At 48.6% G+C, this 72,089-nt stretch overlaps 1 protein-coding gene and 4 pseudogenes across 1 annotated transcript; 4 read left to right on the forward strand and 1 right to left on the reverse strand.

Annotated features, from left to right (window-relative positions):
- Positions 1–2,798: 2,798 nt before the first annotated feature.
- LOC129782990 (NADH-ubiquinone oxidoreductase chain 2-like) lies at positions 2,799–3,745 on the forward strand (annotated as a pseudogene).
- A 10,451-nt stretch (positions 3,746–14,196) lies between these two features.
- Positions 14,197–15,144, forward strand: LOC129782991 (NADH-ubiquinone oxidoreductase chain 2-like; annotated as a pseudogene).
- A 10,450-nt stretch (positions 15,145–25,594) lies between these two features.
- Positions 25,595–26,542, forward strand: LOC129782992 (NADH-ubiquinone oxidoreductase chain 2-like; annotated as a pseudogene).
- A 10,455-nt stretch (positions 26,543–36,997) lies between these two features.
- On the forward strand, positions 36,998–37,945 carry LOC129782993 (NADH-ubiquinone oxidoreductase chain 2-like; annotated as a pseudogene).
- A 10,223-nt stretch (positions 37,946–48,168) lies between these two features.
- LOC129782994 (vigilin-like) lies at positions 48,169–66,298 on the reverse strand. The gene is given in 16 exon segments (XM_055792583.1): positions 48,169–48,250; positions 48,252–48,295; positions 48,464–48,550; positions 48,882–48,995; positions 49,257–49,361; positions 49,667–49,820; positions 59,940–60,019; positions 60,522–60,626; positions 61,188–61,295; positions 61,510–61,548; positions 61,551–61,718; positions 62,555–62,770; positions 63,245–63,451; positions 65,084–65,299; positions 65,871–65,908; positions 66,220–66,298. Coding segments are annotated over 16 exon segments (1,827 nt in total). The 3' UTR covers positions 48,169–48,183.
- Between the last annotated feature and the right edge of the window lie 5,791 nt (positions 66,299–72,089).

Consider the following 72,089-nt stretch of genomic DNA (forward strand, 5'->3'; position numbering starts at 1 on the left):
TCCTTTCTACCCCAAACTCTTGGCTGGGGACACGTTGCAGTGCTATCAAACTAGCAGACCGCAACAAGGCTTTAGCGTTGGCCATATTCTACTGCCGGTGCTGTAGCACCTTCCTCCAGAGGCCAGACCACACTGCTCCTCCTCCAGCTGACACCCTCTCCCACAAGCCACAGGGCTATTTAACCGCTTAGCGGGAACCAGCTACACCTGCACATCGTCCATGTCAATCAACCCACTGCCTCTGAGGCAAGGCCACAGCTGCGTGTTATCAATGCTAATCAACCCACCGCCTTCATTCCTCTACAGGGAGAAGCTCACCAAGCACATTTCCACCACCCACAACTGGCTGCTAAAATGTCATTCGCACAGAGCAACGTGTGGAAAAAAAAAAAAAAAAAAAAATCCTCCAGGACACATCAAAGTAATTCCACTACTGTTCAGGCTCCCAAGGTACTTTCACCCGTTAAAGCCATCGCAAGGCCTCACGGCCCATTTCTCTCCTTGTACCACCACCACTCCAGAAAAGCAGAGGAAATGTGATGGAGACAGCACACTGGGTGAGCTACAGAGCCCCTGATACCATCTCCTAAACACGAAGAGTGTGAGCATGGGAAGGACTAGAAAGGCACTCCACTTACCGTTTAGCTGCTTTCTTGCCAATGAGGTGTCGGTGGAATTGGTGGTCAGCCTTGATTATTGCGTAATCCGTCCCGTGGATCTAAAAAGAATTCTATTTTTTATATCTATCTATATATGTATGTATGTACATTATATTATAATATATAGGGCCAGGTAGGACAGGCCACCGCTTCTGTCTCGTGCCCTAAGTAACTGCCTACTGCCAGTATTGGCACTGACTCACCAGCGGTCAGCTACAAGCACTTCTGCTCTTAAGCAGAGCACAAGCATTCCTCTGCTTTGAGAAGAGAGCATTGTGCTCATGAAACATTGAAAAGACTGACTTCTATGCCTCTCCAGCTATAACCAAGAGAATCCTTCCTTCCCCGCACCAAAAAAATTAATGCTGACTTTTCAAGGATGCTATGGATGAGGTTCATAACCAAGGGGTGTCATCCACCTGGCCACACAATTTGTCTCCTGCAAGTTCAATTAAGCATGCCAAGACATCCTATGGATGTGACAAACACCTCATCACCTCTGCTCTGTTGCCCCTTCTTCCCCCAGCTCCTGTTCTCCTTCATAATACCTAGTTGTTCTCTCATTATGAATCCTCCCTTCCCCTTATCAGTGTCAATGGAATCATCGTTCCATGGACAATGAGTCGTCCCGTTCCCCCGCTTGGTCCGAGAGTATTACCTCTGTTCAGTGGCTTGATCCAGGGTGATAGTGCTCGTTCTAGGCGCTGTAAAAAGCGAAATCTATATCCTATGTCCTGTTTTTGGGTAGCTAACATTAATGCAAAACAGTAATCCTCACACAGTTTTTATTTCATTCTGTAGCGTCGGTGTCGCTATCAGCTGCCTGCGGTAAAGGTTCACGGAAAGGTCTGACATTCTTCGCTGGGATCCATCTAGGTCCTTTTTCTGTAGAGACACAAGCATAACCTTTTCCCCGTGTAACAAGAGGATATGGTCCCATAATTTTACCTGTTTCTGCATCTCGGACCGATACCGGGCCTTTAACCCGTGCCTCGACGGAGGTAGCTGCAGTGAAACGTCGACCTATCGGTGGGTCGTTATCTATTCAAGAACAATTCAAAAAATTAAAAACATACAACGCTTTCTGTAACCGTTCCTCGGGAATAGCCATGCCCATTCCCCCTTTTTGTTGTTGTCATAAACGTTTCAGAGACCGATGAGACCCTTCAATGAGAGATCGACCGGTGGGGGAATGAGGAATGCCGGTAATATGAGTTCTACCCCATAGGGCAAAAGAGGTTTTTACAGTTGTTGAAACGTAAAGATAACGACAGATAACGGTCCAGCTTAAGGGGATACCTAAAGCAGCAAAAGCACGCATTAAATGTCTACGAACAGCTCGTGCCTTTTCTCCTGTGTGACACGAGGCAACCAAGGCACCTGAAAATGTATCAATGGAAGAGTGGATATATTTAAGGCTACCAAATTCAGAATCATGCGTGACATCTGTTTGCCATAACGGTAGGCTTTGTAATCCTCTAGGATTAACTCCTGCAGCAACTGATGGGAAAGAATGTTTTTGACAATCGGGACAGACAGCAATAATACTTGATGCTTGTTGAGCAGCAAGGCCAAACTGTCGCTTAAGAGCTCCGGCGTTTCGATGGAAAAAAAGAGTGACTTCGCTTAGCTTGTGCAATACGGTCTGGCAGTACTTGAACTGGTCACGGCAATAGGTCAGCTCGTCGATTGCCTTCTGCAAGAAAACCAGGTAGCGAGGTATGAGACCTAATATGCATAACAAAATAAGGCGCAGATCGAGAGTCCAAAAGGAAAATAAGTTCCTGTAACAGGGTAAAGGGTTGTGAATGCGAAACACTCCGCAGCACAGAAGCTTCAGCTCGTGGAACAATACCTGCAACATAAGCAGAATCAGTAACAAGGTGGAGCGGTACATTCCATTCTCGGAAAACACGAACAACTGCATTCAGTTCTCCTGTTTGAGGTGAACCGGAGACCGTCTCTATGTCCGAATCCCATTGCCTCCGTTGAAAACCTTAGGAAGACAGGAATTGAACCTGCACAGAAGAGATCAAAGCGCTCCATACTCCCCTTATATTACTTCCCAGTAGGGTCAGCTAAACAAAAGCTATCGGGCCCATACCCCGAAAATGATGGTTTAACCTCTTCCTCTACTAAATGAGCCCCGTCACAAAACTAACGTTCTCCTTAAGCCTTCTACTAGGAACAACCATCACAATTTCAAGCAACCACTGACTGCTAGCCTGGCCTGGCCTAGAAATCAACACCCTTGCCATTATCCCCTTCCTTTCAAAATCACACCACCCTCGAGCTATGGAAGCTGCAATCAAATACTTTCTCGTCCAAGCAACCGCCTCCGCATTAATCCTCTTCTCAAGCACAATCAACGCACAGTTCACCGGACAATGAGACATTCCGCGACTAAGCCACCCAACAGCCTCCCTACTACTAACTACAGCAGTCGCAATAAAACTAGGCCTAGTACCCTTTCACTTCTGATGTCCAGAGGTCATACGAGGCTCACCTATAACCACTGCCCTACTCGTCTCTACATGAATAAAACTCCCCCCACTCACTCTTCTTTTCTTAACTGCCCCCTCACTGAACCCACTCCTACTGACAACCGTGGCCATTGCATCCGCAGCCATCGGAGGGCCAACAGGACTCAACCAAACACAAATCCGAAAAGTCCTAGCTTTCTCATCGATCGCCCACCTAGGCTGAATAACCATCATCCTCATATACAACCCCAAGCTAACATTAATAACCTTCTACCTATACTCCTTAAGAACCGCCTCCATTTTCTTAGCCCTCAACACAACCAACTCCTCAAAACTATCCACAATAATAACCTCCTGAACAAAAATACCATCACTAAACGCATCCTTGACGCTAGCACTACTATCCCTAGCCGGCCTGCCCCCACTCACTGGCTTTTTACCAAAATGACTCATTATCCAGGAACTAACTAAGCAAGAGATATCAACCGCAGCCATAATTATTTCAATACTCTCCCTACTAGGTTTATTTTTCTACCTACGCCTTGCATATTGCTCCACAATCACACTCCCACCAAACACTACAAGCTTCATAAAACAATGATACAATAACAAATCCACAGGCACACCAATTGCTACCTTAATTTCTCTGTCAGTCCTCCTTCTCCCCCCTTCTCCCGCAATCCTGACCGTTACCTAAGAAACTTAGGATCCCCTGCCTACCAAACCGAAGGCCTTCAAAGCCTTAACTAAGAGTTAAATCCTCTTAGTTTCTGCCCACACCACTAAGGCCCGCAGGACACTAAACCTGCACCATCTAAATGCAACGCAGATACTCTAATGCAGCTAGGGCCTCCACGATAAGCCTAGACAGACGGGCCTCGATCCCATAAACTTCTAATTAACAGCTAGACGCTCAAACCAACAAGCTTCTGTCTACCAGACTCCGGCACACTCTCAGCGTACATCAATGAGTTTGCAACTCAACATGAACTTCACCACAGAGTCGATAAGAAGGGGAATTCAACCTCTGTAAAAAGGACTACAGCCTAACGCCTAAACACTCAGCCATCTGACCCGTGACCTTCATCAACCGATGACTATTTTCAACAAACCACAATGACATCGGCACCCTATAGCTACTCTTCGGAGCATGGGCAGGCATAGCCGAGTACCGCCCTCAGCCTCCTTATTCGAGCAGAACTTGGCCAACCAGGAACTCTCCTAGGAGACGACCAAATCTACAATGTCATCATCACCGCCCATGCCTTCGTAAGAATCTTCTTCACAGTTATAGCCATTATAATCGAAGGGTTTGGAAACTGACTAGTCCCCCTTATAATTGGAGCCCCAGACATAGCATTCCCCCGCATAAACAACATCAGTTTCTGAACTACTTCCTCCGTCCTTCCTACTGCTCCTAGCGTCCTCCACAGTAGAAGCTGGAGTCGGAACAGGATGAACCATATACCCGCCCCTAGCAGGCAACCTAGCCCATGCTGGCGCCTCAGTAGACCTAGCCATCTTCTCCCTACACCTCGCAGGTGTGTCTTCCATCTTAGGGGCCATCAACTTTAACACAACAGCCATTAACATAACCCCCCCTGCCTTATCGCAATATCCAACTCCCCTATTCGTATGATCCGTACTCCTATTGCCCTCACTTCCAGTCCTGGCCGCCGGCATCACCATACTACTGACCGACCGAAACCTAAACACTACATTCTTTGACCCCGCTGGAGGGGGAGACCCCATTCTCTACCAGCACCTGTTCTGATTCTTTGGCCACCAGGAAGTTTACATCTTAATCCTTCCCGGCTTTGGAATCATCTCACATGTTGTAACGTATTACGCAGGCAAAAAAGAACCATTCGGCTACATAGGAATAGTCTGAGCTATACTATCGATTGGATTCCTGGGCTTTGTCGTATGAGCCCACCACATATTCACTGTAGGAATAGACGTAGACAGCCGAGCATACTTCATCTCCGCCACTATAATCATCGCCATCCCATCCGGCATTCAGGTATTCAGCTGACTAGCCACACCACACGGAGGCACCATCAAATGAGATCCACCGATACTGTGAGCCTTGGGCTTCATCTTCCTCTTCACACTTGCCAATGAGGTGTCGGTGGAATTGGTGGTCAGCCTTGATTACTGCGTAATCCATCCCGTGGATCTAAAAAGAATTTTATATATATATAATATTGTACGCACATACATACATATATATATTATATAGGGCCAGGTAGGACAGGCCACCGCTTCTGTCTCGTGCCCTAAGTAACTGCCTACTGCCAGTATTGGCACTGACTCACCAGCGGTCAGCTACAAGCACTTCTGCTCTTCAGCAGAGCACAAGCATTCCTCTGCTTTGAGAAGAGAGCATTGTGCTCATGAAACATTGAAAAGACTGACTTCTATGCCTCTCCAGCTATAACCAAGAGAATCCTTCCTTCTCCGCACCAAAAAAATTAATGCTGACTTTTCAAGGATGCTATGGATGAGGTTCATAACCAAGGGGTGTCATCCACCTGGCCACACAATTTGTCTCCTGCAAGTTCGATTAAGCATGCCAAGACATCCTATGGATGTGACAAACACCTCATCACCTCTGCTCTGTTGCCCCTTCTTCCCCCAGTTTCTTACTGGAACTAGTAACTCCAGCTCACCAGTTCCTTGAGCATGGCTTCAATCGGTTCCTGAGCCACATGCACATCTTCTGTAGGTCCTTCCAAAGTGATGTTTTCCTGTGGCGAGCAGCCTCACAGTTTGCCCTCTTGCCTGTGATAACAATTGTCGCCCAGTTGCTGTTCTTTGCTGGGAGATCAATTTTGGTGTTGCTTTCTTTACGGATCTGCCACAAAGGGAAAAAAAAAAAAAATCATCTCAGAAGCGTCCCATGTCAGAAGAAAAACCCTCGCAGGCTATATTGGACACCACCAATGGGCAGGAGAGAGCATCCAGTGGGATTTTGCTGCAGGCAGTGATCATCACGAGCACTTGAGTTAGGAGCAATATCTCACCTTCTTGATGTTGGCACCTCCTTTCCCTACGATGTTCTTGTGGAACTGTTTGCAGATGGGGACAGAAATAGAAAAGCTGTTTTCAACCTAAGGGAGAAAGGAAGGGAGAACTGAAGATTACACTGTCGTGGCAAGGGAGGCCCGACTTCAGGAACTCTGATAAACGAGCTTTTGAAAAGAGGCTTAGACCCAAGGAAGTTCTCTATACGAGGGACTTGTAAGACTAAACAAAGGCAAGGACGTTCCCCTATAGCCTTCCCATAACAGGTACTACCCCCGGCCTCCATTCAGCCAAAAGAGCGTCGACAGCTCCCTCCTCTTGAGGTGTTTTAGCTCTACCCAAGCCAGTAGAGCTCTGCTTTGCCCCAGGGTTATCCAGGCACGTAGGAGGGAAGTGCAGGCAGAAGACCTCCTTACCAGGTCTGCCACCGTCTTTTGCATGTACTCGGTGCACTTCTCCACCTCGTTTTTGGGACCTCGGAGTTGGACGATGTCACTCTTGTGTGCAGGGTCTGGGAAGTTGATGATAACCTGCAGGAGCGGTCATTTATAGTTAGCTCAAGCAAAAGCAAGAACCCTTGTGTCAGACACATGCAAAGGTTGGGGGGATCCTACACATGCCCTTTTCCCATTCAGAAAAGGGGAACCGTGTTAGCGGCCTCTGGCTAAAAGAACTATCTTCTCAGGCACTTGCGCTACAGAGCCACTAAAGTTACGACTTCTGTGACGACAGGCCTACTACCCATGTAGGAAATAACCCCTCTGGATTCCTCCTCTCCTACCAAGCCTTACCTCTGGGAATTGCTCCCGGATTTCCCAGATCCGCTCAGCCTTCTGCCCAGTGATGGTCCGGTGGAATTTCTGCTCAACGATTAGGTCCGCAGCATGTTCATTTTCCTGACGGGAACAGAGGGCACACTGAGTGTTCAGCCGGAGAGCCATCTACTTTGACTTAGCGGTTTGCTGCCCGACGGTTTACTTGCCAGCACTGTCCCTCTTTTCTCCAGACCAAATTCACTCTGCGTTGACAGAGAAGGGCTACCCGAGGGAACAGGGGAAGACATTTGTGAAGAGGAACTTGCACTTGTCCTGAGATCCAAGTGCTCCGTGGGCAAGGGGCACACACTCGCACCAGAAGGTTACAAGGGAACACGAGAGCCCAAACTCTGCAGTCTCCCAAACATCACATCCTACCCACTCACCATACGGGAAGCGAATTCCAGCAGCTCTTTCTTGGCCTCTGGGACCCCCTTTGGGTCTCCTTCAATTCTGATCGGGTTGCTCTTCTCGTTGTCCGGGGGAATGCGCACAGACACCTTGTACAGATCCTTCATCCTGTTCACTTCGAGGCAAGGACTGTGGTGACGCCGTCTGCTAGGCAAAGACCTGGAAGCAAGGCACCTTGATTATCGCTGCTCAGAGGCTGTTGAAGAAGTAAAGCCGCCTCTGGGAAGGGCTCAGTGGGGTAGGGTTGAGCCAGGGGAAATTGCCTCTTCCCCCTGGAGTTCAGCGAGAGCAGGCCTGTGCCACACGAGAGCCTGTCCAAGTAAATACCGTGGCATCTACAGAGCCCATTGTTCCCTTGTCAGAGCGAGGCGTGTTTCTTCCCCAAACAGTATCACATTTAGAGCAGAGGATAATCGTTCCTTTCTACCCCAAACTCTTGGCTGGGGACACGTTGCAGTGCTATCAAACTAGCAGACCGCAACAAGGCTTTAGCGTTGGCCATATTCTACTGCCGGTGCTGTAGCACCTTCCTCCAGAGGCCAGACCACACTGCTCCTCCTCCAGCTGACACCCTCTCCCACAAGCCACAGGGCTATTTAACCGCTTAGCGGGAACCAGCTACACCTGCACATCGTCCATGTCAATCAACCCACTGCCTCTGAGGCAAGGCCACAGCTGCGTGTTATCAATGCTAATCAACCCACCGCCTTCATTCCTCTACAGGGAGAAGCTCACCAAGCACATTTCCACCACCCACAACTGGCTGCTAAAATGTCATTCGCACAGAGCAACGTGTGGAAAAAAAAAAAAAAAAAAAAAAATCCTCCAGGACACATCAAAGTAATTCCACTACTGTTCAGGCTCCCAAGGTACTTTCACCCGTTAAAGCCATCGCAAGGCCTGACGGCCCATTTCTCTCCTTGTACCACCACCACTCCAGAAAAGCAGAGGAAATGTGATGGAGACAGCACACTGGGTGAGCTACAGAGCCCCTGATACCATCTCCTAAACACGAAGAGTGTGAGCATGGGAAGGACTAGAAAGGCACTCCACTTACCGTTTAGCTGCTTTCTTGCCAATGAGGTGTCGGTGGAATTGGTGGTCAGCCTTGATTATTGCGTAATCCGTCCCGTGGATCTAAAAAGAATTATATTTTTTATATCTATATATGTATGTATGTACATTATTTTATATTAGAATATATAGGGCCAGGTAGGGCAGGCCACCGCTTCTGTCTCGTGCCCTAAGTAACTGCCTACTGCCAGTATTGGCACTGACTCACCAGCGGTCAGCTACAAGCACTTCTGCTCTTCAGCAGAGCACAAGCATTCCTCTGCTTTGAGAAGAGAGCATTGTGCTCATGAAACATTGAAAAGACTGACTTCTATGCCTCTCCAGCTATAACCAAGAGTATCCTTCCTTCCCCGCACCAAAGAAATTAATGCTGACTTTTCAAGGATGCTATGGATGAGGTTCATAACCAAGGGGCGTCATCCACCTGGCCACACAATTTGTCTCCTGCAAGTTCGATTAAGCATGCCAAGACATCCTATGGATGTGACAAACACCTCATCACCTCTGCTCTGTTGCCCCTTCTTCCCCCAGCTCCTGTTCTCCTTCATAATACCTAGTTGTTCTCTCATTATGAATCCTCCCTTCCCCTTATCAGTGTCAATGGAATCATCGTTCCATGGACAATGAGTCGTCCCGTTCCCCCGCTTGGTCCGAGAGTATTACCTCTGTTCAGTGGCTTGATCCAGGGTGATAGTGCTCATTCTAGGCGCTGTAAAAAGCGAAATCTATATCCTATGTCCTGATTTTGGGTAGCTAACATTAATGCAAAACAGTAATCCTCACACAGTTTTTATTTCATTCTGTAGCGTCGGTGTCGCTATCAGCTGCCTGCGGTAAAGGTTCACGGAAAGGTCTGACATTCTTCGCTGGGATCCATCTAGGTCCTTTTTCTGTAGAGACACAAGCATAACCTTTTCCCCGTGTAACAAGAGGTTATGGTCCCATAATTTTACCTGTTTCTGCATCTCGGACCGATACCGGGCCTTTAACCCGTGCCTCGACGGAGGTAGCTGCAGTGAAACGTCGACCTATCGGTGGGCCGTTATCTATTCAAGAACAATTCAAAAAATTAAAAACATACAACGCTTTCTGTAACCGTTCCTCGGGAATAGCCATGCCCATTCCCCCTTTTTGTTGTTGTCATAAACGTTTCAGAGACCGATGAGACCCTTCAATGAGAGATCGACCGGTGGGGGAATGAGCAATGCCGGTAATATGAGTTCTACCCCATAGGGCAAAAGAGGTTTTTACAGTTGTTGAAACGTAAAGATAAAGACCGATAACGGTCCAGCTTAAGGGGATACCTAAAGCAGCAAAAGCACGCATTAAATGTCTACGAACAGCTCGTGCCTTTTCTCCTGTGTGACACGAGGCAACCAAGGCACCTGAAAATGTATCAATGGAAGAGTGGATATATTTAAGGCTACCAAATTCAGAATCCTGCGTGACATCTGTTTGCCCTAACGGTAGGCTTTGTAATCCTCTAGGATTAACTCCTGCAGCAACTGATGGGAAAGAATGTTTTTGACAATCGGGACAGACAGCAATAATACTTGATGCTTGTTGAGCAGCAAGGCCAAACTGTCGCTTAAGAGCTCCAGCGTTTCGATGGAAAAAAAAGAGTGACTTCGCTTAGCTTGTGCAATACGGTCTGGCAGTACTTGAACTGGTCACGGCAATAGGTCAGCTCGTCGATTGCCTTCTGCAAGAAAACCAGGTAGCGAGGTATGAGACCTAATATGCATAACAAAATAAGGCGCAGATCGAGAGTCCAAAAGGAAAATAAGTTCCTGTAACAGGGTAAAGGGTTGTGAATGCGAAACACTCCGCAGCACAGAAGCTTCAGCTCGTGGAACAATACCTGCAACATAAGCAGAATCAGTAACAAGGTGGAGCGGTACATTCCATTCTCGGAAAACACGAACAACTGCATTCAGTTCTCCTGTTTGAGGTGAACCGGAGACCGTCTCTATGTCCGAATCCCATTGCCTCCGTTGATCATCCCACCACAGAAGAACAGATTTATGCGATTGGCCCAATCCATCTGTAAACACAGTAAGCGCCGGTAAGGGTTGTTCGCTTCTTCTGGGTTTAACATCAGACGAAAATCAACGTTAAACAGTTTGTGTGAAGGTGGATGGGAAGTTATTCGACCTGTATGTTCTCGCCCGGCACCTCCCCGGGACCTACAGCTTGACAAACTATTGCTGTACAATTCAACCACGAGAACCTCTAACACCTTTACCGCTCAAACCTAGCCTTCTCCTTAACATCTTATCTATCCCATAAACACCACCTACCCAAAACCTCAGCACTAAAATCATATTAACCCAAACCCCCCATACACACACGCCCCTAAGACTATAGGCGCCCAAACAGCCAACGAAACCAACAAAACCAACGAAACCACGTCCCCGTAGCTTACAATCCAAAGCGTGGCACTGAAGATGCCAAGATGGCGTCCAATATGAAAGCCGAGGACAAAAGACTTAGCCCTAACCTTACGGTTGGCTCCTGCTAGACCTAGACGTGCAAGTATCTGCGGCCCAGTGTAAATGCCCTAGGCCTCCTGCTAAGACCGAAGGAGCAGGCATCAGGCACACGCTACCAACTGTAGCCCAAGACGCCTTGCTCAGCCACACCCCCACGGGCACTCAGCAGTAATTAACAGTAAGCAAGAAGCGCAAGCTTGACTTAGTCACGGCAGCCTTCAGGGTTGGTAAATCTCGTGCCAGCCGCCGCGGTCACACCAGAAACCCAAGCCAACAGTCACACGGCGTAGAGAGCGGACCAGAGCCTGTCAGAATAACTAGGAAACCGAAACACAACTAAGCTGTCGCAAGCCCGAGATACCCCTAAGGCCAACCGAAAGATGATCCTAGTAAACCTGACTGCAGCCAATGAAGAGACGGGACGCAGCTTGATGCAAGCAAATGTCAATGCGTTGTGCAGAAGCACGAGGTCTTATACGCTTGCAGAAGCTGCGCGTTTTAAACCAATTGCTTCTTGAGGCTAAGCCTTGCATACTAGGCAATCCCTGATTGGTGGTTAACTACCGGCACTTAACAGCAAGGTGTTACCTTTCCTTGGCGCCATCCGTCTCCCACTCCCCTGTGCTCTGTAAACATGCCCCATCATGTTGTTAATTGTTGTCTAGACAAGCTCGAGCACACTCCCCTCAGCTGACCGATTGCCACGCGTGGTCCTAGTTTCCAGCCCGCTCCTGCACCTCCCCCTTCCTGTTGCACAAAAGAACCTTGGAAAGCGAACGAGGAAAAACAAGGCCTAAGCAACAGAACAAATAAAAAACCAACTAAGACATATTATCACTGTCAAAATAACCCACTGCCTTTGTTCCGTACAATTCTACAATTTCCCCTTTTTGTTTTTGAACAGCTAGTACCAGGTTTGCCATGTTCCGCAGGGCCCTTGCAAACATGACAGCAACCAAGGTAATAGCAAACAAACAATACTGCCAATCGAGGGAATGGATGCCAGAAAAGGCTGAAATTTTCTCAGATTTTGATAACATGTTGCTGCAGTGGGGCGCCTAAAATCCACGCAGCACATACCATCAAAATCCTCACAGCCACGTCCTTGAACCAACAACAAAAAGCAGCGGCAATTTTGACTCACATGCTTAACTGCCTACCAAACAAGGTGATTTAACTCTTTAATGCTTTCCCTGCTGTTACTCTGCATAAGAGAAGAACCGCTGCGACACGTTCCCATCCTAGCCTCCTACTACATTAGCATCTACAGAAAGACAATGCTCGACATGCAAAGTGTAAACAACATCACCTTCTTTTGGATTAAGGTTATACGTAGGCGGAAGGGCACACCAAACAAGAACCGTTTCCGTCAAAAAGTTCGAAACATAGCATGCCTTCTCTGAACATACCTCTGGGGTCATCCCCTTCATTCCCTCCTTTTGATGCAAAGAGAGACACTTTACCCTAACAGAGAAGCCCCTGTTTACATCTCTGAGCCAGGACACAAGCCGCAGCTGTGCGCGCCACCAGGCTCAGGGCAGAAACCACTCCTGTAGTTACCTAACTATATATCTCGACAAGCGTGCAGACACCTATTAAACACTAAACAACCATGTTTATCGTTCCTGTTCTCCTTCATAATACCTAGTTGTTCTCTCATTATGAATCCTCCCTTCCCCTTATCAGTGTCAATGGAATCATCGTTCCATGGACAATGAGTCGTCCCGTTCCCCCGCTTGGTCCGAGAGTATTACCTCTGTTCAGTGGCTTGATCCAGGGTGATAGTGCTCGTTCTAGGCGCTGTAAAAAGCGAAATCTATATCCTATGTCCTGATTTTGGGTAGCTAACATTAATGCAAAACAGTAATCCTCACACAGTTTTTATTTCATTCTGTAGCGTCGGTGTCGGTATCAGCTGCCTGCGGTAAAGGTTCACGGAATGGTCTGACATTCTTCGCTGGGATCCATCTAGGTCCTTTTTCTGTAGAGACACAAGCATAACCTTTTCCCCGTGTAACAAGAGGATATGGTCCCATAATTTTACCTGTTTCTGCATCTCGGACCGATACCGGGCCTTTAACCCGTGCCTCGACGAAGGTAGCTGCAGTGAAACGTCGACCTATCGGTGGGTCGTTATCTATTCAAGAACAATTCAAAAAATTAAAAACATACAACGCTTTCTGTAACCGTTCCTCGGGAATAGCCATGCCCATTCCCCCTTTTTGTTGTTGTCATAAACGTTTCAGAGACCGATGAGACCCTTCAATGAGAGATCGACCGGTGGGGGAATGAGCAATGCCGGTAATATGAGTTCTACCCCATAGGGCAAAAGAGGTTTTTACAGTTGTTGAAACGTAAAGATAAAGACCGATAACGGTCCAGCTTAAGGGGATACCTAAAGCAGCAAAAGCACGCATTAAATGTCTACGAACAGCTCGTGCCTTTTCTCCTGTGTGACACGAGGCAACCAAGGCACCTGAAAATGTATCAATGGAAGAGTGGATATATTTAAGGCTACCAAATTCAGAATCATGCGTGACATCTGTTTGCCCTAACGGTAGGCTTTGTAATCCTCTAGGGTTAACTCCTGCAGCAACTGATGGGAAAGAATGTTTTTGACAATCGGGACAGACAGCAATAATACTTGATGCTTGTTGAGCAGCAAGGCCAAACTGTCGCTTAAGAGCTCCGGCGTTTCGATGGAAAAAAAGAGTGACTTCGCTTAGCTTGTGCAATACGGTCTGGCAGTACTTGAACTGGTCACGGCAATAGGTCAGCTCGTCGATTGCCTTCTGCAAGAAAACCAGGTAGCGAGGTATGAGACCTAATATGCATAACAAAATAAGGCGCAGATCGAGAGTCCAAAAGGAAAATAAGTTCCTGTAACAGGGTAAAGGGTTGTGAATGCGAAACACTCCGCAGCACAGAAGCTTCAGCTCGTGGAACAATACCTGCAACATAAGCAGAATCAGTAACAAGGTGGAGCGGTACATTCCATTCTCGGAAAACACGAACAACTGCATTCAGTTCTCCTGTTTGAGGTGAACCGGAGACCGTCTCTATGTCCGAATCCCATTGTCTCCGTTGAAAACCTTAGGAAGACAGGAATTGAACCTGCACAGAAGAGATCAAAGCGCTCCATACTCCCCTTATATTACTTCCCAGTAGGGTCAGCTAAACAAAAGCTATCGGGCCCATACCCCGAAAATGATGGTTTAACCTCTTCCTCTACTAAATGAGCCCCGTCACAAAACTAACGTTCTCCTTAAGCCTTCTACTAGGAACAACCATCACAATTTCAAGCAACCACTGACTGCTAGCCTGGCCTGGCCTAGAAATCAACACCCTTGCCATTATCCCCTTCCTTTCAAAATCACACCACCCTCGAGCTATGGAAGCTGCAATCAAATACTTTCTCGTCCAAGCAACCGCCTCCGCATTAATCCTCTTCTCAAGCACAATCAACGCACAGTTCACCGGACAATGAGACATTCCGCGACTAAGCCACCCAACAGCCTCCCTACTACTAACTACAGCAGTCGCAATAAAACTAGGCCTAGTACCCTTTCACTTCTGATGTCCAGAGGTCATACGAGGCTCACCTATAACCACTGCCCTACTCGTCTCTACATGAATAAAACTCCCCCCACTCACTCTTCTTTTCTTAACTGCCCCCTCACTGAACCCACTCCTACTGACAACCGTGGCCATTGCATCCGCAGCCATCGGAGGGCCAACAGGACTCAACCAAACACAAATCCGAAAAGTCCTAGCTTTCTCATCGATCGCCCACCTAGGCTGAATAACCATCATCCTCATATACAACCCCAAGCTAACATTAATAACCTTCTACCTATACTCCTTAAGAACCGCCTCCATTTTCTTAGCCCTCAACACAACCAACTCCTCAAAACTATCCACAATAATAACCTCCTGAACAAAAATACCATCACTAAACGCATCCTTGACGCTAGCACTACTATCCCTAGCCGGCCTGCCCCCACTCACTGGCTTTTTACCAAAATGACTCATTATCCAGGAACTAACTAAGCAAGAGATATCAACCGCAGCCATAATTATTTCAATACTCTCCCTACTAGGTTTATTTTTCTACCTACGCCTTGCATATTGCTCCACAATCACACTCCCACCAAACACTACAAGCTTCATAAAACAATGATACAATAACAAATCCACAGGCACACCAATTGCTACCTTAATTTCTCTGTCAGTCCTCCTTCTCCCCCCTTCTCCCGCAATCCTGACCGTTACCTAAGAAACTTAGGATCCCCTGCCTACCAAACCGAAGGCCTTCAAAGCCTTAACTAAGAGTTAAATCCTCTTAGTTTCTGCCACCACCACTAAGGCCCGCAGGACACTAAACCTGCACCATCTAAATGCAACTCAGATACTCTAATTCAGCTAGGGCCTCCACGATAAGCCTAGACAGACGGGCCTCGATCCCATAAACTTCTAATTAACAGCTAGACGCTCAAACCAACGAGCTTCTGTCTACCAGACTCCGGCACACTCTCAGCGTACATCAATGAGTTTGCAACTCAACATGAACTTCACCACAGAGTCGATAAGAAGGGGAATTCAACCTCTGTAAAAAGGACTACAGCCTAACGCCTAAACACTCAGCCATCTGACCCGTGACCTTCATCAACCGATGACTATTTTCAACAAACCACAATGACATCGGCACCCTATAGCTACTCTTCGGAGCATGGGCAGGCATAGCCGAGTACCGCCCTCAGCCTCCTTATTCGAGCAGAACTTGGCCAACCAGGAACTCTCCTAGGAGACGACCAAATCTACAATGTCATCATCACCGCCCATGCCTTCGTAAGAATCTTCTTCACAGTTATAGCCATTATAATCGAAGGGTTTGGAAACTGACTAGTCCCCCTTATAATTGGAGCCCCAGACATAGCATTCCCCCGCATAAACAACATCAGTTTCTGAACTACTTCCTCCGTCCTTCCTACTGCTCCTAGCGTCCTCCACAGTAGAAGCTGGAGTCGGAACAGGATGAACCATATACCCGCCCCTAGCAGGCAACCTAGCCCATGCTGGCGCCTCAGTAGACCTAGCCATCTTCTCCCTACACCTCGCAGGTGTGTCTTCCATCTTAGGGGCCATCAACTTTAACACAACAGCCATTAACATAACCCCCCCTGCCTTATCGCAATATCCAACTCCCCTATTCGTATGATCCGTACTCCTATTGCCCTCACTTCCAGTCCTGGCCGCCGGCATCACCATACTACTGACCGACCGAAACCTAAACACTACATTCTTTGACCCCGCTGGAGGGGGAGACCCCATTCTCTACCAGCACCTGTTCTGATTCTTTGGCCACCAGGAAGTTTACATCTTAATCCTTCCCGGCTTTGGAATCATCTCACATGTTGTAACGTATTACGCAGGCAAAAAAGAACCATTCGGCTACATAGGAATAGTCTGAGCTATACTATCGATTGGATTCCTGGGCTTTGTCGTATGAGCCCACCACATATTCACTGTAGGAATAGACGTAGACAGCCGAGCATACTTCATCTCCGCCACTATAATCATCGCCATCCCATCCGGCATTCAGGTATTCAGCTGACTAGCCACACCACACGGAGGCACCATCAAATGAGATCCACCGATACTGTGAGCCTTGGGCTTCATCTTCCTCTTCACACTTGCCAATGAGGTGTCGGTGGAATTGGTGGTCAGCCTTGATTACTGCGTAATCCATCCCGTGGATCTAAAAAGAATTTTATATATATATAATATTGTACGCACATACATACATATATATATTATATAGGGCCAGGTAGGACAGGCCACCGCTTCTGTCTCGTGCCCTAAGTAACTGCCTACTGCCAGTATTGGCACTGACTCACCAGCGGTCAGCTACAAGCACTTCTGCTCTTCAGCAGAGCACAAGCATTCCTCTGCTTTGAGAAGAGAGCATTGTGCTCATGAAACATTGAAAAGACTGACTTCTATGCCTCTCCAGCTATAACCAAGAGAATCCTTCCTTCTCCGCACCAAAAAAATTAATGCTGACTTTTCAAGGATGCTATGGATGAGGTTCATAACCAAGGGGTGTCATCCACCTGGCCACACAATTTGTCTCCTGCAAGTTCGATTAAGCATGCCAAGACATCCTATGGATGTGACAAACACCTCATCACCTCTGCTCTGTTGCCCCTTCTTCCCCCAGTTTCTTACTGGAACTAGTAACTCCAGCTCACCAGTTCCTTGAGCATGGCTTCAATCGGTTCCTGAGCCACATGCACATCTTCTGTAGGTCCTTCCAAAGTGATGTTTTCCTGTGGCGAGCAGCCTCACAGTTTGCCCTCTTGCCTGTGATAACAATTGTCGCCCAGTTGCTGTTCTTTGCTGGGAGATCAATTTTGGTGTTGCTTTCTTTACGGATCTGCCACAAAGGGAAAAAAAAAAAAAATCATCTCAGAAGCGTCCCATGTCAGAAGAAAAACCCTCGCAGGCTATATTGGACACCACCAATGGGCAGGAGAGAGCATCCAGTGGGATTTTGCTGCAGGCAGTGATCATCACGAGCACTTGAGTTAGGAGCAATATCTCACCTTCTTGATGTTGGCACCTCCTTTCCCTACGATGTTCTTGTGGAACTGTTTGCAGATGGGGACAGAAATAGAAAAGCTGTTTTCAACCTAAGGGAGAAAGGAAGGGAGAACTGAAGATTACACTGTCGTGGCAAGGGAGGCCCGACTTCAGGAACTCTGATAAACGAGCTTTTGAAAAGAGGCTTAGACCCAAGGAAGTTCTCTATACGAGGGACTTGTAAGACTAAACAAAGGCAAGGACGTTCCCCTATAGCCTTCCCATAACAGGTACTACCCCCTGCCTCCATTCAGCCAAAACAGCGTCGACAGCTCCCTCCTCTTGAGGTGTTTTAGCTCTACCCAAGCCAGTAGAGCTCTGCTTTGCCCCAGGGTTATCCAGGCACGTAGGAGGGAAGTGCAGGCAGAAGACCTCCTTACCAGGTCTGCCACCGTCTTTTGCATGTACTCGGTGCACTTCTCCACCTCGTTTTTGGGACCTCGGAGTTGGACGATGTCACTCTTGTGTGCAGGGTCTGGGAAGTTGATGATAACCTGCAGGAGCGGTCATTTATAGTTAGCTCAAGCAAAAGCAAGAACCCTTGTGTCAGACACATGCAAAGGTTGGGGGGATCCTACACATGCCCTTTTCCCATTCAGAAAAGGGGAACCGTGTTAGCGGCCTCTGGCTAAAAGAACTATCTTCTCAGGCACTTGCGCTACAGAGCCACTAAAGTTACGACTTCTGTGACGACAGGCCTACTACCCATGTAGGAAATAACCCCTCTGGATTCCTCCTCTCCTACCAAGCCTTACCTCTGGGAATTGCTCCCGGATTTCCCAGACCCGCTCAGCCTTCTGCCCAGTGATGGTCCGGTGGAATTTCTGCTCAACGATTAGGTCCGCAGCATGTTCATTTTCCTGACGGGAACAGAGGGCACACTGAGTGTTCAGCCGGAGAGCCATCTACTTTGACTTAGCGGTTTGCTGCCCGACGGTTTACTTGCCAGCACTGTCCCTCTTTTCTCCAGACCAAATTCACTCTGCGTTGACAGAGAAGGGCTACCCGAGGGAACAGGGGAAGACATTTGTGAAGAGGAACTTGCACTTGTCCTGAGATCCAAGTGCTCCGTGGGCAAGGGGCACACACTCGCACCAGAAGGTTACAAGGGAACACGAGAGCCCAAACTCTGCAGTCTCCCAAACATCACATCCTACCCACTCACCATACGGGAAGCGAATTCCAGCAGCTCTTTCTTGGCCTCTGGGACCCCCTTTGGGTCTCCTTCAATTCTGATCGGGTTGCTCTTCTCGTTGTCCGGGGGAATGCGCACAGACACCTTGTACAGATCCTTCATCCTGTTCACTTCGAGGCAAGGACTGTGGTGACGCCGTCTGCTAGGCAAAGACCTGGAAGCAAGGCACCTTGATTATCGCTGCTCAGAGGCTGTTGAAGAAGTAAAGCCGCCTCTGGGAAGGGCTCGGTGGGGTAGGGTTGAGCCAGGGGAAATTGCCTCTTCCCCCTGGAGTTCAGCGAGAGCAGGCCTGTGCCACACGAGAGCCTGTCCAAGTAAATACCGTGGCATCTACAGAGCCCATTGTTCCCTTGTCAGAGCGAGGCGTGTTTCTTCCCCAAACAGTATCACATTTAGAGCAGAGGATAATCGTTCCTTTCTACCCCAAACTCTTGGCTGGGGACACGTTGCAGTGCTATCAAACTAGCAGACCGCAACAAGGCTTTAGCGTTGGCCATATTCTACTGCCGGTGCTGTAGCACCTTCCTCCAGAGGCCAGACCACACTGCTCCTCCTCCAGCTGACACCCTCTCCCACAAGCCACAGGGCTATTTAACCGCTTAGCGGGAACCAGCTACACCTGCACATCGTCCATGTCAATCAACCCACTGCCTCTGAGGCAAGGCCACAGCTGCGTGTTATCAATGCTAATCAACCCACCGCCTTCATTCCTCTACAGGGAGAAGCTCACCAAGCACATTTCCACCACCCACAACTGGCTGCTAAAATGTCATTCGCACAGAGCAACGTGTGGAAAAAAAAAAAAAAAAAAAAAAATCCTCCAGGACACATCAAAGTAATTCCACTACTGTTCAGGCTCCCAAGGTACTTTCACCCGTTAAAGCCATCGCAAGGCCTCACGGCCCATTTCTCTCCTTGTACCACCACCACTCCAGAAAAGCAGAGGAAATGTGATGGAGACAGCACACTGGGTGAGCTACAGAGCCCCTGATACCATCTCCTAAACACGAAGAGTGTGAGCATGGGAAGGACTAGAAAGGCACTCCACTTACCGTTTAGCTGCTTTCTTGCCAATGAGGTGTCGGTGGAATTGGTGGTCAGCCTTGATTATTGCGTAATCCGTCCCGTGGATCTAAAAAGAATTATATTTTTTATATCTATATATGTATGTATGTACATTATTTTATATTAGAATATATAGGGCCAGGTAGGGCAGGCCACCGCTTCTGTCTCGTGCCCTAAGTAACTGCCTACTGCCAGTATTGGCACTGACTCACCAGCGGTCAGCTACAAGCACTTCTGCTCTTCAGCAGAGCACAAGCATTCCTCTGCTTTGAGAAGAGAGCATTGTGCTCATGAAACATTGAAAAGACTGACTTCTATGCCTCTCCAGCTATAACCAAGAGTATCCTTCCTTCCCCGCACCAAAGAAATTAATGCTGACTTTTCAAGGATGCTATGGATGAGGTTCATAACCAAGGGGTGTCATCCACCTGGCCACACAATTTGTCTCCTGCAAGTTCGATTAAGCATGCCAAGACATCCTATGGATGTGACAAACACCTCATCACCTCTGCTCTGTTGCCCCTTCTTCCCCCAGCTCCTGTTCTCCTTCATAATACCTAGTTGTTCTCTCATTATGAATCCTCCCTTCCCCTTATCAGTGTCAATGGAATCATCGTTCCATGGACAATGAGTCGTCCCGTTCCCCCGCTTGGTCCGAGAGTATTACCTCTGTTCAGTGGCTTGATCCAGGGTGATAGTGCTCATTCTAGGCGCTGTAAAAAGCGAAATCTATATCCTATGTCCTGATTTTGGGTAGCTAACATTAATGCAAAACAGTAATCCTCACACAGTTTTTATTTCATTCTGTAGCGTCGGTGTCGCTATCAGCTGCCTGCGGTAAAGGTTCACGGAAAGGTCTGACATTCTTCGCTGGGATCCATCTAGGTCCTTTTTCTGTAGAGACACAAGCATAACCTTTTCCCCGTGTAACAAGAGGTTATGGTCCCATAATTTTACCTGTTTCTGCATCTCGGACCGATACCGGGCCTTTAACCCGTGCCTCGACGGAGGTAGCTGCAGTGAAACGTCGACCTATCGGTGGGCCGTTATCTATTCAAGAACAATTCAAAAAATTAAAAACATACAACGCTTTCTGTAACCGTTCCTCGGGAATAGCCATGCCCATTCCCCCTTTTTGTTGTTGTCATAAACGTTTCAGAGACCGATGAGACCCTTCAATGAGAGATCGACCGGTGGGGGAATGAGCAATGCCGGTAATATGAGTTCTACCCCATAGGGCAAAAGAGGTTTTTACAGTTGTTGAAACGTAAAGATAAAGACCGATAACGGTCCAGCTTAAGGGGATACCTAAAGCAGCAAAAGCACGCATTAAATGTCTACGAACAGCTCGTGCCTTTTCTCCTGTGTGACACGAGGCAACCAAGGCACCTGAAAATGTATCAATGGAAGAGTGGATATATTTAAGGCTACCAAATTCAGAATCCTGCGTGACATCTGTTTGCCCTAACGGTAGGCTTTGTAATCCTCTAGGATTAACTCCTGCAGCAACTGATGGGAAAGAATGTTTTTGACAATCGGGACAGACAGCAATAATACTTGATGCTTGTTGAGCAGCAAGGCCAAACTGTCGCTTAAGAGCTCCAGCGTTTCGATGGAAAAAAAAGAGTGACTTCGCTTAGCTTGTGCAATACGGTCTGGCAGTACTTGAACTGGTCACGGCAATAGGTCAGCTCGTCGATTGCCTTCTGCAAGAAAACCAGGTAGCGAGGTATGAGACCTAATATGCATAACAAAATAAGGCGCAGATCGAGAGTCCAAAAGGAAAATAAGTTCCTGTAACAGGGTAAAGGGTTGTGAATGCGAAACACTCCGCAGCACAGAAGCTTCAGCTCGTGGAACAATACCTGCAACATAAGCAGAATCAGTAACAAGGTGGAGCGGTACATTCCATTCTCGGAAAACACGAACAACTGCATTCAGTTCTCCTGTTTGAGGTGAACCGGAGACCGTCTCTATGTCCGAATCCCATTGCCTCCGTTGATCATCCCACCACAGAAGAACAGATTTATGCGATTGGCCCAATCCATCTGTAAACACAGTAAGCGCCGGTAAGGGTTGTTCGCTTCTTCTGGGTTTAACATCAGACGAAAATCAACGTTAAACAGTTTGTGTGAAGGTGGATGGGAAGTTATTCGACCTGTATGTTCTCGCCCGGCACCTCCCCGGGACCTACAGCTTGACAAACTATTGCTGTACAATTCAACCACGAGAACCTCTAACACCTTTACCGCTCAAACCTAGCCTTCTCCTTAACATCTTATCTATCCCATAAACACCACCTACCCAAAACCTCAGCACTAAAATCATATTAACCCAAACCCCCCATACACACACGCCCCTAAGACTATAGGCGCCCAAACAGCCAACGAAACCAACAAAACCAACGAAACCACGTCCCCGTAGCTTACAATCCAAAGCGTGGCACTGAAGATGCCAAGATGGCGTCCAATATGAAAGCCGAGGACAAAAGACTTAGCCCTAACCTTACGGTTGGCTCCTGCTAGACCTAGACGTGCAAGTATCTGCGGCCCAGTGTAAATGCCCTAGGCCTCCTGCTAAGACCGAAGGAGCAGGCATCAGGCACACGCTACCAACTGTAGCCCAAGACGCCTTGCTCAGCCACACCCCCACGGGCACTCAGCAGTAATTAACAGTAAGCAAGAAGCGCAAGCTTGACTTAGTCACGGCAGCCTTCAGGGTTGGTAAATCTCGTGCCAGCCGCCGCGGTCACACCAGAAACCCAAGCCAACAGTCACACGGCGTAGAGAGCGGACCAGAGCCTGTCAGAATAACTAGGAAACCGAAACACAACTAAGCTGTCGCAAGCCCGAGATACCCCTAAGGCCAACCGAAAGATGATCCTAGTAAACCTGACTGCAGCCAATGAAGAGACGGGACGCAGCTTGATGCAAGCAAATGTCAATGCGTTGTGCAGAAGCACGAGGTCTTATACGCTTGCAGAAGCTGCGCGTTTTAAACCAATTGCTTCTTGAGGCTAAGCCTTGCATACTAGGCAATCCCTGATTGGTGGTTAACTACCGGCACTTAACAGCAAGGTGTTACCTTTCCTTGGCGCCATCCGTCTCCCACTCCCCTGTGCTCTGTAAACATGCCCCATCATGTTGTTAATTGTTGTCTAGACAAGCTCGAGCACACTCCCCTCAGCTGACCGATTGCCACGCGTGGTCCTAGTTTCCAGCCCGCTCCTGCACCTCCCCCTTCCTGTTGCACAAAAGAACCTTGGAAAGCGAACGAGGAAAAACAAGGCCTAAGCAACAGAACAAATAAAAAACCAACTAAGACATATTATCACTGTCAAAATAACCCACTGCCTTTGTTCCGTACAATTCTACAATTTCCCCTTTTTGTTTTTGAACAGCTAGTACCAGGTTTGCCATGTTCCGCAGGGCCCTTGCAAACATGACAGCAACCAAGGTAATAGCAAACAAACAATACTGCCAATCGAGGGAATGGATGCCAGAAAAGGCTGAAATTTTCTCAGATTTTGATAACATGTTGCTGCAGTGGGGCGCCTAAAATCCACGCAGCACATACCATCAAAATCCTCACAGCCACGTCCTTGAACCAACAACAAAAAGCAGCGGCAATTTTGACTCACATGCTTAACTGCCTACCAAACAAGGTGATTTAACTCTTTAATGCTTTCCCTGCTGTTACTCTGCATAAGAGAAGAACCGCTGCGACACGTTCCCATCCTAGCCTCCTACTACATTAGCATCTACAGAAAGACAATGCTCGACATGCAAAGTGTAAACAACATCACCTTCTTTTGGATTAAGGTTATACGTAGGCGGAAGGGCACACCAAACAAGAACCGTTTCCGTCAAAAAGTTCGAAACATAGCATGCCTTCTCTGAACATACCTCTGGGGTCATCCCCTTCATTCCCTCCTTTTGATGCAAAGAGAGACACTTTACCCTAACAGAGAAGCCCCTGTTTACATCTCTGAGCCAGGACACAAGCCGCAGCTGTGCGCGCCACCAGGCTCAGGGCAGAAACCACTCCTGTAGTTACCTAACTATATATCTCGACAAGCGTGCAGACACCTATTAAACACTAAACAACCATGTTTATCGTTCCTGTTCTCCTTCATAATACCTAGTTGTTCTCTCATTATGAATCCTCCCTTCCCCTTATCAGTGTCAATGGAATCATCGTTCCATGGACAATGAGTCGTCCCGTTCCCCCGCTTGGTCCGAGAGTATTACCTCTGTTCAGTGGCTTGATCCAGGGTGATAGTGCTCGTTCTAGGCGCTGTAAAAAGCGAAATCTATATCCTATGTCCTGATTTTGGGTAGCTAACATTAATGCAAAACAGTAATCCTCACACAGTTTTTATTTCATTCTGTAGCGTCGGTGTCGGTATCAGCTGCCTGCGGTAAAGGTTCACGGAATGGTCTGACATTCTTCGCTGGGATCCATCTAGGTCCTTTTTCTGTAGAGACACAAGCATAACCTTTTCCCCGTGTAACAAGAGGATATGGTCCCATAATTTTACCTGTTTCTGCATCTCGGACCGATACCGGGCCTTTAACCCGTGCCTCGACGAAGGTAGCTGCAGTGAAACGTCGACCTATCGGTGGGTCGTTATCTATTCAAGAACAATTCAAAAAATTAAAAACATACAACGCTTTCTGTAACCGTTCCTCGGGAATAGCCATGCCCATTCCCCCTTTTTGTTGTTGTCATAAACGTTTCAGAGACCGATGAGACCCTTCAATGAGAGATCGACCGGTGGGGGAATGAGCAATGCCGGTAATATGAGTTCTACCCCATAGGGCAAAAGAGGTTTTTACAGTTGTTGAAACGTAAAGATAAAGACCGATAACGGTCCAGCTTAAGGGGATACCTAAAGCAGCAAAAGCACGCATTAAATGTCTACGAACAGCTCGTGCCTTTTCTCCTGTGTGACACGAGGCAACCAAGGCACCTGAAAATGTATCAATGGAAGAGTGGATATATTTAAGGCTACCAAATTCAGAATCATGCGTGACATCTGTTTGCCCTAACGGTAGGCTTTGTAATCCTCTAGGGTTAACTCCTGCAGCAACTGATGGGAAAGAATGTTTTTGACAATCGGGACAGACAGCAATAATACTTGATGCTTGTTGAGCAGCAAGGCCAAACTGTCGCTTAAGAGCTCCGGCGTTTCGATGGAAAAAAAGAGTGACTTCGCTTAGCTTGTGCAATACGGTCTGGCAGTACTTGAACTGGTCACGGCAATAGGTCAGCTCGTCGATTGCCTTCTGCAAGAAAACCAGGTAGCGAGGTATGAGACCTAATATGCATAACAAAATAAGGCGCAGATCGAGAGTCCAAAAGGAAAATAAGTTCCTGTAACAGGGTAAAGGGTTGTGAATGCGAAACACTCCGCAGCACAGAAGCTTCAGCTCGTGGAACAATACCTGCAACATAAGCAGAATCAGTAACAAGGTGGAGCGGTACATTCCATTCTCGGAAAACACGAACAACTGCATTCAGTTCTCCTGTTTGAGGTGAACCGGAGACCGTCTCTATGTCCGAATCCCATTGTCTCCGTTGAAAACCTTAGGAAGACAGGAATTGAACCTGCACAGAAGAGATCAAAGCGCTCCATACTCCCCTTATATTACTTCCCAGTAGGGTCAGCTAAACAAAAGCTATCGGGCCCATACCCCGAAAATGATGGTTTAACCTCTTCCTCTACTAAATGAGCCCCGTCACAAAACTAACGTTCTCCTTAAGCCTTCTACTAGGAACAACCATCACAATTTCAAGCAACCACTGACTGCTAGCCTGGCCTGGCCTAGAAATCAACACCCTTGCCATTATCCCCTTCCTTTCAAAATCACACCACCCTCGAGCTATGGAAGCTGCAATCAAATACTTTCTCGTCCAAGCAACCGCCTCCGCATTAATCCTCTTCTCAAGCACAATCAACGCACAGTTCACCGGACAATGAGACATTCCGCGACTAAGCCACCCAACAGCCTCCCTACTACTAACTACAGCAGTCGCAATAAAACTAGGCCTAGTACCCTTTCACTTCTGATGTCCAGAGGTCATACGAGGCTCACCTATAACCACTGCCCTACTCGTCTCTACATGAATAAAACTCCCCCCACTCACTCTTCTTTTCTTAACTGCCCCCTCACTGAACCCACTCCTACTGACAACCGTGGCCATTGCATCCGCAGCCATCGGAGGGCCAACAGGACTCAACCAAACACAAATCCGAAAAGTCCTAGCTTTCTCATCGATCGCCCACCTAGGCTGAATAACCATCATCCTCATATACAACCCCAAGCTAACATTAATAACCTTCTACCTATACTCCTTAAGAACCGCCTCCATTTTCTTAGCCCTCAACACAACCAACTCCTCAAAACTATCCACAATAATAACCTCCTGAACAAAAATACCATCACTAAACGCATCCTTGACGCTAGCACTACTATCCCTAGCCGGCCTGCCCCCACTCACTGGCTTTTTACCAAAATGACTCATTATCCAGGAACTAACTAAGCAAGAGATATCAACCGCAGCCATAATTATTTCAATACTCTCCCTACTAGGTTTATTTTTCTACCTACGCCTTGCATATTGCTCCACAATCACACTCCCACCAAACACTACAAGCTTCATAAAACAATGATACAATAACAAATCCACAGGCACACCAATTGCTACCTTAATTTCTCTGTCAGTCCTCCTTCTCCCCCCTTCTCCCGCAATCCTGACCGTTACCTAAGAAACTTAGGATCCCCTGCCTACCAAACCGAAGGCCTTCAAAGCCTTAACTAAGAGTTAAATCCTCTTAGTTTCTGCCACCACCACTAAGGCCCGCAGGACACTAAACCTGCACCATCTAAATGCAACGCAGATACTCTAATGCAGCTAGGGCCTCCACGATAAGCCTAGACAGACGGGCCTCGATCCCATAAACTTCTAATTAACAGCTAGACGCTCAAACCAACGAGCTTCTGTCTACCAGACTCCGGCACACTCTCAGCGTACATCAATGAGTTTGCAACTCAACATGAACTTCACCACAGAGTCGATAAGAAGAGGAATTCAACCTCTGTAAAAAGGACTACAGCCTAACGCCTAAACACTCAGCCATCTGACCCGTGACCTTCATCAACCGATGACTAGTTTCAACAAACCACAATGACATCGGCACCCTATAGCTACTCTTCGGAGCATGGGCAGGCATAGCCGAGTACCGCCCTCAGCCTCCTTATTCGAGCAGAACTTGGCCAACCAGGAACTCTCCTAGGAGACGACCAAATCTACAATGTCATCATCACCGCCCATGCCTTCGTAAGAATCTTCTTCACAGTTATAGCCATTATAATCGAAGGGTTTGGAAACTGACTAGTCCCCCTTATAATTGGAGCCCCAGACATAGCATTCCCCCGCATAAACAACATCAGTTTCTGAACTACTTCCTCCGTCCTTCCTACTGCTCCTAGCGTCCTCCACAGTAGAAGCTGGAGTCGGAACAGGATGAACCATATACCCGCCCCTAGCAGGCAACCTAGCCCATGCTGGCGCCTCAGTAGACCTAGCCATCTTCTCCCTACACCTCGCAGGTGTGTCTTCCATCTTAGGGGCCATCAACTTTAACACAACAGCCATTAACATAACCCCCCCTGCCTTATCGCAATATCCAACTCCCCTATTCGTATGATCCGTACTCCTATTGCCCTCACTTCCAGTCCTGGCCGCCGGCATCACCATACTACTGACCGACCGAAACCTAAACACTACATTCTTTGACCCCGCTGGAGGGGGAGACCCCATTCTCTACCAGCACCTGTTCTGATTCTTTGGCCACCAGGAAGTTTACATCTTAATCCTTCCCGGCTTTGGAATCATCTCACATGTTGTAACGTATTACGCAGGCAAAAAAGAACCATTCGGCTACATAGGAATAGTCTGAGCTATACTATCGATTGGATTCCTGGGCTTTGTCGTATGAGCCCACCACATATTCACTGTAGGAATAGACGTAGACAGCCGAGCATACTTCATCTCCGCCACTATAATCATCGCCATCCCATCCGGCATTCAGGTATTCAGCTGACTAGCCACACCACACGGAGGCACCATCAAATGAGATCCACCGATACTGTGAGCCTTGGGCTTCATCTTCCTCTTCACACTTGCCAATGAGGTGTCGGTGGAATTGGTGGTCAGCCTTGATTACTGCGTAATCCATCCCGTGGATCTAAAAAGAATTTTATATATATATAATATTGTACGCACATACATACATATAAATATTATAAAGGGCCAGGTAGGACAGGCCACCGCTTCTGTCTCGTGCCCTAAGTAACTGCCTACTGCCAGTATTGGCACTGACTCACCAGCGGTCAGCTACAAGCACTTCTGCTCTTCAGCAGAGCACAAGCATTCCTCTGCTTTGAGAAGAGAGCATTGTGCTCATGAAACATTGAAAAGACTGACTTCTGTGCCTCTCCAGCTATAACCAAGAGAATCCTTCCTTCTCCGCACCAAAAAAATTAATGCTGACTTTTCAAGGATGCTATGGATGAGGTTCATAACCAAGGGGTGTCATCCACCTGGCCACACAATTTGTCTCCTGCAAGTTCGATTAAGCATGCCAAGACATCCTATGGATGTGACAAACACCTCATCACCTCTGCTCTGTTGCCCCTTCTTCCCCCAGTTTCTTACTGGAACTAGTAACTCCAGCTCACCAGTTCCTTGAGCATGGCTTCAATCTGTTCCTGAGCCACATGCACATCTTCTGTAGGTCCTTCCAAAGTGATGTTTTCCTGTGGCGAGCAGCCTCACAGTTTGCCCTCTTGCCTGTGATAACAATTGTCGCCCAGTTGCTGTTCTTTGCTGGGAGATCAATTTTGGTGTTGCTTTCTTTACGGATCTGCCACAAAGGGAAAAAAAAAAAAAATCATCTCAGAAGCGTCCCATGTCAGAAGAAAAACCCTCGCAGGCTATATTGGACACCACCAATGGGCAGGAGAGAGCATCCAGTGGGATTTTGCTGCAGGCAGTGATCATCACGAGCACTTGAGTTAGGAGCAATATCTCACCTTCTTGATGTTGGCACCTCCTTTCCCTACGATGTTCTTGTGGAACTGTTTGCAGATGGGGACAGAAATAGAAAAGCTGTTTTCAACCTAAGGGAGAAAGGAAGGGAGAACTGAAGATTACACTGTCGTGGCAAGGGAGGCCCGACTTCAGGAACTCTGATAAACGAGCTTTTGAAAAGAGGCTTAGACCCAAGGAAGTTCTCTATACGAGGGACTTGTAAGACTAAACAAAGGCAAGGACGTTCCCCTATAGCCTTCCCATAACAGGTACTACCCCCTGCCTCCATTCAGCCAAAAGAGCGTCGACAGCTCCCTCCTCTTGAGGTGTTTTAGCTCTACCCAAGCCAGTAGAGCTCTGCTTTGCCCCAGGGTTATCCAGGCACGTAGGAGGGAAGTGCAGGCAGAAGACCTCCTTACCAGGTCTGCCACCGTCTTTTGCATGTACTCGGTGCACTTCTCCACCTCGTTTTTGGGACCTCGGAGTTGGACGATGTCACTCTTGTGTGCAGGGTCTGGGAAGTTGATGATAACCTGCAGGAGCGGTCATTTATAGTTAGCTCAAGCAAAAGCAAGAACCCTTGTGTCAGACACATGCAAAGGTTGGGGGGATCCTACACATGCCCTTTTCCCATTCAGAAAAGGGGAACCGTGTTAGCGGCCTCTGGCTAAAAGAACTATCTTCTCAGACACTTGCGCTACAGAGCCACTAAAGTTACGACTTCTGTGACGACAGGCCTACTACCCATGTAGGAAATAACCCCTCTGGATTCCTCCTCTCCTACCAAGCCTTACCTCTGGGAATTGCTCCCGGATTTCCCAGATCCGCTCAGCCTTCTGCCCAGTGATGGTCCGGTGGAATTTCTGCTCAACGATTAGGTCCGCAGCATGTTCATTTTCCTGATGGGAACAGAGGGCACACTGAGTGTTCAGCCGGAGAGCCATCTACTTTGACTTAGCGGTTTGCTGCCCGACGGTTTACTTGCCAGCACTGTCCCTCTTTTCTCCAGACCAAATTCACTCTGCGTTGACAGAGAAGGGCTACCCGAGGGAACAGGGGAAGACATTTGTGAAGAGGAACTTGCACTTGTCCTGAGATCCAAGTGCTCCGTGGGCAAGGGGCACACACTCGCACCAGAAGGTTACAAGGGAACACGAGAGCCCAAACTCTGCAGTCTCCCAAACATCACATCCTACCCACTCACCATACGGGAAGCGAATTCCAGCAGCTCTTTCTTGGCCTCTGGGACCCCCTTTGGGTCTCCTTCAATTCTGATCGGGTTGCTCTTCTCGTTGTCCGGGGGAATGCGCACAGACACCTTGTACAGATCCTTCATCCTGTTCACTTCGAGGCAAGGACTGTGGTGACGCCGTCTGCTAGGCAAAGACCTGGAAGCAAGGCACCTTGATTATCGCTGCTCAGAGGCTGTTGAAGAAGTAAAGCCGCCTCTGGGAAGGGCTCAGTGGGGTAGGGTTGAGCCAGGGGAAATTGCCTCTTCCCCCTGGAGTTCAGCGAGAGCAGGCCTGTGCCACACGAGAGCCTGTCCAAGTAAATACCGTGGCATCTACAGAGCCCATTGTTCCCTTGTCAGAGCGAGGCGTGTTTCTTCCCCAAACAGTATCACATTTAGAGCAGAGGATAATCGTTCCTTTCTACCCCAAACTCTTGGCTGGGGACACGTTGCAGTGCTATCAAACTAGCAGACCGCAACAAGGCTTTAGCGTTGGCCATATTCTACTGCCGGTGCTGTAGCACCTTCCTCCAGAGGCCAGACCACACTGCTCCTCCTCCAGCTGACACCCTCTCCCACAAGCCACAGGGCTATTTAACCGCTTAGCGGGAACCAGCTACACCTGCACATCGTCCATGTCAATCAACCCACTGCCTCTGAGGCAAGGCCACAGCTGCGTGTTATCAATGCTAATCAACCCACCGCCTTCATTCCTCTACAGGGAGAAGCTCACCAAGCACATTTCCACCACCCACAACTGGCTGCTAAAATGTCATTCGCACAGAGCAACGTGTGGAAAAAAAAAAAAAAAAAAAAAAATCCTCCAGGACACATCAAAGTAATTCCACTACTGTTCAGGCTCCCAAGGTACTTTCACCCGTTAAAGCCATCGCAAGGCCTGACGGCCCATTTCTCTCCTTGTACCACCACCACTCCAGAAAAGCAGAGGAAATGTGATGGAGACAGCACACTGGGTGAGCTACAGAGCCCCTGATACCATCTCCTAAACACGAAGAGTGTGAGCATGGGAAGGACTAGAAAGGCACTCCACTTACCGTTTAGCTGCTTTCTTGCCAATGAGGTGTCGGTGGAATTGGTGGTCAGCCTTGATTATTGCGTAATCCGTCCCGTGGATCTAAAAAGAATTATATTTTTTATATCTATCTATATATGTATGTATGTACATTATTTTATATTAGAATATATAGGGCCAGGTAGGGCAGGCCACCGCTTCTGTCTCGTGCCCTAAGTAACTGCCTACTGCCAGTATTGGCACTGACTCACCAGCGGTCAGCTACAAGCACTTCTGCTCTTCAGCAGAGCACAAGCATTCCTCTGCTTTGAGAAGAGAGCATTGTGCTCATGAAACATTGAAAAGACTGACTTCTATGCCTCTCCAGCTATAACCAAGAGTATCCTTCCTTCCCCGCACCAAAGAAATTAATGCTGACTTTTCAAGGATGCTATGGATGAGGTTCATAACCAAGGGGCGTCATCCACCTGGCCACACAATTTGTCTCCTGCAAGTTCGATTAAGCATGCCAAGACATCCTATGGATGTGACAAACACCTCATCACCTCTGCTCTGTTGCCCCTTCTTCCCCCAGCTCCTGTTCTCCTTCATAATACCTAGTTGTTCTCTCATTATGAATCCTCCCTTCCCCTTATCAGTGTCAATGGAATCATCGTTCCATGGACAATGAGTCGTCCCGTTCCCCCGCTTGGTCCGAGAGTATTACCTCTGTTCAGTGGCTTGATCCAGGGTGATAGTGCTCATTCTAGGCGCTGTAAAAAGCGAAATCTATATCCTATGTCCTGATTTTGGGTAGCTAACATTAATGCAAAACAGTAATCCTCACACAGTTTTTATTTCATTCTGTAGCGTCGGTGTCACTATCAGCTGCCTGCGGTAAAGGTTCACGGAAAGGTCTGACATTCTTCGCTGGGATCCATCTAGGTCCTTTTTCTGTAGAGACACAAGCATAACCTTTTCCCCGTGTAACAAGAGGTTATGGTCCCATAATTTTACCTGTTTCTGCATCTCGGACCGATACCGGGCCTTTAACCCGTGCCTCGACGGAGGTAGCTGCAGTGAAACGTCGACCTATCGGTGGGCCGTTATCTATTCAAGAACAATTCAAAAAATTAAAAACATACAACGCTTTCTGTAACCGTTCCTCGGGAATAGCCATGCCCATTCCCCCTTTTTGTTGTTGTCATAAACGTTTCAGAGACCGATGAGACCCTTCAATGAGAGATCGACCGGTGGGGGAATGAGCAATGCCGGTAATATGAGTTCTACCCCATAGGGCAAAAGAGGTTTTTACAGTTGTTGAAACGTAAAGATAAAGACCGATAACGGTCCAGCTTAAGGGGATACCTAAAGCAGCAAAAGCACGCATTAAATGTCTACGAACAGCTCGTGCCTTTTCTCCTGTGTGACACGAGGCAACCAAGGCACCTGAAAATGTATCAATGGAAGAGTGGATATATTTAAGGCTACCAAATTCAGAATCCTGCGTGACATCTGTTTGCCCTAACGGTAGGCTTTGTAATCCTCTAGGATTAACTCCTGCAGCAACTGATGGGAAAGAATGTTTTTGACAATCGGGACAGACAGCAATAATACTTGATGCTTGTTGAGCAGCAAGGCCAAACTGTCGCTTAAGAGCTCCAGCGTTTCGATGGAAAAAAAAGAGTGACTTCGCTTAGCTTGTGCAATACGGTCTGGCAGTACTTGAACTGGTCACGGCAATAGGTCAGCTCGTCGATTGCCTTCTGCAAGAAAACCAGGTAGCGAGGTATGAGACCTAATATGCATAACAAAATAAGGCGCAGATCGAGAGTCCAAAAGGAAAATAAGTTCCTGTAACAGGGTAAAGGGTTGTGAATGCGAAACACTCCGCAGCACAGAAGCTTCAGCTCGTGGAACAATACCTGCAACATAAGCAGAATCAGTAACAAGGTGGAGCGGTACATTCCATTCTCGGAAAACACGAACAACTGCATTCAGTTCTCCTGTTTGAGGTGAACCGGAGACCGTCTCTATGTCCGAATCCCATTGCCTCCGTTGATCATCCCACCACAGAAGAACAGATTTATGCGATTGGCCCAATCCATCTGTAAACACAGTAAGCGCCGGTAAGGGTTGTTCGCTTCTTCTGGGTTTAACATCAGACGAAAATCAACGTTAAACAGTTTGTGTGAAGGTGGATGGGAAGTTATTCGACCTGTATGTTCTCGCCCGGCACCTCCCCGGGACCTACAGCTTGACAAACTATTGCTGTACAATTCAACCACGAGAACCTCTAACACCTTTACCGCTCAAACCTAGCCTTCTCCTTAACATCTTATCTATCCCATAAACACCACCTACCCAAAACCTCAGCACTAAAATCATATTAACCCAAACCCCCCATACACACACGCCCCTAAGACTATAGGCGCCCAAACAGCCAACGAAACCAACAAAACCAACGAAACCACGTCCCCGTAGCTTACAATCCAAAGCGTGGCACTGAAGATGCCAAGATGGCGTCCAATATGAAAGCCGAGGACAAAAGACTTAGCCCTAACCTTACGGTTGGCTCCTGCTAGACCTAGACGTGCAAGTATCTGCGGCCCAGTGTAAATGCCCTAGGCCTCCTGCTAAGACCGAAGGAGCAGGCATCAGGCACACGCTACCAACTGTAGCCCAAGACGCCTTGCTCAGCCACACCCCCACGGGCACTCAGCAGTAATTAACAGTAAGCAAGAAGCGCAAGCTTGACTTAGTCACGGCAGCCTTCAGGGTGGGTAAATCTCGTGCCAGCCGCCGCGGTCACACCAGAAACCCAAGCCAACAGTCACACGGCGTAGAGAGCGGACCAGAGCCTGTCAGAATAACTAGGAAACCGAAACACAACTAAGCTGTCGCAAGCCCGAGATACCCCTAAGGCCAACCGAAAGATGATCCTAGTAAACCTGACTGCAGCCAATGAAGAGACGGGACGCAGCTTGATGCAAGCAAATGTCAATGCGTTGTGCAGAAGCACGAGGTCTTATACGCTTGCAGAAGCTGCGCGTTTTAAACCAATTGCTTCTTGAGGCTAAGCCTTGCATACTAGGCAATCCCTGATTGGTGGTTAACTACCGGCACTTAACAGCAAGGTGTTACCTTTCCTTGGCGCCATCCGTCTCCCACTCCCCTGTGCTCTGTAAACATGCCCCATCATGTTGTTAATTGTTGTCTAGACAAGCTCGAGCACACTCCCCTCAGCTGACCGATTGCCACGCGTGGTCCTAGTTTCCAGCCCGCTCCTGCACCTCCCCCTTCCTGTTGCACAAAAGAACCTTGGAAAGCGAACGAGGAAAAACAAGGCCTAAGCAACAGAACAAATAAAAAACCAACTAAGACATATTATCACTGTCAAAATAACCCACTGCCTTTGTTCCGTACAATTCTACAATTTCCCCTTTTTGTTTTTGAACAGCTAGTACCAGGTTTGCCATGTTCCGCAGGGCCCTTGCAAACATGACAGCAACCAAGGTAATAGCAAACAAACAATACTGCCAATCGAGGGAATGGATGCCAGAAAAGGCTGAAATTTTCTCAGATTTTGATAACATGTTGCTGCAGTGGGGCGCCTAAAATCCACGCAGCACATACCATCAAAATCCTCACAGCCACGTCCTTGAACCAACAACAAAAAGCAGCGGCAATTTTGACTCACATGCTTAACTGCCTACCAAACAAGGTGATTTAACTCTTTAATGCTTTCCCTGCTGTTACTCTGCATAAGAGAAGAACCGCTGCGACACGTTCCCATCCTAGCCTCCTACTACATTAGCATCTACAGAAAGACAATGCTCGACATGCAAAGTGTAAACAACATCACCTTCTTTTGGATTAAGGTTATACGTAGGCGGAAGGGCACACCAAACAAGAACCGTTTCCGTCAAAAAGTTCGAAACATAGCATGCCTTCTCTGAACATACCTCTGGGGTCATCCCCTTCATTCCCTCCTTTTGATGCAAAGAGAGACACTTTACCCTAACAGAGAAGCCCCTGTTTACATCTCTGAGCCAGGACACAAGCCGCAGCTGTGCGCGCCACCAGGCTCAGGGCAGAAACCACTCCTGTAGTTACCTAACTATATATCTCGACAAGCGTGCAGACACCTATTAAACACTAAACAACCATGTTTATCGTTCCTGTTCTCCTTCATAATACCTAGTTGTTCTCTCATTATGAATCCTCCCTTCCCCTTATCAGTGTCAATGGAATCATCGTTCCATGGACAATGAGTCGTCCCGTTCCCCCCGCTTGGTCCGAGAGTATTACCTCTGTTCAGTGGCTTGATCCAGGGTGATAGTGCTCGTTCTAGGCGCTGTAAAAAGCGAAATCTATATCCTATGTCCTGATTTTGGGTAGCTAACATTAATGCAAAACAGTAATCCTCACACAGTTTTTATTTCATTCTGTAGCGTCGGTGTCGGTATCAGCTGCCTGCGGTAAAGGTTCACGGAATGGTCTGACATTCTTCGCTGGGATCCATCTAGGTCCTTTTTCTGTAGAGACACAAGCATAACCTTTTCCCCGTGTAACAAGAGGATATGGTCCCATAATTTTACCTGTTTCTGCATCTCGGACCGATACCGGGCCTTTAACCCGTGCCTCGACGAAGGTAGCTGCAGTGAAACGTCGACCTATCGGTGGGTCGTTATCTATTCAAGAACAATTCAAAAAATTAAAAACATACAACGCTTTCTGTAACCGTTCCTCGGGAATAGCCATGCCCATTCCCCCTTTTTGTTGTTGTCATAAACGTTTCAGAGACCGATGAGACCCTTCAATGAGAGATCGACCGGTGGGGGAATGAGCAATGCCGGTAATATGAGTTCTACCCCATAGGGCAAAAGAGGTTTTTACAGTTGTTGAAACGTAAAGATAAAGACCGATAACGGTCCAGCTTAAGGGGATACCTAAAGCAGCAAAAGCACGCATTAAATGTCTACGAACAGCTCGTGCCTTTTCTCCTGTGTGACACGAGGCAACCAAGGCACCTGAAAATGTATCAATGGAAGAGTGGATATATTTAAGGCTACCAAATTCAGAATCATGCGTGACATCTGTTTGCCATAACGGTAGGCTTTGTAATCCTCTAGGATTAACTCCTGCAGCAACTGATGGGAAAGAATGTTTTTGACAATCGGGACAGACAGCAATAATACTTGATGCTTGTTGAGCAGCAAGGCCAAACTGTCGCTTAAGAGCTCCGGCGTTTCGATGGAAAAAAAGAGTGACTTCGCTTAGCTTGTGCAATACGGTCTGGCAGTACTTGAACTGGTCACGGCAATAGGTCAGCTCGTCGATTGCCTTCTGCAAGAAAACCAGGTAGCGAGGTATGAGACCTAATATGCATAACAAAATAAGGCGCAGATCGAGAGTCCAAAAGGAAAATAAGTTCCTGTAACAGGGTAAAGGGTTGTGAATGCGAAACACTCCGCAGCACAGAAGCTTCAGCTCGTGGAACAATACCTGCAACATAAGCAGAATCAGTAACAAGGTGGAGCGGTACATTCCATTCTCGGAAAACACGAACAACTGCATTCAGTTCTCCTGTTTGAGGTGAACCGGAGACCGTCTCTATGTCTGAATCCCATTGCCTCCGTTGAAAACCTTAGGAAGACAGGAATTGAACCTGCACAGAAGAGATCAAAGCGCTCCATACTCCCCTTATATTACTTCCCAGTAGGGTCAGCTAAACAAAAGCTATCGGGCCCATACCCCGAAAATGATGGTTTAACCTCTTCCTCTACTAAATGAGCCCCGTCACAAAACTAACGTTCTCCTTAAGCCTTCTACTAGGAACAACCATCACAATTTCAAGCAACCACTGACTGCTAGCCTGGCCTGGCCTAGAAATCAACACCCTTGCCATTATCCCCTTCCTTTCAAAATCACACCACCCTCGAGCTATGGAAGCTGCAATCAAATACTTTCTCGTCCAAGCAACCGCCTCCGCATTAATCCTCTTCTCAAGCACAATCAACGCACAGTTCACCGGACAATGAGACATTCCGCGACTAAGCCACCCAACAGCCTCCCTACTACTAACTACAGCAGTCGCAATAAAACTAGGCCTAGTACCCTTTCACTTCTGATGTCCAGAGGTCATACGAGGCTCACCTATAACCACTGCCCTACTCGTCTCTACATGAATAAAACTCCCCCCACTCACTCTTCTTTTCTTAACTGCCCCCTCACTGAACCCACTCCTACTGACAACCGTGGCCATTGCATCCGCAGCCATCGGAGGGCCAACAGGACTCAACCAAACACAAATCCGAAAAGTCCTAGCTTTCTCATCGATCGCCCACCTAGGCTGAATAACCATCATCCTCATATACAACCCCAAGCTAACATTAATAACCTTCTACCTATACTCCTTAAGAACCGCCTCCATTTTCTTAGCCCTCAACACAACCAACTCCTCAAAACTATCCACAATAATAACCTCCTGAACAAAAATACCATCACTAAACGCATCCTTGACGCTAGCACTACTATCCCTAGCCGGCCTGCCCCCACTCACTGGCTTTTTACCAAAATGACTCATTATCCAGGAACTAACTAAGCAAGAGATATCAACCGCAGCCATAATTATTTCAATACTCTCCCTACTAGGTTTATTTTTCTACCTACGCCTTGCATATTGCTCCACAATCACACTCCCACCAAACACTACAAGCTTCATAAAACAATGATACAATAACAAATCCACAGGCACACCAATTGCTACCTTAATTTCTCTGTCAGTCCTCCTTCTCCCCCCTTCTCCCGCAATCCTGACCGTTACCTAAGAAACTTAGGATCCCCTGCCTACCAAACCGAAGGCCTTCAAAGCCTTAACTAAGAGTTAAATCCTCTTAGTTTCTGCCACCACCACTAAGGCCCGCAGGACACTAAACCTGCACCATCTAAATGCAACGCAGATACTCTAATGCAGCTAGGGCCTCCACGATAAGCCTAGACAGACGGGCCTCGATCCCATAAACTTCTAATTAACAGCTAGACGCTCAAACCAACGAGCTTCTGTCTACCAGACTCCGGCACACTCTCAGCGTACATCAATGAGTTTGCAACTCAACATGAACTTCACCACAGAGTCGATAAGAAGAGGAATTCAACCTCTGTAAAAAGGACTACAGCCTAACGCCTAAACACTCAGCCATCTGACCCGTGACCTTCATCAACCGATGACTAGTTTCAACAAACCACAATGACATCGGCACCCTATAGCTACTCTTCGGAGCATGGGCAGGCATAGCCGAGTACCGCCCTCAGCCTCCTTATTTGAGCAGAACTTGGCCAACCAGGAACTCTCCTAGGAGACGACCAAATCTACAATGTCATCATCACCGCCCATGCCTTCGTAAGAATCTTCTTCACAGTTATAGCCATTATAATCGAAGGGTTTGGAAACTGACTAGTCCCCCTTATAATTGGAGCCCCAGACATAGCATTCCCCCGCATAAACAACATCAGTTTCTGAACTACTTCCTCCGTCCTTCCTACTGCTCCTAGCGTCCTCCACAGTAGAAGCTGGAGTCGGAACAGGATGAACCATATACCCGCCCCTAGCAGGCAACCTAGCCCATGCTGGCGCCTCAGTAGACCTAGCCATCTTCTCCCTACACCTCGCAGGTGTGTCTTCCATCTTAGGGGCCATCAACTTTAACACAACAGCCATTAACATAACCCCCCCTGCCTTATCGCAATATCCAACTCCCCTATTCGTATGATCCGTACTCCTATTGCCCTCACTTCCAGTCCTGGCCGCCGGCATCACCATACTACTGACCGACCGAAACCTAAACACTACATTCTTTGACCCCGCTGGAGGGGGAGACCCCATTCTCTACCAGCACCTGTTCTGATTCTTTGGCCACCAGGAAGTTTACATCTTAATCCTTCCCGGCTTTGGAATCATCTCACATGTTGTAACGTATTACGCAGGCAAAAAAGAACCATTCGGCTACATAGGAATAGTCTGAGCTATACTATCGATTGGATTCCTGGGCTTTGTCGTATGAGCCCACCACATATTCACTGTAGGAATAGACGTAGACAGCCGAGCATACTTCATCTCCGCCACTATAATCATCGCCATCCCATCCGGCATTCAGGTATTCAGCTGACTAGCCACACCACACGGAGGCACCATCAAATGAGATCCACCGATACTGTGAGCCTTGGGCTTCATCTTCCTCTTCACACTTGCCAATGAGGTGTCGGTGGAATTGGTGGTCAGCCTTGATTACTGCGTAATCCATCCCGTGGATCTAAAAAGAATTTTATATATATATAATATTGTACGCACATACATACATATAAATATTATAAAGGGCCAGGTAGGACAGGCCACCGCTTCTGTCTCGTGCCCTAAGTAACTGCCTACTGCCAGTATTGGCACTGACTCACCAGCGGTCAGCTACAAGCACTTCTGCTCTTCAGCAGAGCACAAGCATTCCTCTGCTTTGAGAAGAGAGCATTGTGCTCATGAAACATTGAAAAGACTGACTTCTGTGCCTCTCCAGCTATAACCAAGAGAATCCTTCCTTCTCCGCACCAAAAAAATTAATGCTGACTTTTCAAGGATGCTATGGATGAGCTTCATAACCAAGGGGTGTCATCCACCTGGCCACACAATTTGTCTCCTGCAAGTTCGATTAAGCATGCCAAGACATCCTATGGATGTGACAAACACCTCATCACCTCTGCTCTGTTGCCCCTTCTTCCCCCAGTTTCTTACTGGAACTAGTAACTCCAGCTCACCAGTTCCTTGAGCATGGCTTCAATCTGTTCCTGAGCCACATGCACATCTTCTGTAGGTCCTTCCAAAGTGATGTTATCCTGTGGCGAGCAGCCTCACAGTTTGCCCTCTTGCCTGTGATAACAATTGTCTCCGAGTTGCTGTTCTTTGCTGGGAGATCAATTTTGGTCTTGCTTTCTTTACGGATCTGCCACAAAGGAAAAAAAAAAAAAAAATCATCTCAGAAGTGTCCCATGTCAGAAGAAAAACCCTCGCAGGCTATATTGGACACCACCAATGGGCAGGAGAGAGCATCCAGTGGGATTTTGCTGCAGGCAGTGATCATCACGAGCACTTGAGTTAGGAGCAATATCTCACCTTCTTGATGTTGGCACCTCCTTTCCCTACGATGTTCTTGTGGAACTGTTTGCAGATGGGGACAGAAATAGAAAAGCTGTTTTCAACCTAAGGGAGAAAGGAAGGGAGAACTGAAGATTACACTGTCGTGGCAAGGGAGGCCCGACTTCAGGAACTCTGATAAACGAGCTTTTGAAAAGAGGCTTAGACCCAAGGAAGTTCTCTATACGAGGGACTTGTAAGACTAAACAAAGGCAAGGACGTTCCCCTATAGCCTTCCCATAACAGGTACTACCCCCTGCCTCCATTCAGCCAAAACAGCGTCGACAGCTCCCTCCTCTTGAGGTGTTTTAGCTCTACCCAAGCCAGTAGAGCTCTGCTTTGCCCCAGGGTTATCCAGGCACGTAGGAGGGAAGTGCAGGCAGAAGACCTCCTTACCAGGTCTGCCACCGTCTTTTGCATGTACTCGGTGCACTTCTCCCCCTCGTTTTTGGGACCTCGGAGTTGGACGATGTCACTCTTGTGTGCAGGGTCTGGGAAGTTGATGATAACCTGCAGGAGCGGTCATTTATAGTTAGCTCAAGCAAAAGCAAGAACCCTTGTGTCAGACACATGCAAAGGTTGGGGGGACCCTACACATGCCCTTTCCCCATTCAGAACAGGGGAACCGTGTTAGCGGCCTCTGGCTAAAAGAACTATCTTCTCAGACACTTGCGCTACAGAGCCACTAAAGTTACGACTTCTGTGACGACAGGCCTACTACCCATGTAGGAAATAACCCCTCTGGATTCCTCCTCTCCTACCAAGCCTTACCTCTGGGAATTGCTCCCGGATTTCCCAGACCCGCTCAGCCTTCTGCCCAGTGATGGTCCGGTGGAATTTCTGCTCAACGATTAGGTCCGCAGCATGTTCATTTTCCTGACGGGAACAGAGGGCACACTGAGTGTTCAGCCGGAGAGCCATCTACTTTGACTTAGCGGTTTGCTGCCCGACGGTTTACTTGCCAGCACTGTCCCTCTTTTCTCCAGACCAAATTCACTCTGCGTTGACAGAGAAGGGCTACCCGAGGGAACAGGGGAAGACATTTGTGAAGAGGAACTTGCACTTGTCCTGAGATCCAAGTGCTCCGTGGGCAAGGGGCACACACTCGCACCAGAAGGTTACAAGGGAACACGAGAGCCCAAACTCTGCAGTCTCCCAAACATCACATCCTACCCACTCACCATACGGGAAGCGAATTCCAGCAGCTCTTTCTTGGCCTCTGGGACCCCCTTTGGGTCTCCTTCAATTCTGATCAGGTTGCTCTTCTCGTTGTCCGGGGGAATGCGCACAGACACCTTGTACAGATCCTCCATCCTGTTAACTTCGAGGCAAGGACTGTGGTGACGCCGTCTGCTAGCCAAAGACCTGGAAGCAAGGCACCTTGATTATCGCTGCTCAGAGGCTGATGAAGAAGTAAAGCCGCCTCTGGGAAGGGCTCAGTGGGGTAGGGTTGAGCCAGGGGAAATTGCCTCTTCCCCCTGGAGTTCAGTGAGAGCAGGCCTGTGCCACACGAGAGCCTGTCCAAGTAAATACCGTGGCATCTACAGAGCCCATTGTTCCCTTGTCAGAGCGAGGCGTGTTTCTTCCCCAAACAGTATCACATTTAGAGCAGAGGATAATCGTTCCTTTCTACCCCAAACTCTTGGCTGGGGACACGTTGCAGTGCTATCAAACTAGCAGACCGCAACAAGGCTTTAGCGTTGGCCATATTCTACTGCCGGTGCTGTAGCACCTTCCTCCAGAGGCCAGACCACACTGCTCCTCCTCCAGCTGACACCCTCTCCCACAAGCCACAGGGCTATTTAACCCCTTAGCGGGAACCAGCTACACCTGCACATCGTCCATGTCAATCAACCCACTGCCTCTGAGGCAAGGCCACAGCTGCGTGTTATCAATGCTAATCAACCCACCGCCTTCATTCCTCTACAGGGAGAAGCTCACCAAGCACATTTCCACCACCCACAACTGGCTGCTAAAATGTCATTCGCACAGAGCAACGTGTGGAAAAAAAAAAAAAAAAAAAAAATCCTCCAGGACACATCAAAGTAATTCCACTACTGTTCAGGCTCCCAAGGTACTTTCACCCGTTAAAGCCATCGCAAGGCCTCACGGCCCATTTCTCTCCTTGTACCACCACCACTCCAGAAAAGCAGAGGAAATGTGATGGAGACAGCACACTGGGTGAGCTACAGAGCCCCTGATACCATCTCCTAAACACGAAGAGTGTGAGCATGGGAAGGACTAGAAAGGCACTCCACTTACCGTTTAGCTGCTTTCTTGCCAATGAGGTGTCGGTGGAATTGGTGGTCAGCCTTGATTATTGCGTAATCCGTCCCGTGGATCTAAAAAGAATTCTATTTTTTATATCTATCTATATATGTATGTATGTACATTATTTTATATTATAATATATAGGGCCAGGTAGGACAGGCCACCGCTTCTGTCTCGTGCCCTAAGTAACTGCCTACTGCCAGTATTGGCACTGACTCACCAGCGGTCAGCTACAAGCACTTCTGCTCTTCAGCAGAGCACAAGCATTCCTCTGCTTTGAGAAGAGAGCATTGTGCTCATGAAACATTGAAAAGACTGACTTCTATGCCTCTCCAGCTATAACCAAGAGAATCCTTCCTTCTCCGCACCAAAAAAATTAATGCTGACTTTTCAAGGATGCTATGGATGAGGTTCATAACCAAGGGGTGTCATCCACCTGGCCACACAATTTGTCTCCTGCAAGTTCGATTAAGCATGCCAAGACATCCTATGGATGTGACAAACACCTCATCACCTCTGCTCTGTTGCCCCTTCTTCCCCCAGCTCCTGTTCTCCTTCATAATACCTAGTTGTTCTCTCATTATGAATCCTCCCTTCCCCTTATCAGTGTCAATGGAATCATCGTTCCATGGACAATGAGTCGTCCCGTTCCCCCGCTTGGTCCGAGAGTATTACCTCTGTTCAGTGGCTTGATCCAGGGTGATAGTGCTCGTTCTAGGCGCTGTAAAGAGCGAAATCTATATCCTATGTCCTGTTTTTGGGTAGCTAACATTAATGCAAAACAGTAATCCTCACACAGTTTTTATTTCATTCTGTAGCGTCGGTGTCGGTATCAGTTGCCTGCGGTAAAGGTTCACGGAAAGGTCTGACATTCTTCGCTGGGATCCATCTAGGTCCTTTTTCTGTAGAGACACAAGCATAACCTTTTCCCCGTGTAACAAGAGGATATGGTCCCATAATTTTACCTGTTTCTGCATCTCGGACCGATACCGGGGCTTTAACCCGTGCCTCGACGGAGTTAGCTGCAGTGAAACGTCGACCTATCGGTGGGTCGTTATCTATTCAAGAACAATTCAAAAAATTAAAAACATACAACGCTTTCTGTAACCGTTCCTCGGGAATAGCCATGCCCATTCCCCCTTTTTGTTGTTGTCATAAACGTTTCAGAGACCGATGAGACCCTTCAATGAGAGATCGACCGGTGGGGGAATGAGGAATGCCGGTAATATGAGTTCTACCCCATAGGGCAAAAGAGGTTTTTACAGTTGTTGAAACGTAAAGATAACGACAGATAACGGTCCAGCTTAAGGGGATACCTAAAGCAGCAAAAGCACGCATTAAATGTCTACGAACAGCTCGTGCCTTTTCTCCTGTGTGACACGAGGCAAACAAGGCACCTGAAAATGTATCAATGGAAGAGTGGATATATTTAAGGCTACCAAATTCAGAATCATGCGTGACATCTGTTTGCCATAACGGTAGGCTTTGTAATCCTCTAGGATTAACTCCTGCAGCAACTGATGGGAAAGAATGTTTTTGACAATCGGGACAGACAGCAATAATACTTGATGCTTGTTGAGCAGCAAGGCCAAACTGTCGCTTAAGAGCTCCAGCGTTTCGATGGAAAAAAAGAGTGACTTCGCTTAGCTTGTGCAATACGGTCTGGCAGTACTTGAACTGGTCACGGCAATAGGTCAGCTCGTCGATTGCCTTCTGCAAGAAAACCAGGTAGCGAGGTATGAGACCTAATATGCATAACAAAATAAGGCGCAGATCGAGAGTCCAAAAGGAAAATAAGTTCCTGTAACAGGGTAAAGGGTTGTGAATGCGAAACACTCCGCAGCACAGAAGCTTCAGCTCGTGGAACAATACCTGCAACATAAGCAGAATCAGTAACAAGGTGGAGCGGTACATTCCATTCTCGGAAAACACGAACAACTGCATTCAGTTCTCCTGTTTGAGGTGAACCGGAGACCGTCTCTATGTCCGAATCCCATTGCCTCCGTTGATCATCCCACCACAGAAGAACAGATTTATGCGATTGGCCCGATCCATCTGTAAACACAGTAAGCGCCGGTAAGGGTTGTTCGCTTCTTCTGGGTTTTAACATCAGACGAAAATCAACGTTAAACAGTTTGTGTGAAGGTGGATGGGAAGTTATTCGACCTGTATGTTCTCGCCCGGCACCTCCCTTCTTCCCCCAGTTTCTTACTGGAACTAGTAACTCCAGCTCACCAGTTCCTTGAGCATGGCTTCAATCGGTTCCTGAGCCACATGCACATCTTCTGTAGGTCCTTCCAAAGTGATGTTATCCTGTGGCGAGCAGCCTCACAATTTGCCCTCTTGCCTGTGAAAACAATTGTCGCCCAGTTGCTGTTCTTTGCTGGGAGATCAATTTTGGTGTTGCTTTCTTTACGGATCTGCCACAAAGGAAAAAAAAAAAAAAAATCATCTCAGAAGTGTCCCATATCAGAAGAAAAACCCTCGCAGGCTATATTGGACATCACCAATGGGCAGGAGAGAGCATCCAGTGGGATTTTGCTGCAGGCAGTGATCATCACGAGCACTTGAGTTAGGAGCAATATCTCACCTTCTTGATGTTGGCACCTCCTTTCCCTACGATGTTCTTGTGGAACTGTTTGCAGATGGGGACAGAAATAGAAAAGCTGCTTTCAACCTAAGGGAGAAAGGAAGGGAGAACTGAAGATTACACTGTCGTGGCAAGGGAGGCCCGACTTCAGGAACTCTGATAAACGAGCTTTTGAAAAGAGGCTTAGACCCAAGGAAGTTCTCTATACGAGGGACTTGTAAGACTAAACAAAGGCAAGGACGTTCCCCTATAGCCTTCCCATAACAGGTACTACCCCCTGCCTCCATTCAGCCAAAACAGCGCCGACAGCTCCCTCCTCTTGAGGTGTTTTAGCTCTACCCAAGCCAGTAGAGCTCTGCTTTGCCCCAGGGTTATCCAGGCACGTAGGAGGGAAGTGCAGGCAGAAGACCTCCTTACCAGGTCTGCCACCGTCTTTTGCATGTACTCGGTGCACTTCTCCCCCTCGTTTTTGGGACCTCGGAGTTGGACGATGTCACTCTTGTGTGCGGGGTCTGGGAAGTTGATGATAACCTGCAGGAGCGGTCATTTATAGTTAGCTCAAGCAAAAGCAAGAACCCTTGTGTCAGACACATGCAAAGGTTGGGGGGACCCTACACATGCCCTTTTCCCATTCAGAAAAGGGGAACCGTGTTAGCGGCCTCTGGCTAAAAGAACTATCTTCTCAGGCACTTGCGCTACAGAGCCACTAAAGTTACGACTTCTGTGACGACAGGCCTACTACCCATGTAGGAAATAACCCCTCTGGATTCCTCCTCTCCTACCAAGCCTTACCTCTGGGAATTGCTCCCGGATTTCCCAGACCCGCTCAGCCTTCTGCCCAGTGATGGTCCGGTGGAATTTCTGCTCAACGATTAGGTCCGCAGCGTGTTGATTTTCCTGACGGGAACAGAGGGCACACTGAGTGTTCAGCCGGAGAGCCATCTACTTTGACTTAGCGGTTTGCTGCCCGACGGTTTACTTGCCAGCACTGTCCCTCTTTTCTCCAGACCAAATTCACTCTGCGTTGACAGAGAAGGGCTACCCGAGGGAACAGGGGAAGACATTTGTGAAGAGGAACTTGCACTTGTCATGAGATCCAAGTGCTCCGTGGGCAAGGGGCACACACTCGCGCCAGAAGGTTACAAGGGAACACGAGAGCCCAAACCCTGCAGTCTCCCAAACATCACGTCCTACCCACTCACCATACGGGAAGCGAGTTCCAGCAGCTCTTTCTTGGCCTCTGGGACCCCCTGTGGGTCTCCTTCCATTCTGATCGGGTTGCTCTTCTTGTTGTCCGGGGGAATGCGCACAGACACCTTGTACAGATCCTTCATCCTGTTAACTTCGAGGCAAGGACTGTGGTGACGCCGTCTGCTAGGCAAAGACCTGGAAGCAAGGCACCTTGATTATCACTGCTCAGAGGCTGTTGAAGAAGTAAAGCCGCCTCTGGGAAGGGCTCAGTGGGGTAGGGTTGAGCCAGGGGAAATTGCCTCTTCCCCCTGGAGTTCAGCGAGAGCAGACCTGTGCCACACGAGAGCCTGTCCAAGTAAATACCGTGGCATCTACAGAGCCCATTGTTCCCTTGTCAGAGCGAGGCGTGTTTCTTCCCCAAACAGTATCACATTTAGAGCAGAGGATAATCGTTCCTTTCTACCCCAAACTCTTGGCTGGGGACACGTTGCAGTGCTATCAAACTAGCAGACCGCAACAAGGCTTTAGCGTTGGCCATATTCTACTGCCGGTGCTGTAGCACCTTCCTCCAGAGGCCAGACCACACTGCTCCTCCTCCAGCTGACACCCTCTCCCACAAGCCACAGGGCTATTTAACCCCTTAGCGGGAACCAGCTACACCTGCACATCGTCCATGTCGATCAACCCACTGCCTCTGAGGCAAGGCCACAGCTGCGTGTTATCAATGCTAATCAACCCACCGCCTTCATTCCTCTACAGGGAGAAGCTCACCAAGCACATTTCCACCACCCACAACTGGCTGCTAAAATGTCATTCGCACAGAGCAACGTGTGGAAAAAAAAAAAAAAATTCCTCCAGGACACATCAAAGTAATTCCACTACTGTTCAGGCTCCCAAGGTACTTTCACCCGTTAAAGCCATCGCAAGGCCTGACGGCCCATTTCTCTCCTTGTACCACCACCACTCCAGAAAAGCAGAGGAAATGTGATGGAGACAGCACACTGGGTGAGCTACAGAGCCCCTGATACCATCTACTAAACACGAAGAGTGTGAGCATGGGAAGGACTAGAAAGGCACTCCACTTACCGTTTAGCTGCTTTCTTGCCAATGAGGTGTCGGTGGAATTGGTGGTCAGCCTTGATTATTGCATAATCCGTCCCGTGGATCTAAAAAGAATTATATTTTTTATATCTATCTATGTATGTATGTATGTACATTATTTTATATTATAATATATAGGGCCAGGTAGGACAGGCCACCGCTTCTGTCTCGTGCCCTAAGTAACTGCCTACTGCCAGTATTGGCACTGACTCACCAGCGGTCAGCTACAAGCACTTCTGCTCTTCAGCAGAGCACAAGCATTCCTCTGCTTTCAGAAGAGAGCGTTGTGCTCATGAAACATTGAAAAGACTGACTTCTATGCCTCTCCAGCTATAACCAAGAGTATCCTTCCTTCCCCGCACCAAAAAAATTAATGCTGACTTTTCAAGGATGCTATGGATGAGGTTCATAACCAAGGGGTGTCATCCACCTGGCCACACAATTTGTCTCCTGCAAGTTCGATTAAGCATGCCAAGACATCCTATGGATGTGACAAACACCTCATCACCTCTGCTCTGTTGCCCCTTCTTCCCCCAGTTTCTTACTGGAACTAGTAACTCCAGCTCACCAGTTCCTTGAGCATGGCTTCAATCTGTTCCTGAGCCACATGCACATCTTCTGTAGGTCCTTCCAAAGTGATGTTATCCTGTGGCGAGCAGCCTCACAGTTTGCCCTCTTGCCTGTGATAACAATTGTCTCCGAGTTGCTGTTCTTTGCTGGGAGATCAATTTTGGTGTTGCTTTCTTTACGGATCTGCCACAAAGGAAAAAAAAAAAAAATCATCTCAGAAGCGTCCCACGTCAGAAGAAAAACCCTCGCAGGCTATATTGGACACCACCAATGGGCAGGAGAGAGCATCCAGTGGGATTTTGCTGCAGGCAGTGATCATCACGAGCACTTGAGTTAGGAGCAATATCTCACCTTCTTGATGTTGGCACCTCCTTTCCCTACGATGTTCTTGTGGAACTGTTTGCAGATGGGGACAGAAATAGAAAAGCTGTTTTCAACCTAAGGGAGAAAGGAAGGGAGACATGAAGATTACACTGTCGTGGCAAGGGAGGCCCGACTTCAGGAACTCTGATAAACGAGCTTTTGAAAAGAGGCTTAGACCCAAGGAAGTTCTCTATACGAGGGACTTGTAAGACTAAACAAAGGCAAGGACGTTCCCCTATAGCCTTCCCATAACAGGTACTACCCCCGGCCTCCATTCAGCCAAAACAGCGTTGACAGCTCCCTCCTCTTGAGGTGTTTTAGCTCTACCCAAGCCAGTAGAGCTCTGCTTTGCCCCAGGGTTATCCAGGCACGTAGGAGGGAAGTGCAGGCAGAAGACCTCCTCTACCAGGTCTGCCACCCTCTTTTGCATGTACTCGGTGCACTTCTCCCCCTCGTTTTTGGGACCTCGGAGTTGGACGATGTCACTCTTGTGTGCAGGGTCTGGGAAGTTGATGATAACCTGCAGGAGCGGTCATTTATAGTTAGCTCAAGCAAAAGCAAGAACCCTTGTGTCAGACACATGCAAAGGTTGGGGGGATCCTACACATGCCCTTTTCCCATTCAGAAAAGGGGAACCGTGTTAGCGGCCTCTGGCTAAAAGAACTATCTTCTCAGACACTTGCGCTACAGAGCCACTAAAGTTACGACTTCTGTGACGACAGGCCTACTACCCATGTAGGAAATAACCCCTCTGGATTCCTCCTCTCCTACAAAGCCTTACCTCTGGGAATTGCTCCCGGATTTCCCAGATCCGCTCAGCCTTCTGCCCAATGACCGTCCGGTGGAATTTCTGCTCAACGATTAGGTCCGCAGCGTGTTGATTTTCCTGATGGGAACAGAGGGCACACTGAGTGTTCAGCCGGAGAGCCATCTACTTTGACTTAGCGGTTTGCTGCCCGACGGTTTACTTGCCAGCACTGTCCCTCTTTTCTCCAGACCAAATTCACTCTGCGTTGACAGAGAAGGGCTACCCGAGGGAACAGGGGAAGACATTTGTGAAGAGGAACTTGCACTTGTCATGAGATCCAAGTGCTCCGTGGGCAAGGGGCACACACTCGCACCAGAAGGTTACAAGGGAACACGAGAGCCCAAACCCTGCAGTCTCCCAAACATCACGTCCTACCCACTCACCATACGGGAAGCGAGTTCCAGCAGCTCTTTCTTGGCCTCTGGGACCCCCTGTGGGTCTCCTTCCATTCTGATCGGGTTGCTCTTCTCGTTGTCCGGGGGAATGCGCACAGACACCTTGTACAGATCCTTCATCCTGTTCACTTCGAGGCAAGGACTGTGGTGACGCCGTCTGCTAGGCAAAGACCTGGAAGCAAGGCACCTTGATTATCACTGCTCAGAGGCTGTTGAAGAAGTAAAGCCGCCTCTGGGAAGGGCTCAGTGGGGTAGGGTTGAGCCAGGGGAAATTGCCTCTTCCCCCTGGAGTTCAGCGAGAGCAGACCTGTGCCACACGAGAGCCTGTCCAAGTAAATATACCGTGGCATCTACAGAGCCCATTGTTCCCTTGTCAGAGCGAGGCGTGTTTCTTCCCTGTTATAAATTGAGACCACAACGGATCATAATCCAATTAAAATTTTATTAATTACAGCAAGTAGAATATGAGCAAAACCAGCGCTGGACGACAGGGGAGTCTGCGCTCCGCCAACTGCCGTCCTGAGCAGTTCAAACAGTCCCTTTTTATACATCTTTACTCCCGTGTTCATGAGGTAGTGGAGGTACTCTGCGCATGCTTCAGTTGTTGTTAGGGGGTCGTTTTCTGCCTTCTGGTGGTCGTTGAGGCCGAAGTAAGAAGTCTTCCTCCTTTGTCCCATAGTTGACCCCTCACTCATATGTCCTTATATGGGGTAGTTTGTCCTGTTTCTGTCGGTTCCTGGACATCTGGTGGTTATCTTATCTTGCACAAGCGGTACCTTGTGGCTGTTTATATCTTTTGCTGTCTGTCCTTTACATTGGGCCTAACATAAATCTTTATAAACAATACCCTAGTCCATAGTTTCTCACACTGTCTGACCTTTACATTGGGCTTAACATAAATCTTAATAAACAATACCCTAGTCCATAGTTTCTCACAATCCCCCCTTTTTCTTTTTATCCTATTATTGTTTATTAGACGCTACTTTCATTCTCGGCACTGCGAACAAACCTTTTTCCACAATCCCAACATTTATCATAACACTCACAAGGTAATACCTCACAATTACAATAGGCATAGTTCTCACGTGGCATAATGCATTCGCAACAATCTTCATCCTCATTAATCGATACACTCTTATACTTTGCCCCAGCCCTCGTAGTTAAAATAAGCAATTGAGCTATGTCAAACCGTTCTTTAATAAAATGTAAAATATAGCGTAATATACAAGGCCCAAATATCAGTCCTAGAATCAACATAATAAGTGGTCCTGCTAAAGCAGACAACAAAGTGGTTAGCCAAGGTGAGATATTAAACCAGTTTTCATACCATGACCTGCCCGCCTCAAGACTCTTTTTACGTTGTTCCAACCTTTTCCAGAGTTCAGACATGGCATCCAGGACTACTCCCGTATGGTCAGCAAAAGAACAACGTTCCTCTTTGAGAGCTACACATAACCCTCCTTCTTTTAAGAACAATAGATCTAATCCTCTTCTATTTTGCAGCACTACTTCTGATAAAGACTTCACTGAAGTGGCTAAATTTTTAATAGATTGTTCTATTCTTGTTAAATCCTCATCTACAGCCATCTGCAAACTTTGTAATTCCTGACCTTTTACTAGGGAGGCTATGCCTGTACCTGCTCCAACTCCGCCCGCTATCAGCAGTGTAGCTAGGGTTACCACTGTAATTGGCTCTCGTTTTTGCCTATTCAGGTCTCCTTCAAAGTGGCGTAACACCTCCTCAGAGGTGTGATAGATCAGACGAGGAACAATAATCACCTGTACGCAAAACTGAGATTGATTAAACACGTTTAGGGATAGGCAAGGCGTTACTCCGAAGTCTGAACAAACCCATTTAGCTCCTGGTGTCGGGATAGCCCATTTGTCATTTTGATTCTTGTGTTTCTTTATGTTAGCTTTAGTGATTGTTTGATTACACAAGGGCTGATATTGTTCGGGCACTGTACCTATACATTTTCCTTGACCTGTTACCAATTGAATAGTAATTCCTTGCGTATGGTTCCTCTGGTCATCCCACGGGCATTCTTGTGGGTTTGAACCACTAGACCATTGAATCCTATCTGGTATTCCGATTGCCTCAAAATATGGTGGTCTAACATTGTAACATAACCAGCATTCCTTAGTTAAATTTGGTTTGCTTTCATTAAGGGTATGATAAGAGGCTTGCATTAAATCCCATAAGGGGTCTTTAGACTCTGACACTCCTGAATCCCTAACTAAAGAGAACTCAGTCACCGTGTCATTAGTTGTTTTATCTGTTACTGATAGGGAGTTTGGACGAGTGGTTGTAACACTTGTGGGGACAATCTTTTTCTTAGGGAAAGTGGGTGAATTCAATACTTTATTCGGCCCAACAGGGAGTGAATCATATGGTATTTTAATTTTTCTTATGAGAAAGTGCCCTCCCCAATCTTTAGGAATTCCTGCATAGACACGTATTCCCCATGTTCGTCCTACTAACATGTTCGTCTTCTAGGGGATGCAATACTTGAAATTTGATGTGGGTACAGACTTTTTTGTTACGTGGAGCTACATAATCCACGTCGCGCAGACCTGTAAGATCTACACCCGTTTGTTCAGGTACACATCCGTTAGGAGTCCAGGTTGCTTTTATATATTTATCAGGAGCCTTTACTGTCCAGCCCGAGGCTATTGTCTCACATCCCCAATAACCACAATAATAGTGTCCGGGATAATTACAGTAAGGCTGTCCAGAGGCCGGGCATAAATAAAATGGAGGTCCTTTTTCACAAGGTATTGGTACTAAATTACAAAGTTTCACTACAAATTCAGGTGGCCCTGCGTTGCTAAAAGTGGCTATTGTTTTCGTTCCTTCCCAAGATATTAGTTCCCACTTAAATGGTTCATGTGGGTTTCCCCCTTTTGCTTGGGTTATTATCAATAGCACAATTAATGGTATACCAGGAAAAAGGGTGTTTGTTAATTTTGTTAATTTAAGTATATTCTTACCAGTCCTGGGGAAGTTCGGCCATGGCTGCTTTTGCATCCCATTTTTCTGGCTCTTTTCTCCACGGTTTGTTTCTCCTCTGCCTCGCCCGTCGACTCGGTTGCTTCGAGCCACGGGGTGTACCATCTTCTCGGCAGCAAGGGAATTCTTCAGGAGAATAGCTGTTCCGGGCTTTTTGCCTGTTTACATAGGCTTCCTACTTCGCAGCTTTAATTAATGGGGCCAAGCAAGACACGGTTAGTACTTCCCTCCTGCACTTTATAGCCAAGATTTCAGCTACAAAGGGGACTGGTTCGGTGGAGTGGTAACAATAATATTGAGGGTTTATTCCTTTGGCAAAAATTTCCCACCACTCATGGGATTCTCGAATAATTTCTTGTTTAGACTCTAATTGTTTTAATTTCCACTCCGTAAGAGTTCTTTGAATTTTCCAACACTGTGTGCAAACTCCTATTGGAGGGTATCCATATTCACAGTGTGTCCACCATTTATTCTGGCATACCTTACACCTGAAACAAGCAAATGGATAACAATTGCAGTTCAAATTATTACATCTAATTCATATATCTAGAGTGCATACATTATTTGCATCAGCATATCTTCTTATACTTGATATTGTGTGGTTGCATAAGTTTAGCAATTTCCTTCAACACACTTTGTACGCTTCCATATATAATAGATAAAAAAAGAAACAATTATAGCAAATATAAACAACAATACACACTTTATACCAAAAGGTAATGCGGCAAAATAATCAAATAAAGTCTCTATCATTACGTTATCTTTTCAGGGTTATCTTGGTGTCACCTGGAGTACTGATTACTTTCCAGTGGGGTCTCGTCACTGGGCCTTTAATGCGACTAGCATGAGTCCATCCACGCTCAGCAGTCCGGACAGCCGTTTCTGTTGTAAGCAGAACAAGATAAGGTCCCTCCCAATTGGGTTTTAGGGTTTCTTCTTTCCACGTTTTAACCAATACCCGGTCCCCAGGTTTAAGAGTATGAATTTTTAAGTCCAACGGTGGTCGTTGTACAATCAGTCCATGTTCCCAAAGCTTGTTACGATGTTCTGCTAATCGTGAAACGTATTCATTAATCACACGGTCTCGAATTAAAACATTTGTTTGTGGACTTTCAATTCTATAGGACATTCCAGACACCATTTCAAACGCTGATATTCCTACATCTGCTCGGGGTCTGGTTCTGAGAATTAATAGCACCATGGGTAGGCACTTAATCCATGATAATTTGGTTTCTATCATTAATTTAGTCAAAATAGTTTTGATTTCTCCATTCATCCTTTCAACTTTTCCCGAACTTTGTGGATGCCATGGCGTATGGTATTCCCACTTAATACCCAAGCTTTCTGTTAGATCTCTAACAATTTTTGACACAAAGTGTGTTCCTCTGTCCGAGTCGATTACTTCAGGTACTCCATATCGAGGTATAATGTGTTCAAGTAACACTTTAGTAACTTGGTTAGCAGTTGCCTTGGAGGTAGGAAAAGCCTCAACATAATGTGTTAAATGATCCACCATTACTAATAAATATTTCTAACGCCCTACCCTGGGTAGTTCAGTAAAATCCACTTGTATGTGTGAGAAAGGTCTGTATGCTGGGGAACGTCCTCCAAGAGGCTTTTGTCTCATGTTGTTTCGATTAACCTTTTGACAGGTCTCGCAGGCTGCCGTGACTGTCTTTGCTATGTTATATACGCCTATACAGGCAAACTGTTGATTGAAATGATCAACTAACGCCTGGGTTCCCCAGTGTGTTTTACTATGTATTTTTGAAAATATTTCAAGTGCTATGCCCTTCGGCAAAACTTCTCTCCCATCTGGCAATATGTACTTACCATCCTGTTCCTTAGCTCCCATTTGTTCTAGTTTTTCCTTTTCTGCAGACTCAAAACTCAAATTTTTACTAACAGGTATTTGTTGTATAGTTAAAATCGTACTATAATTGCCTGCCACTCGTTTTGCTTCTGTATCAGCTGCATTATTTCCCCTAACTTGGTAACTTGTACCTCGCTGGTGTCCCTTTATATGTACAGCTGCTATTTTATTCGGCATTTTTAATGCCCCCAGAACTCGCCGAATTAATTCCGGGTGTATCAGTTCTTTTCCCTGTGAGTTAACGAATCCTCTGTCTTCCCATATTTTCCCCAAAGTGTGCACTACTCCGAACGCATAGCGTGAGTCTGTATATATAGTTCCATCCTTTCCCTTCAGTGACACTAATGCTTTCCACAATGCATACAGCTCACAGGCTTGAGCCGACCAGCTGGCACTCAGGGGGCCTGATTCTATTGTCTTAAATTCTCTTTTTTCCAACTTAACGATGGCATATCCGGACAATCGTTTACCTTCCACTATTCGTGATGACCCATCTGTAAATAATACTTCTCCGCATTGTAGTTCTTCTTCTTCTAAGTCTGGCCTAATGCGTGTCTGCTGTTCAATTGCTTGAAAACAATTGTGCAATAGTTCATTACCTTCTCCTGGGTACAAAAATTCAGCGGGGTTAACTGCTCCAATAGTTTTCAAAGATAGTTTAGGGGATTCTATAAGTATTCCCTCATACTTTAATAATCGGCTATCTGTAAGCCATTTTTCTGCTTTTTGTTGTAACACTCCCCTGATATTATGAGGCGCATATAAGACAACTTCTCCATTAAAGGTAATGCGATTCGTTTCCTCAAGTAATAAGGCAGCAGCAACAATGATTTGTAAACAACTCGGCCAACCCCTGCTCACAGGGTCCAACAGCTTTGATAAGTATGCCACCGGTTTCTTTTGTCCGGCCCATTCCTGAGTTAATACTCCGAATGCCGTTCCTTCATATATGTTAACAAATAAATGGAATGGCCGCTTTAAATCTGGTAGGCTTAAAACCGGTGCTTGGCTTAGCTCCCTTTTGAGACTGGCAAACTGCTCTTGATCCTGAGGGGTCCACTTGGGCATTTTGTCTTTAGACAGTTGTTCATATAAGAATTTAACTTTAAAGCTGTAGTTCTCTATCCATTGCCTACAATACCCAAATAGCCCTAATGCCTGCCGAATTTGCCTCTTAGTGACAGGCATAGGTAATTCCAGAATTCCTTTAATGCGCTCTGGATCCAATATCTTCTTGCCGTTAAACAAATAACGCCCCAAATATTTCACTTTTTCCTCCACAAATTGTAACTTTTCTTGTGATACCCGTAGTCCCTTTTGTGCAAGAAAGTTTAGGAGCCGAATGCTTTCTTTTCTTACATCCTCCTTATTATTTCCTGCTATGAGCAGATCATCTACATACTGTAACAGCACGTTTCCCGTTTGTACCTGGTATTCTTTTAAGAGCTCTTCCAGGGCCTGTCCAAACAGATTAGGGGACTCAGTGAACCCTTGAGGAAGCACGGTCCATCTCAATTGCTGTTTACGGCCTGTCTCTATGTCTTCCCATTCAAAGGCAAAATAATCACGGCATTCTTCTGCCAGTGGACAGGCCCAAAAGGCATCCTTTAAATCAGCCACACTATACCAGGAGTTATGGGGTCCTAGCTTGCTTAGCAGTGTGTATGGATTTGCTACTACAGGGAACCGGGCGATAGTTCTTTTGTTTATTTCCCTTAGATCATGTACGAGCTGATATTTCCCATTTGGTTTCTTCACAGGCAGAATGGGGGTGTTAAAGGGTGACATACAAGGCTCTAAGATTCCTTGTGCTAACAATCGATTGATTTCTGGTTTTAATCCCCTCCGTCCTTCTAGGGATATGGGATATTGCCTTACCCTCACAGGTATGTGGGGTTCGGAAATTTGAATTTTAATCGGTGGGATTTCCAGTCTACTAATTGTGTCTGGAGAGTACCAGACATCAGGGTTAATTTGTTTTTGATCATCCACGGTCAAAGGATAAGCAGACACTGTTAGCTCTTGATTTTTCACTTTAATTTCTAATTGCAATTCAACAATTAAATCTCGTCCTAACAGATTAAATTCTGCTTCAGGGACGAGCAAGAGTTCACCCATTCCAAATTTATTTTCAGTTTCGAATACCACATTTTTGATTTTGCTTACTTTAAAGGGTTCTCCTTTTGCCCCAATTACTTGTACTTTTTCAGGGGAAACTTTACATCCCTCAGGTATTTGCTTAATAGTTGATTTCTCAGCCCCAGTGTCTACTAAAAAGGTGAACTCTTGTTTATGGGGACCTATTTTTAATTTTATCAAGGGCTCATGATGACTCCGGTCCCCTAAGATATAGAGCCCCTGACTCTCCTATTCCGTTTTCAATATTTCCTCATCCCTGATCCTTTCTCTGCAATTCTGTTTTATATGTCCCCTTTTTCCACAGTAAAAACAACATCTCTGTTCCTTCTTTACTACTACGTTCCCTTGTTTCGTTCCAGCAGATCTGTGTTCACCAGTTTGCCCTTTGCGATCCTCTCTGACTGCTGCTACCATCATTTTTACTTGTCGCTTGCTGCTCTCTTCTTCCCGCCTTACGTAGACTTTCTGAGCTTCCCTCAATAATTCATCCAACCCTCTATTCTGCCAGTCTTCTAACTTTTCAATCTTCTTTCTGATATCTTCCCGTGATTTTGCCACAGACTGAGTTTTGAGGAGCGCTTGCCCTAAAGGGTCGTCTGGATTTACCCCAGAGTACAGCTGAAGGGCTTTCCTCAGTCGTTCCAGCCACTCAGTAGGGCTTTCATCTTTCTTTTGCATTTCATTAAATGCTTTATTGATATTCTGGCCACGGGGTACTGCTTCCCTAATCCCCTGGATTACTATAGTTCTCAGGTCCTGCATATGAGTTCTATGCACTGGATCCTGATTATCCCAATTAGGTCTTTGGAGTGGCCATTTAATATCTGCTTGGGGTCCCTGGGCATGCTGAGCATCCCACAGTCTCATTCCTGCTCGTCTAATCATATCTCTTTCCTCGGTAGTAAATAATTGACCAAGGATAGATTGCATCTCATCCCAAGTATAAAGGTTTGGTCCCAAAAATGGATTTAATCTTTCTGCCACTCCGAGTGGGTCTTCAATTAAGTTTCCCATCTCGGTTCTTTTAAAATCTCGTAGGTCAGCCGAGTTTAGGGGTACGGAAATATATCCGATCACAGGTTGAGGTCCCCCCATGGGTATTTCCCTTAGGGGGTACATTTGAGCTGCCCCTTTCTGACTTCTAGTTATGCGTCTAGGAAGAGGGGGAGACCCTTGTTCCGACTCTGGTGGGGGAGTGGGCGCTCTGGGGACCTCTGCGGGAGCAGGAGGAGGAATGTAAGGAGGGGGGGTTAGAAGGGTTTCGTCCAACTCTTCCTGCTTTTTCTTTTGTTTAGTTTTCATTTCATTCAGTGGGTAAAGTCTAGCTCCCGGTCTTTCTAGCCACACTTCCGCATATCGACTCTCCTCCGGGTTAAGGGGTTTTTTATTATTAACCCAGAGGTTTAATTGCTGTCTTACCCAATCTTCTTCTGACCCATAGACTGGCCAAAAGACATTTTTAGAAATCTTCTTCCCTCCCCATATCTTAGTACAATATTCTATCATCTTCTGCTTATCTTTCCCTAGGGTTCCAAGGAAATATCTCCAATTGTCTAAGATATATGCCAGAGGGGTATTCTTAGGTACAGTGGGTACCCTTCCCATGGGAGTCGAAGGCTTGCTGCCCTTCGCCCCCATCTTCTGGAATATCCACAAACATACACTCACTCGCTCCCCTTGTTCCTGGCCCAGTCCCTCGCGGGAGATGGGAAACGCAGTACTTAAGAGTCCGCACTCGCTTGGTTCAGTATATCGAACCTCTCACTCGTTATATCCCAGGAAACCCAATCCCGCCCGAACGGCAAACCCGCGAACAAATTCGCAATATACTTACGCGTCCTGCGTCTTCGTCCGGACTCCTGTGCACAGAATTTTTATGGGATTTTACCGGTTTCTCCTTTGCTCATTATTCTAGAATTTAGGTTCGTCGGTAAGGTTGGAGTAAGCTGTTGGTCGCGGGGCGCCTCCCCGGAGGACCAAAGCCCACCGTTCCTTATCCGAGTCACGGCACCAGAAATTGTTATAAATTGAGACCACAACGGATCATAATCCAATTAAAATTTTATTAATTATAGCAAGTAGAATATGAGCAAAACCAGCGCTGGACGACAGGGGAGTCTGCGCTCCGCCAACTGCCGTCCTGAGCAGTTCAAACAGTCCCTTTTTATACATCTTTACTCCCGTGTTCATGAGGTAGTGGAGGTACTCTGCGCATGCTTCAGTTGTTGTTAGGGGGTCGTTTTCTGCCTTCTGGTGGTCGTTGAGGCCGAAGTAAGAAGTCTTCCTCCTTTGTCCCATAGTTGACCCCTCACTCATATGTCCTTATATGGGGTAGTTTGTCCTGTTTCTGTCGGTTCCTGGACATCTGGTGGTTATCTTATCTTGCACAAGCGGTATCTTGTGGCTGTTTATATCTTTTGCTGTCTGACCTTTACATTGGGCCTAACATAAATCTTTATAAACAATACCCTAGTCCATAGTTTCTCACACTGTCTGACCTTTACATTGAGCTTAACATAAATCTTAATAAACAATACCCTAGTCCATAGTTTCTCACATTCCCCAAACAGTATCACATTTAGAGCAGAGGATAATCGTTCCTTTCTACCCCAAACTCTTGGCTGGGGACACGTTGCAGTGCTATCAAACTAGCAGACCGCAACAAGGCTTTAGCGTTGGCCATATTCTACTGCCGGTGCTGTAGCACCTTCCTCCAGAGGCCAGACCACACTGCTCCTCCTCCAGCTGACACCCTCTCCCACAAGCCACAGGGCTATTTAACCCCTTAGCGGGAACCAGCTACACCTGCACATCGTCCATGTCAATCAACCCACTGCCTCTGAGGCAAGGCCACAGCTGCGTGTTATCAATGCTAATCAACCCACCGCCTTCATTCCTCTACAGGGAGAAGCTCACCAAGCACATTTCCACCACCCACAACTGGCTGCTAAAATGTCATTCGCACAGAGCAACGTGTGGAAAAAAAAAAAAAAAAAAAAAAAATCCTCCAGGACACATCAAAGTAATTCCACTAATGTTCAGGCTCCCAAGGTACTTTCACCCGTTAAAGCCATCGCAAGGCCTGACGGCCCATTTCTCTCCTTGTACCACCACCACTCCAGAAAAGCAGAGGAAATGTGATGGAGACAGCACACTGGGTGAGCTACAGAGCCCCTGATACCATCTACTAAACACGAAGAGTGTGAGCATGGGAAGGACTAGAAAGGCACTCCACTTACCGTTTAGCTGCTTTCTTGCCAATGAGGTGTCGGTGGAATTGGTGGTCAGCCTTGATTATTGCGTAATCCGTCCCGTGGATCTAAAAAGAATTATATTTTTTATATCTATCTATATATGTATGTATGTACATTATTTTATATTAGAATATATAGGGCCAGGTAGGACAGGCCACCGCTTCTGTCTCGTGCCCTAAGTAACTGCCTACTGCCAGTATTGGCACTGACTCACCAGCGGTCAGCTACAAGCACTTCTGCTCTTCAGCAGAGCACAAGCATTCCTCTGCTTTGAGAAGAGAGCATTGTGCTCATGAAACATTGAAAAGACTGACTTCTATGCCTCTCCAGCTATAACAAAGAGAATCCTTCCTTCTCCGCACCAAAAAAATTAATGCTGACTTTTCAAGGATGCTATGGATGACTTTCATAACCAAGGGGTGTCATCCACCTGCCACACAATTTGTCTCCTGCAAGTTCGATTAAGCATGCCAAGACATCCTATGGATGTGACAAACACCTCATCACCTCTGCTCTGTTGCCCCTTCTTCCCCCAGTTTCTTACTGGAACTAGTAACTCCAGCTCACCAGTTCCTTGAGCATGGCTTCAATCTGTTCCTGAGCCACATGCACATCTTCTGTAGGTCCTTCCAAAGTGATGTTATCCTCTCCTCCAGTGAATTTGATGTGAACCTTGAGGTGAAGGACAATGAATCTCTTCAGAATTTGCCAAGATCCAAGCCAGGCCAATGCTTTTGGTCAGGCCTACACCATCGATCCCTGCCACTGAGAGATGTGCTCCTTCCCAAAAAGCCCAGACCAAATCCCCACAATTTTACAAGTCAGAAACTTAACAATTTCGGCCATATGGCAGTGCCTAGAGCCCAAGGCTCTGGTGCCGTCCCGGTTTCTGCAAGGGCTTTGGAGAAGTTTACTCATCTAGCCTTTATCTAGATACCGTCTAACTCCCCAGGGAGAAGCCTTGCTGCACTCGCCATTTCCAGGTATCCTACTACATCAGTTCTCAAAACAGCACCACATAAAGCTTCCTTGGAAGGGCTCAACCCATGACAATAACATAGGAGGAGCAGTGTTTGCAGCAGTAAAAGAGAGGGTTCCCTTGAACAGCAAAGATCTGTGTCATTTCCCCCTGGTTTTACCCACGCTAGAATACACCTCTCTCTTTCGTGACGAGTGATCTGGACTAAACCTTTTTCTACGCCGGGGGTGCTAAGCTAACCAGCTCACCCATACCTTTGGCATCTGCTGAGTTATTTTGGCCAGGTTCTGTCCTTTCTTTCCAATAATGAAACGATGAAGCCAAGAGGGGGCAGAGACCGAGGAGACGGTAAAACTGTTGGCCTGAGAGACAGAAAAACAGAGAAGCTGTTTGATGGACAAACTGGAAGAGGCCTTCACAACAATTCAGTTTCAATTCCCACGCTGCACCTCCGGTATTGACTTCTAAGCTGCACCTCTAATGGCCCAAGAGAGAGCACCCCCGCTACACCTGTCAGTGCTCACAAATGGATCTTCATGGGACCTTCAAAGGAGGCCTAGCCCATCTTGTCAGTACCTTTGCATAGACTTCAGTCAATGCTTGCCCAAGTTTTTCAGAGGCTCGCCTCGCAGTATCAGCGTCCCCGAGCTCCTGTCAGTGGCTGGGATCTCGACAGAGACTCCAGTCTTCTCCAAGATCTCCTGCAGGGAATTCCCCTTGGGGCCGATGACATACTTGTGCTGGGACTTCTTCACCTCCACTGCAAGAGTAGTAGTCTTCTTTTTCTGTAGGGGCAGAGACACTGAGGCATCAATCACAAGGGGGCGGGGAAGGACAAGAGCGACAGGAAGAGGCACAAGATGCAGTCAAACTCTGCACCCAGCAAAGAGCAAAGCCAAGCTGAGCACAGTGGCTCGGCAGCACCCTAGCACCCCTTGGACCCCTGCCTACAGAAAGCCTTGTGCTCAAAAATTCACAGGGCAAGTACAAAACTAGCATGCTGGGTCAAGCTCCCTGGGACACGGCATGCAAGAGACCACACACGCACACAGGCATGTCGTTGTCGTCATCCCCGTCCCCCCGTTGGACAACAGGGTTCAACTCCCAGCCGTCTCCCAGGCAGTGCTGTGATGCAACACTGTGCAGGCTATAAGCCGATTGTTGAAATCCGGACTGGTACAAATACAGACCTAACCACGACGAAAAACAGCCCAGCAACCCACAACAAGGATATTCACAGCAGCGTTGGCTGTGGGAAATAAACTGGAGTGACATTCACTCTTCAGCAACTTCTACTTAGGTAGCAACTTTGATACTGTCAGCTGGCCACCACTGTAGACTTCACGCTTCTTTCCTTCCTTAGTAGCACCGGTGTGAACAAGAGCTCTTGGTGGCCTGCTAAGTCCCACGATACAGAAAAGCGAGAAATCTGTCACCTCCCTGATAGTATCAGCCCAGCTCCCACTCTGCCGAGTGAGGAAACGGTAGGATTCGGGGTCATGTACTGCAAGGGCTGCTGAGCCAGGTGCAACAGAGGGGTGCACAAAAGTAGAACAAGAAGGGAAGAGTGCCTAGGTTCAGGTGCTAGGGGAAGGTGGGAAGCTTTATGGACCATCCGTACCTTCTCCTCATAGATCTTCTTAACGCGAGCCACAGCCTGGGCTAGTTGCTCCTTTTCTCCGCTGAAGACTATCTCGGTCTTGTTGACACTGGGTGGAGGAATGTCGATGCGCGTCCCTGTGTCCTGCATGAGCTCCCTCCCCAGCTTGTTGTAAGGGCCGGCAATGAAAGGGTGGTACACTTGCTCCACATCCAGCCGCTCCACGGCACGCTTATCCTGGAAGAGCCCACAACAGACCTTGGTGGGAACTGCCCTCTGTATTACAGTCTCTGCCAGGCACAGCTAAGTTCCCAGGGGTTTCCTGCCTGACACTCTGGCCCAAGCAACCTTCTCAGTTTGCGGGCTTGTAGATCTCCACCTCTTTCCATCTACAAATATGGTTGCTGCTGCTGCTCCTTGTTTACGATATTCACCCCTGTGATCTCCTGCCTTATCTCAGCTGGCACCTAAGACGCGTTGCTTCAACTATCAAATGCTTGTTTTGGCCTCAGAGATGGACAAAACGCAGCACAAGAAGTTTCAGGACCTGGCAGCGGTGCTCATACAGCCGGCGAGTGGCACAGTATACCACTCTGTTCAGGCTAACGTTAGCCACTGACTGTAGCCACAGTGGCTGCAAACTCCGACTATACCGTGGGGAAGCACAATGGCTGGCCAGCTAATGCCATGAGAGAGATCATACTGAGGTACCTGCTCAGCGGAGATAAGCAGGATCTCGTGCCGGGCCTTCTCAATCCCTTCTTTAGTGCCGCTGATCTTGATCTGGTTGCTGGGGTCATCTGGGCGGGGGACCTGCATTTTGGTTGCAGTTTTGAGCTTCAGGTCCTGCAGCTTCTCACCCTTCTTTCCAATGACAAAACGGTGGTGCTCCTTGGGGATGGCAACTGTTGCTGAAGCCTGCGGCAGAAGAACCAAGCGTCTGTGAAAAGCCTTGCCTGCACTGGCAGATCCACAGGAACAGAGCCAGGGAAAGCAAGGTAGACGCTGCTCAGCGGTACTGCTCCTCAGAGCAAACACAACGCCTTCCCAGCACATTCTGTCCGAGGGCTGACACTGTACCAGTTGATCTACAGTGCCTCCATGCCAGGAGTATAAACCCCACCTTTCCCTCAAAACCCTTCTGTTTGCACAGGAGCAGTACCCTGAATTAGCAAAGGCCTTCCGACACAGACGAGGAGGTGCCTCTCCTCCAGTGTAAGACACCAGACAACAACTGAGATGGCAGCGCACAGCTGGAGTTTATCTGAACTCTGACATCTGCTGCCAAGGCTACAGAGAACAAGACATACAGTATGACTCCTAGGAAAGAGAAATTCAACACCAGAAACCTACTGCAGGAGGCAGGCAGCTAGCACATGCTTACCGCTACTTAAGTGCTAAGGCGTCTTCAAGTGTAGCACATGCAGCTCCTGGGACTGCTTCTAGAAGGCCCCGCATGCAAAAGGGGTCCTTCTCAATCTACCATTAAAGGGCTGCTCTATACAAGGGCTTCCCGACTTCTTCCCTTCTCACTGAGTTTTTGCAGGTCTGGTAGCTGATGACTGCTATCGTGCTCCTGATCCCTCTGATTAGGTAACCACTAACAGCAATCAGACAATGAACATTCAAGCTATAATGGAAAAATAAAAGGTGAAGAAAAGATCACTCGGTGTGACTTTTCAGCTCTGTGTTCCTGTCCTGAAGCCAGCCAAGCCTAAGAGAAGCTGGAATACAGACACACCTTCCAGACCTGGGGCCAGGGCAGTAGGAGGTATATTTGAGAACAGTGGCTCGTGGATCTGTGGCGGCACAACCTGAACTGTTTTTTCAGATGCACTTTGTGGATGTAGGGTTTCGTTCCTTTCTCTTTCCTCTGGCAGGGTATGACACAGGGGCTGAACAGCACTAAGCAGACATGGTATTAACATCGCATTACCTACCTTTGGCATTATACTTTAAAACACACTGCAACACCTGGCTGCGATACATCCTAACAAGAGCTACCACCTTGACTATGAGCTCAAGAACCATAAGGGAAGAGATCAAAACCTAGAGGACTGAAGCAACCGAAACAACAGGGTTGTGGCTCCTTACCAGTGTGCCTTGAGTTACACAAGGCAGAACCCTGACCCGAAGCTTTTGGCAGGACTTCCTTTTCTCTACTTTTCTTTCTCCCAGCCTTCCACATTCTCCTCTGAAGGACCTCAGGAAAAGCACCGTCCCGTTCTCACACACTACTAGCTTTGTGTGTGAGGCTCCTGCACCAGCACCTCAGCACAAAGTCACTGGTTGCAACTCAGATGTTCCAGAGATGGCAGACTCCACGCTTCATGCAACACCGCGGCCTGTAATTAACTTGGAACCCTATTTGAAGCCTCATTCCCATTCCAAATTGCCAATTGGGTGCTTTGAAAACGTATGGCGAAGCTGAATTAGTCACGTAACAGCATACCTCTTTGTCTTACAAGCACACGGGCCCAAGGGTCTCAAAGCATTTGCGAGTCTTGGGGAAGAGCAAAGACGAAGGCAGAAACAGTTAGATGCCCTCACCTGAGTCTGCAGTCGAGCGACAATCTGCTTCCGAGCCTTCGTGACTGCTTCCGGCTTGCCAGAGACCACGATCGAAAGGCCCTGGTCCTTTGCGAGAGACAGCTCCAGGTGAGCCCCTGTCTTCTGCATGATGTCAAGGCAGATCTTGGCCTGCTCGCCTTCTCCAAACTGATTCATGTCCTTGTATTTCCTCTCCTCCAGTGGCACATGGAACACCTGCTCAGCCACGGGACAGACAAAAGCAGGGCACAGCAAGGTGCCAGTGTGCTTTTGATTATCAGTGTCTCCCTCTCTTACTGCCATACAGGAGGACTTCACTGGTGTACTAAGTTCCCAGATTTAGGCGACCCATCAGCCTTTCCAGTGGAGACACCAGCTGCAGTACGAGGGCACGGCAGCAGGCAGTGTGTCCCAAACTGAGTGCTCTCCTAAAGAACATGCTGTTTGGGGGGGGGGGGGGGGGGGGGGCGGGGCGCGGAGAGGAGGGGGAACACTTCAATGCATTAGCACTCGCTCCTTGAATTCTGCAATCCTCCCTTCAGGCCTGTTCCAGCTATCTGTGGAACAGGGATGCAGAGCTTCTTCTGGGCAGTTTTTCAACACATCCCTCCCCCTCCGGAGCAGTCCTAGCATTCAGCTGCGGTCTTCCTTGTGCCTCAGGGCAAATAACAGCAAAGAGGCAGTTACTCTGACACACTAAGGGATTTCATACTCCAGGGAAAGCTTCACTTCACCTACTTTTTGGAGGGATGAAAAGGAGGGACATAAGACACCCACTCCCACCAACCTGAGTGATGACAGAAGCCTTTATTGGCTGCACCTGTTCTGATTCTTTGGCCACCCAGAAGTTTACATCTTAATCCTTCCCGGCTTTGGAATCATCTCGCATGTCGTAACCTATTACGCAGGCAAAAAAGAACCATTCGGCTACATAGGAATAGTCTGAGCTATACTATCGATTGGATTCCTGGGCTTTGTCGTATGAGCCCACCACATATTCACTGTCGGAATAGACGTAGACAGCCGAGCATACTTCATCTCCGCCACTATAATCATCGCCATCCCAACCGGCATTCAGGTATTCAGCTGACTAGCCACACTACACAGAGGCACCATCAAATGAGATCCACTGATACTGTGAGCCTTGGGCTTCATCTTCCTCTTCACAATTGGAGGACTAACAGGTATCGTACTAGCAAACTCCTCATTAGACATTGCCTTACACAACACATACTATGTAGTCGCCCGCTTTCATTACGTCCTCTCAAGAGGAGCTGTATTTGCCATCCTCGCTGGATTTACCCACCGATTCCCACTATTTACTGGATACACCCTCCACCCCACATGATCTAAAACCCACTTTGGAATTATATTCACAGGCGTAAACCTAACATTCTTCCCCCAACACTTCCTAGGTCTAGCCGGCATACCACGACGTTACTCAGACTACCCCGACGCCTACACCCTATGAAACACCCTATCCTCTATTGGCTCCCTAATTTCAATAACAGCCGTAATCTTACTAATATTCATCATCTGAGAGGCATTTGCAGCAAAACGAAAAGTCCTCCAAATGGAATTAACCGCTACCAACATCGAGTGAATCTACGGCTGCCCACCCCCCTATCACACCTTTGAAGAACCGACCTTCGTGCAGACCCAAGAAAGGAAGGAATCGAACCCTCACACGCTGGTTTCAAGCCAACTGCCTCAAACCACTCATGCTTCTTTCTTATGGAGTGTTAGTAAACCCATTACACAGCTTTGTCAAAGCTAAATGTACACCCCTACCATGGCCAAGCAATCCCAAGTCGGATTCCAAGACGCCTCCTCACCCATCATAGAAGAACTCGTAGAATTCCACGCCCACGCCCTAATAGTCGCACTCGCAATCTGCAGCCTAGTTCTCTGTTTGCTGACACTTACACTAGCAGAAAAACTATCCTCCAACACCGTAGATGCACAAGTAGAACTCATCTGAACAATCCTACCCGCCACCGTCCTCATCCTACTCGCCCTACCATCTCTACAAATTCTATACATAATAGACGAAATTGATGAGCCCGATTTAACTCTGAAAGCCATCGGACACCAATGGTATCGAGCCTACGAATACACAGACTTCAAAGACCTAATATTCGACTCCTACATAATCCCAACCACAGAACTCCCTCCAGGGCACTTCCGACTCCTAGAAGTAGACCATCGCATTGTAATCCCAATGGAATCCCCCATCCGTATCATCATCACCACCAACGACGTACTCCACTCATGGGCTGTCCCATCCCTGGGGGTAAAGACCGACGCAATCCCAGGACGACTTAACCAAACAGCCTTCATCACAACCCGACCGGGCATCTTCTACGGCCAATGCTCAGAGATCTGTGGAGCCAACCATAGCTACATACCAATCGTGGCAGAATCAACCCCCCTAGCCCATTTCGAACGCTGATCCACGCTCCTATCATCCTAATCATTGAGAAGCTATGTACCAGCACTAGCCTTTTAAGCTAGAGGAAGAGGACAACCCACCCCTCCTTAATGACATGCCCCAACTAAACCCAAATCCATGATTCCTAACCATGCTTGCCACCTGAACGATCTTCTCGCTAATCATCCAACCTAAACTCCTACCATTCACCCCCATCAACCGCCCCCCAAACAAAACCAACGTCCCTGACAAATCCCCGCCCTGAACCTGACCAAGAACCTAAGCTTCTTTGACCAATTCTCAAGCCCCTATTTAATAGGCATACCCTTAGCCCTCCTCTCTATTCTCTTTCCCACCGTATTATTCCCCTCCCCCAACACCCGATGAATCAACAACCGCCTCACCACCCTTCAATCCTGACTAATTCACCTAATCACAAAACAACTAATAATACCCCTAGACAAAAAGGGCCACAAATGAGCGCTAATCCTCACATCCCTAATAATACTGCTCCTTACAATCAACCTCCTAGGCCTACTACCCTACACATTCACCCCCACTACCCAACTATCCATAAAAATAGCACTAGCCTTCCCATTCTGACTCGCCACCCTCCTCACAGGATTACGAAACCAACCCACAGTCTCCCTAAAACACCTACTGCCTGAAGGCACCCCCACCCCGCTTATTCCCGCCTTAATTATAACTGAAACCACAAGCCTACTTATCTGCCCACTAGCACTTGGAGTCCGACTTACAGCAAACCTAACAGCGGGACACCTACTCATCCAACTCATTTCCACAGCCACCGCCACCCTTCTTCCCATCATACCCGCAGTCTCCGCTCTAACCATGCTAGTCCTTCTGCTGCTCACCATTCTAGAAGCAGCAGTAGCTGTAATCCAAGCATACGTCTTCGTTCTCCTACTAAGCTTATACTTACAAGAAAACATCTAATGGCCCACCAAGCACACCCCTTCCACATAGTAGACCCCAGCCCCTGACCAATTTCCGGAGCCGCTGCCGCCCTCCTCACTACCTCAGGACCGGCCATGTGATTTCACTACAACTCACCCCAGCCCCTGGCCTTAGGCCTAATCTCCATAATCCTTGGAATACTCCAATGATGACGAGACATTATACGAGAAAGTACATTCCAAGGCCACCACACGCTCCCAGTACAAAAGAGCCTCCGATATGGAATAATCCTGTTCATCACTTCAGAAGTATCCTTCTTCCTGGGCTTCCGCTGAGCCTTCTTCCACTCAAGCCTAATCCCCACACCAGAGCTAGGAGGACAATGACCCGCCACAGGGGGGGCCCATCTCGATCAAAGCCCATCCCAGTCCATCCCTGCCCATCCCAGCTCACCACAGCCCGTCCCAGCCCACCACAGCCCGTCCCAGCCCACCAGAGACCACCACAGCCCACCACAGCTCGTCCCAGCCAACCAAAGCCCGTCCCAGCCCACCACAGGCTACCGCAGACCACCACAGCCCGTCCCAGCCCGTCACAGCTCGTCCCAGCCCATCACAGCCCGTCACAGCCCACCACAGCCCGTCTCAGCTCACCACGGCCCGTCCCAGCCCACCACGGCCCACCACAGCCCACCACGACCCACCACAGCCCACCACAGCCTGTCCCAGCCCACCACAGCCCACCACAGCCCGTCCCAGCCTACCACAGCCCGTCCCAGCCCGCCACGGCCCGTCCCAGCCCGCCACGGCCCGTCCCAGCCCACCACAGTACGTCCCAGCCCACCACGGCCCGTCCCAGCCCACCACGGCCCGTCCCAGCCCACCACGGCTCGTCCCAGCCCACCACGGCTCGTCCCAGCCCACCACGGCCCGTCCCAGCCCACCACGGCCCGTCCCAGGCCACCACGGCCCGTCCCAGCCCACCACGGCCCGTCCCAGGCCACCACGGCCCGTCCCAGCCCACCACAGCCCGTCCCAGTTCACCACGGCCCACCACAACCCGTCCCAGCCCACCAAACCCGTCCCAGCCCACCACAGCCTGTCCCAGCCCACCACAACCCACCACAGCCCGTCCCAGCCCACCATGGCCGCTATAGACCACCAGAGCCCATCCCAGCCCACCAAAGCCCGTCCCAGCCCGTCCCCACCACCGCAGCCCGTCCCCGCAAACCACAGCTTGTCCCAGCCCACCACAGCCCACCACAGCCCGTCCCAGCTCACCACAGGCCACTACAGCACACCACAGCCTACCGCAGACCACCACAGCCCGTCCCAGCCGACCACAGCCCACCACAGCCCGCCACAGCCCGTCCCAGCCCACCACAGCCCACCACAGCCCAATACAGATTACCACAGCCCGTCCCAGCCCACCACAGCCCGTCCCAGCCCACCACAGCCCTTCCAATCCCGTCCCAGCCCACCACAGAGCGTCCCAGTCCACCACAGACCGTCCCAGCCCACCACAGCATGTCCCAGCCCACCACAGCCCGTCCCAGCTCACCACGGCCCGTCCCAGCCCACCACGGCCCGTCCCAGCACACCCGTGCCTGTTCCCAGACCATCCCAGCCCGTTCCAGCCCACCACAGCTTGTCCAAGCCCACCACAGCCCGTACCAGTTCATCCCAAACAGTCCCAGCCCACAACAGCCCGTACCAATTCATCCCAACCATTCCCTGCTCACCACAGCCCGTCCCAGCCCACCACAGCTCGTTCCAGCCCACCACAGCCCGTACCAGTTCATCCCAACCAGTCCCAGCCCACCACAGCCCGTCCCAGCCCACCACGGCCCGTCCCGGCCCACCACGGCCAACCACATCCTAATACGGCCACCCACAGCCCACCACAGTTAACCACGGCCCGTCCCAGCCCACCACGGCCTGTCCCGGCCCACCACGGCCCGTCCCAGCCCACCACGGCCCGTCCCAGCCCACCACAGCTCTTCCGAGCCAGTCCCAGCCCACCACAGACCGTCCCAGCCCGTCCGAGCCCGTCCCGGCCCACCACAGCCCGTCCCGGCCCACCACAGCCCGTCTTCGCCCAGCACAGCTCGTCCCAGCCCAGCACAGCCCGTCCCAGCCCACCACGGCCCGTCCCAGCCCACCACGGCCCGTCCCAGCCCACCACAGCCCGTCCCAGTTCACCACGGCCCACCACAACCCGTCCCAGCCCACCAAACCCGTCCCAGCCCACCACAGCCTGTCCCAGCCCACCACAACCCACCACAGCCCGTCCCAGCCCACCATGGCCGCTATAGACCACCAGAGCCCATCCCAGCCCACCAAAGCCCGTCCCAGCCCGTCCCCACCACCGCAGCCCGTCCCCGCAAACCACAGCTTGTCCCAGCCCACCACAGCCCACCACAGCCCGTCCCAGCTCACCACAGGCCACTACAGCACACCACAGCCTACCACAGACCACCACAGCCCGTCCCAGCCGACCACAGCCCACCACAGCCCGCCACAGCCCGTCCCAGCCCACCACAGCCCACCACAGCCCAATACAGATTACCACAGCCCGTCCCAGCCCACCACAGCCCGTCCCAGCCCACCACAGCCCTTCCAATCCCGTCCCAGCCCACCACAGAGCGTCCCAGCCCACCACAGCATGTCCCAGCCCACCACAGCCCGTCCCAGCTCACCACAGCCCGTCCCAGGCCACCACAGCCCGTCCCAGCCCACCACAGCCCGTCCCAGCCCACCACGGCCCGTCCCAGCCCACCACGGCCCGTCCCAGCACACCCGTGCCTGTCCCAGACCATCCCAGCCCGTCCCAGCCCACCACAGCTTGTCCAAACCCACCACAGCTCGTACCAGTTCATCCCAAACAGTCCCAGCCCACAACAGCCCGTACCAATTCATCCCAACCATTCCCTGCTCACCACAGCCCGTCCCAGCCCACCACAGCTCGTCCCAGCCCACCACAGCCCGTACCAGTTCATCCCAACCAGTCCCAACCCACCACAGCCCGTCCCAGCCCACCACGGCCCGTCCCAGCCCACCACGGCCAACCACATCCTAATACGGCCGCCCACAGCCCACCACAGTTCACCACGGCCCGTCCCAGCCCACCACGGCCTGTCACGGCCCACCACGGCCCGTCCCAGCCCACCACGGCCCGTCCCAGCCCACCACAGCTCTTCCGAGCCAGTCCCAGCCCACCACAGACCGTCCCAGCCCGTCCGAGCCCGGCCCGGCCCACCACAGCCCGTCCCGGCCCACCACAGCCCGTCTTCGCCCAGCACAGCTCGTCCCAGCCCAGCACAGCCCGTCCCAGCCCACCACAGCCCGTCCAAGCCCACCACAGCCCGTCCCAGCCCACCACAGCCCAAACCAGCCCACCACAGCCCTGTCCGGCCCAACACGGCACACCACAACCCACCACAACTTGTCCCAGCACACCACAGCCCGCCCTAGCCCACCACAGCCCGTCCCAGCCCACCACAGCCTGTCACAACCCGTGCCAACACGTCCCGGCCTGTCACAGCCCGTGCCTACCCACCACAGCCCGTCGAAGCCCACCACAGCCCGTCCCAGCTTACCACAGCCCACCACGGCCCATCACGACTCCCCAAAACCCACCACGGCTTACCACAGCCCG

The sequence above is a fragment of the Falco peregrinus genome, chromosome 21 (genome assembly GCF_023634155.1).
Source record: "Falco peregrinus isolate bFalPer1 chromosome 21, bFalPer1.pri, whole genome shotgun sequence".
Classification (NCBI taxonomy): Eukaryota; Metazoa; Chordata; class Aves; order Falconiformes; family Falconidae; genus Falco; species Falco peregrinus.